The 60,948-nt window shown below is 38.3% G+C and overlaps 1 protein-coding gene, 2 long non-coding RNA genes, 2 other non-coding genes and 1 pseudogene across 5 annotated transcripts; 2 read left to right on the top strand and 4 right to left on the bottom strand.

The window, feature by feature from the left end:
* Nucleotides 1–14,933: 14,933 nt before the first annotated feature.
* LOC148919231 (small nucleolar RNA R71) lies at nt 14,934–15,040 on the bottom strand. The gene has a single exon (XR_016125747.1). It is a non-coding gene; the product is annotated as a small nucleolar RNA R71 (small nucleolar RNA).
* A 3,029-nt stretch (nt 15,041–18,069) lies between these two features.
* LOC148919232 (uncharacterized) lies at nt 18,070–18,858 on the top strand (annotated as a pseudogene).
* Nucleotides 18,859–29,850: 10,992 nt separating this feature from the next.
* LOC148919233 (uncharacterized) lies at nt 29,851–32,254 on the top strand. Its single transcript, XM_089048816.1, is given in 2 exon segments — nt 29,851–30,179; nt 30,181–32,254. Coding segments are annotated over 2 exon segments (2,403 nt in total).
* Nucleotides 30,233–30,339, bottom strand: LOC148919234 (small nucleolar RNA R71). The gene has a single exon (XR_016125746.1). It is a non-coding gene; the product is annotated as a small nucleolar RNA R71 (small nucleolar RNA).
* A 5,015-nt stretch (nt 32,255–37,269) lies between the features above and the next one.
* On the bottom strand, nt 37,270–38,682 carry LOC148919235 (uncharacterized). The gene is made up of 5 exons (XR_016124929.1): nt 38,533–38,682; nt 38,348–38,443; nt 38,131–38,199; nt 37,702–37,755; nt 37,270–37,591 (listed from the first exon to the last, which is right to left on the bottom strand). It is a non-coding gene; the product is annotated as an uncharacterized LOC148919235 (long non-coding RNA).
* Nucleotides 38,683–38,850: 168 nt separating this feature from the next.
* LOC148919236 (uncharacterized) lies at nt 38,851–40,063 on the bottom strand. The gene is made up of 3 exons (XR_016124930.1): nt 39,775–40,063; nt 39,009–39,061; nt 38,851–38,931 (listed from the first exon to the last, which is right to left on the bottom strand). It is a non-coding gene; the product is annotated as an uncharacterized LOC148919236 (long non-coding RNA).
* Between the last annotated feature and the right edge of the window lie 20,885 nt (nt 40,064–60,948).

Raw genomic sequence — 60,948 nt, forward strand, 5'->3', positions numbered from 1 at the left:
ATCAAGAATCGATATCCATTGCCGAGGATTGATGACTTGCTAGATCAACTACATGGTGCACGCTACTTCACTAAGCTTGATCTAAAATCTGGCTATCACCAAGTCCGCATCCATGAAGAAGATACTTGGAAGACTGCATTCAAAACAAAGCAAGGACTCTTCGAGTGGTTAGTCATGCCATTCGGGTTATGTAATGCTCCAGCTACCTTCATGCGATTGATGAATGAGGTACTTCGCCCTTTCATTGACGACTTCATCATTGTATACTTAGATGACATTCTCATTTTTAGTGTCACATGGGAGGACCATATTCATCATATTGCTCAAGTTTTGGAGGTTCTACAAACAAATCAGTCACAGTTAAATGGTAAGAAGTGTGAATTTGGGAAACAACACCTCGTATACCTGGGATTCATTGTTGGTGCATGAGAATTGAAAATGGACCTAGAAAAAGTACATGTGATTTCTCAATGGCCTACACCCCGTTCAGTGACTGAAGTTCAGAGCTTTATAGGTGCATGTCAATATTTGTGAAAGTTTATTCGGCACTTTTCACAAATTGCAGCACCCTTACATTCACTTACAAAGGCCAATCAAAGGTTTGAATGGTCGAGAAACCATGAAGAATCTTTCCAATTGTTGAAACGAAAGATTACAGAGGCCCCAGTACTAGCATTACCGAATCTGCAGAAACCATTTGAAGTAAAAGCAGATGCATCAAACTATGCAATGGGAGCCGTATTATTTCAGGATGGGAAACCAGTTGCATACCATTCTGAGATGTTTAGTGGACCGGTATTGAATTATCCGACTTATGACAAGGAGCTATATGCAATGCATCAAGCAGTAAAGCATTGGAGAACTTACTTGTTGGGAAAAGAAGTCGTAGTTCACTCAGATCATAAACCTCTTCAGTTTTTAACTACACAGTCTAAGTTGCAGCAAGCTCGCCATATGAAATGGATGTCTTACCTACAACAATTCAATATTGTGATAAAGTACAAGAAAGGAGCAACTAATAAGTTGGCAGATATGTTATCTAGACCACCTACACTAGTTAGTTCCGCATTTCTGGTGGCTATGCAAATCCAACCCATTGTTCCTTCTGAATATGCCAAAGGGTATGACATAGATACTGATTTCAACTCAGCATATGCCAAGCTACAACAAGGAAAGACTAGTGAGTTCCAATTGAAGGATAGACTAATGTACAAGGGAACACAATTGTGCATTCCAGAAGATGGCGACAGATTGCAGTGGATTCATAAGGCTCATACTTCCAAAGTAGCAGGACATTTTGGAGTTGAGAAGACTTTATTGAATCTTCATCGCTATGTGTATTGGCCAAAGATGCATCTCGATGTTTCACGATACATTCGAGGTTGTGTTCTATGCAACACATCGAAGCCTTCCAACAAAAAGTTAGGATTGTATCTTCCATTACCAGTACCTACTCGACCTTGGGAGAGTATCTCGATGGATTTCTTAGGTGGATTGCCTAAAACCAAGTCTGGAAATGATTACTTGTTTGTGGTGGTAGATCGTTTCAGTAAGATGGTGATTCTCATTCCATGCAAGAAGACCGTTACTGGAGAAGGAGCTGCTAAGTTATTTTTCCAACATGTTTAGAAGTATTTTAGCTTACCTACATTGATTATTTCTGATAGAGACAGTCGATTCTTAGGCCATTTCTGGAGGTCGTTATGGGGAATGATGGATACCATATTGAAAAGAAGTACTGCATTTCATCCACAAACAGATGGGCAAACGGAGGTTGTAAACCGGACTATGGTACACTTATTGAGGGGTTACAATTCAAAGCATCCAAAGACTTGGGATGAAAGTCTCCCTTACTTACAATTTGCTTTTAACCGAGCAATTCATGGTTCCACACTCAAATCTCCATTTGAGGTTTGTTTGGGTTATTTACCTCAGAGTCCTTTTGATTTAGCATTCACTATGAGTGACCAACCATTAAGTGGGAAAGAAGAAGAAGAACATATTCGAGCAAAAAAATTTCTCGAACGAGTCAGAAAGATTCATATTGAAGTAGAGGCACAATTAAAACGTTCTCAGCAACGGTATAAAGCTCGCCATGATAAGCATCGTGTGCCATGTAACTTTAAAGAAGGTGACCTAGTATGGTTACACCTTGGAAAGGAACGGCTAACCTGTGAAGGCAAGAAACTGAAGCCTATTCGTTATGGACCGTTCAAGATCATCAAACAAATTGGTGATAATGCCTTTCAACTTGAATTACCACCATACATGCATATGTACTCGGTCATCAATGCCGAGAATCTTAAACTTTTTGAGCCATCTCTACTGGATGATGATCCCGAAGAAGACACTCGTCTTCCATCAGTTGATGACTTGCAGATTGAACAAGAAGATCCTTTGCAGAAGGATTGTATTTTGGAACAGAAGGTTCGTGAGACTCGACATGGAAAGTATGAGTATTTCCGTATTGGTAGAAAAGGACAATTTCCTAGCAAGTCGAAATGGTATATTCGAGACAAGGCAATAACAGAGTTTCCTCATCTCAATTTAGCTTGATCAGGAGCTCAAGCATCTTAAATGGGGGAGCCATGATCCAGGAGGATCTACCAACAAAAATAAACTTAATATAATATAATTATAATTAATTATATTATATTATATTATATTATTAAATTATTTAAAACCATAAAAACTGATGGTTTATAATGAATTGTTATAAACCATAAAACGTTAATGGTTTCAAATTAAGTAGGATTTTAGGCCATTCATTCTTTATGGCTTAAAATAATTTACTATTTTAGTTTAGTTAATTTTAGCAACCGAACCTTGTATAAATACGTAAGTTATTCATTGAAATGAAACAAGCAATTCCAAAAACAGAACTCAAAGCAGTTCCTTAGCTTCTTCCTTTTGTTTCTCTAATTGTCTTAAAATTCCTCTCGTTCCTTTATTCTTATAAACTAGGAATTCATAATTCTATCAACTAGAAGTTTTGGATCAATTAATATCCTCAATGATGATTGGAGAGACAAAGGATAAGATGTCACCCCAGTCTCTCTAACCTTCAGAAGTAAACAAGTTTTGGAAGTATGTCTCAATAGTGTTACGAACCTGAGCATCGTTACACTCCCAGTCTCCTTTTTGGTTTTTTATCCAGGCAATCCGATTTCTCCTCTTTTTCTGAACCGTGCACTATTGTGGAAAAAGGCTGTATTTGCATCTCCTTCTTTGAGCCACTTGGTTTTCGCCCTCTACTTCCAATACATTTCCTCAGGCCTCTAAACATCATTGAGCTTGTTCCTTACCTGCGCAATTTTCCCATAGTTTGCATCCCAGTTCAGCTGAAGTTGATCAAGCTCCACCAACAAGGAATTTGCAATTTTATGATTATTTAAGAATTTCCCATCACTCCACTTTTGCAAATCCTCATGACACCCCCTAATTTTCCTTCACCACACATGCATTCTGTTTCCATGAAATTCCCTTCGCCAGATTCTGTCAATCACTTCTCTACACTCCGGATCAGAAGTCCAAGAAGCCTCAAACTTAAAAGGCTTACACCCTCTTCTTATTCGAGATTCTGTCTCCACAAGGATGGGACAATGGTCAGAACCCACGACAGGCAGATGAGTAATGGAAGAATTTGTCCACTCTTCTTGCCATTGGGTATTAATTGAGCCCCTGTCTAGCCTATCTTGAATGAGCACACCATCCGCTCGTTTTCCACTCTAGGTGAAAGCTTGTCCTTGATACCCCAAATCCATAAGTTGTATCTTATCCATGAAGTCATGTAAATATCTCATTCTTCTGCTATCAATAGCCCGCCCACCAGTTTTTTCAAATGCCCATAAAATTTCATTAAACTCTCCAATACATATCCATGGTATCATCATAGATTGTAGAGTTGTTCCTAACCAATCCTAGAAAGCCTCTTTTTCCTCCCGGTAGGGCGTCCCATAAAGCCAAGAGGCTCTAAATTTTGCTCATGTTGCTACAAATTCCACCCTGGTGTTTGATTTTCCATTCACCTCTAACTTGACTCTGTCATCCCACCAAAGGCATAAACCTCCTGCCATCCCTTTTGGGTCTACAGCAGTATCATAATTAAAACCCATCTCCTTAGCAATCTTTGATAACCTATTGTGCTTCTGCTTTGTTTCCATAAGAAACACAACAGAAGGCCTTTTCTTTCTTATTGTCTCGCGAAAAGACCAAACTGTCAGTCCGACCCAATCCCGACACCCAGATGATATAGCTCATGGCGACCTTGTGGTGTAGGCCAGCCACCACAGCCATTTCCAGTCTTTTGTGACAGAATCTCTGCTCCTTTTTTTGTTAATCATCTCCCAACACCCCTTCTAGGACCAAGTCCACTTGAACATTGGTCAAACCTTCCTCCGAGAAATCAAGAACTTTGCGGCTCTTACCTTTGATCTCAGATTTCTTATGAGTTATGGGGCTCTTAAAGCTCCTTCGTTGTCTTCTCCTTTTTGTGCCCTTTTTTAGTTTCATTTCCCCCATTCATAACCTTTGTACGTTTGCCTTCTTTTCCAGCCTCCTTCCATCCTTGCTCAGCTTCACGTTTAAACCCCATTTTTTCAAAAGCATGATCCACATTAATAATAGGCCCATGCAGTTGCTCCTTTGCCCTAGTATTAAAGGAGTTTACTTGGGAGGGTTCAAGCATTTGTAGAGGTTCTGAGTATTCAAATCCACTTGACCTTGGGCTTTCTCTTACAGGCCCAGGATTGGGCCAATTATTTATAAAGTGGTGCCTAGACAAGAACTGGGATTGGGCCCATTTGGGTCTTTCCTCAAAAGTGATGCAGGACGTCCTCCCATAGGGCCACGCCCTTTCACTTGGACTCTGTTCATGCACCAAGATCACGCTTTGATAGCTGGGATTATCTCTGACGCCTGCGGCATTCCAATCATACAGCTACATTTCAAGGTTTGAACTCTGTCCATTCCTATCTCCTTTCTGTATGTCCCCATCAACCCTCCCATCTGTCTTGTAACTAAGAGGGGAACTAGCCGTTTGCCTTCCTAACATTAAATTCTTTTTTCCTTATGATTGTGACCATTGTTTGGCTCTAGGTATGCTTTAGTCAGCGTGCCAAGACCCATTGTTGTTCCCTGCAACAATCTCATTTTCTCCACTTTTTTGGGCCACATGCACCACTGGTGCCCAGGTTCATCATACTTATTTGCCCTGCTTGGCGGCGAACACCTCTTGGAACATTGAGGCTGACTGGTTATGCCTTTCACGAACAAAGCACGAGCTTTCATCCAGTCCCCAAAAGCAGTAGACTCACCATCCTCATTCTTGTCCGGATTGAACTTGCATCCATTTTTTGTGTGACCCAGCTTACCACAATCAAAGCAGAATCAGACAACTTTTCATACTTTAGCTCAGCCCACGTATCTAGTCTTTCCAGTCTCAGAAGCCAAAAACCCGCAGCCAGGGGGTTTGTGGTGTCAATCAATGTATGTATTCTCAGGAAGCCTCTCAGGAAGCCTCTTGGGCCTTTGTTCCATGGGTCCTCCACCTCCAGAACAGTTCCAAGCTTCTCTCCAATCTCTCTTGCATTTCCTGTTGACATAAGGTTCAGAGGAATCTCATGAACCTGTATCCAGTACACCACCATGTGTGTGGGAGCCTCCTCAATTGCCAAGTTACTTGCCCACCGCATGCAGAAGCGACACCCATAACAGACCAAGGACCTTCTTCAATGATCTTCTTAGCCATAACCTCATCCTGAACCAGAATGGTGAAGATGTTGTCCTTCATATACATGATTTTTGGCTCACCAAAACTTTCCCAAGCTTTCATTAAGATATTCTTTATGGCACCCATGTTTGGAACCTTGTCGGCAATGATTGCCCCAATCAGTTTTGGACCACTCTCCAAACTTGAAAGACCCAAAGATTCCTCAAGATTGATCACCAACTCCTCAGTCTTGGCATTGTCCATATTGGACCACTGAGATGGATTATGGAAGTTGGTTTCTGGAATGTACAGAATGAGTAAGGTAACAGAGTAGCAGATTGCCAAAATTTGCTTTCGAGGTTTGTTTGAGGTGGGAGCAGACTTGATCATGTGGGTCTCCAAGGGAAGATACAATGGTCATTCTCCTGAGTGTAGTAATTGGTCCAAGCACTGTGCCAACCAAACATCTTTAGACTCGACAGAATGTAAATTTGGAAGATCTCCATTAATGTTTCCCTGTTAGGTGGTTGGCCTTGATACATATCTCTGAGCATATTGCCAAAAGTCAGAGAGTGAAGATAGACTTTAAGAGTTATAAAGTCTAGGTGAACTTCATGCTTCTTTGGTGGTTGGTAGTCTTGAATATGATGTAGCTTGTTTTCTTCAGTTTCTTTTTCTGGTTTGGTTTCTCACACTTGGGTGAGGGAGCTCTCATTTTAGAGAGAGAAGGTCTCATTCTAGAGAAAGGTAGAGAGTCCTGATTAACATGTGCTATCTAGCCTATGTAGATGGTAATATTGTCATTGATTGTCAAAAGAGCTCGAATAAAAGCACTGGTGAAGGATAGTATGTTTGCTCTTATATATAAAAATATGGGTGGTTTTGGAAAAGGCCAAAGGAAAGAGAAATATTTTAAGGGAAGCTAAAATATTTTGTCTTTGTCAAGAATGTCCTTATTGATTTTTGAATTTCCTAGGGAATCCTTCTGCTTCTTGCTAGCCGTATGAAACCAAAACATTTCTTTTCAAATTTTGCTTCTTGCTAGATGTATGGAGCCAAATAGTTTGCCAACTATTATTCATCTACTGGGATGATCTCTTCACGTGAAAATAGGGTTGATTATGCTTAGCTTCACATGATCTTCATGCTTCCATCATGTTGTCTATATTGTGTAGCTTTTCTTCTCCTAAGCTATTCCAGTATGCGTTGTCATTGTCTTCTGTTGCAATTTGTTCTGCTATCTAGTTATAGATTTCATCAAAAACTTTTGCTCTTGTTGTGCTTATCTTGAATTCATATATATGTGTCATCTGGTCTCCTTGATGTAGATTTTGAATAAATCTTGATAAACTTGGATTGGTGAAGGAGGGTTGTACAATCATCTATATTTTTGGAGGTTCTGCTTGGTAGGAATCCTTGTTTTCGCTGATTCTACTGGACTAAGCAGTTCATTATGAGAAATAATAATACTATGTTGTGCTCTGTCTAGATAAATACTATCCTCAAACTATTCTGGGGGTATACTGGTGAAATCTAATTTTACGTTTTTCCAAAGAGGAAGATAAAAACTTATGACTTCTTTTAGTTTTGAGAAAAATGAATCTTATATTGACTTAAATAACCATATTCTACTAAAAATGTTGGCGTAACTGTGATAGTTTCTTGTTTAAGCTCTAAATGCAGTTCTCTATATTCAACTTGTTAAGGCCCAAAAAATCCAAGGCTTGGCCCAAGCTTAATTCTAGCCCAGCGCAATATTTAACTGTGAAAGAAGCCCAACTAGGGTATACAAGAATTTGTCAGATATGCCCATACAAATCATGGGTTGCATGCCACACCAAGCAAACACGCAAACCCGCCATGCAGAAGGGTCAAAATGAGCTCGTGAAAACGTACTGGCTCTGTAAGCCCATGTTCACTGACCTGTTAAAATGCTATTTAGCTCGGTCACAATCTATTACCACACCCTGGAGTTCAAACCCGCCAAAAAAATATGCAATGACAGGCAAAAGGATCACTATTATAATGCCAAGCCACACTACAGGCTCAAGTGGGCCCAAGCCACGTAAACATCTGGGGTTTGCTGAGTAGGTTGTGGTATGGATGGTTACAAGTATTCACAAGGCCCATTGAAGGTTCAAGGGATGGAAGTTTTGGGCTAATTGGGAGTACCAAAACTCAAGCCCATTTCTCGAGCCCAAACATATGGGTAAGCAAGGGAAAGAGAGAAAATTGCCAAATGCCTTAGGAAGATATCCAATAGTCTGCAGTACTTAGGAAAATCTCATACCAGCTAAGATGCCTAGCGCCTTGACAAAGAATGAAGTAAGTAAGTTGCTTCCAGCAACTTCACGAAACCATGAAGGATTAGCAGGCCGCTAGAAATGGAAAAGGCAAACGACCCAATACTTTAGAAAGCCCAGCCCAGTACCTTATAAAATATTTAGCCTCGTATCTAGCTCGTCAAAACCTCATAACCATGTCAAATAGCAAACCCTTGTAAAAACCAGTGGAGATTCATATGCGCAAGAGAAATACCCATTAGACTAAGGCCTTTACCCCTATTTGTTTCTTCTACAAGCTCTAATAAGAAAATTAGAACAAAAAGAGGGTGGTGCCTCACTCACATGGAGAGGTCTAGCTACGTGAAGATCTTGGAACCCCAAAAGGCTTGGTACCTATATGCTCAGGATGGGGAAATTTCACCAAATAAGAGTGAATGGAAGAGAGTGAAGGAAAAAGAATAGGGAGGTTGTGATAAAATTAGGGTTCTAGTTCCTATAAAAGGGAGCTTCTTCTACTCAGCAAAGACATCATTATCTAGGGCGCGACCAAGATTTTTTGTCAAGCGGCTGAGAATTTACTCAAGACACCCCCTATCTTCTACTTCCATCTTTTTCTCTCATCTTTAGGCAGAAATCCCTCATGATTCTCTCCTCCATTCCAAACCGTAGTTTTTGCAAGAAGTTCAAGCTTTCGTCTCTTTCTCAATTACTAAACTCATGAAGGCTTAACTCCTATGCCACGAGCTCTTCAAGCCAAGCCATACTATCGCTAATCTGTCACGTTCATCTGGTTATTGGTGAAAGGAACCCAAGGTGTTTTTCTAAGGTTTCATAAACTTTTCCAAAACTCTCTTGGAGCCTGGTTCTTAAACTCATACACAGGGGAATTTTGTTTGTCACTCTCTTACAACAGCCCAAGCCCATATGTCAAGTTGCTGGAACAAAAAGACCACTACATAAATTGGCAACTTCACTGGGGATCAGGCTACTATCTTCACCTATGCCTACAAGAAAGAAGACAAGAACCAACACCATGGCTTCCCAAGACGGGCCAGACCATGGTGACTCAGAGTGAAGGGAAAATGCCTCTCCTATATAAGAAGAACATGCAAGTGATGAGGCTTTACCCTCACAAACCTTGTTGCGGCTATCCATGCTATGGGGGAAACCCAGAGGGAGATCGTGGAAACAATCAAGGAACTGAAAAGTTCAGTTTCCAAGCCAAGAGAAAAGCACGATAGACCTCTCCAAGAGGAGTATGCCGTTACTACGAAGGGTTCTGAACAAAAGGGGCCATCTTTTGTTACTCAAGAGGACGTCATTGCCATGTTGGAAAAGAGCTTAGTCGAAGCCAAGAAGATTAGAAGTATATCCCTCAGCCACCATATCCATCGATCCAACTCTAACAGCCTTATCCCCAGGGTTATGAGGCACCAAGCTTCGTTCTTTTCGATGGAAGGAAAGGAAGCCCAAAGGAGCATGTCAACCACTTCATCAATGCATTAGGACTATATGCTTGTGATCATAATCTTTGTCTTCGGGAATTTTCAAAAAGCCTCACTGACTGTGCTTACACATGGTGCATAACATTGGCACCAAACTCTATTCACTCCTGGGAGGATTTGGCCGGCAGATTCTGCAAGAAATACTTCCAGCATGAGGAAAGATTCACTACGACTCAACTCAATAACACCCGCCAAAAGCATGGTGAGGACCCTGTGGACTTTGTGCATCGGTTCTGGGACTTGCCTCTAGACTGTTACAATGAGAAAGATGAGGAAGCACTCATCTATTACCTTACAAAGACGAAGAATTTCATGCTATTCTTGACACAATGTTTGCTGATGGTGCGATTAAACCCCTCAGACCCTACAAAGTTTCTCCTAAAAAGAAAAAGGTGAACCTAGATACTGCCATTATCATCAGTTTGTGGGGCATCCAACCACTGCTTGTCAGACTTTAGGGAGAATCTCGCATTCTAAGATACATGAAGGAGTACTTGAGCTCCCCTTTAGAAAGCAGGCCATTGACGAGGACCCTTTGCCAAAACGAAGGGGAAAAGAGATAGTCGCTGTTATCACATGCTCAGATGACTTGCTTGACGATAATAAACCACGCCACCCATGGTAGAATGATCCAAAGTCCCCTAAGGCTATTTGGGAACCTTGTGGAAACATGGAGAAGGCCTATTGGCACAAGTGTTCGAAACCTGCAAGTTACAATAAGCCATGGCCACTTGCTGATGGATGGGATAATGGCATAAGCAACGAGGTGTTCATGTTAGACATGCCAGAAGAGCACTATTCGGGAGTTTCAAAGTAGGAAACAGTTGCTGTAACATTCCATAATCTCACAAAGGCTAAAACTAGTATGGTGGAACATTACCTAGGTCTGAAGTAGGGGCCCATAACCTCACAAGTCATCCAGAGGAATCTAATGTTCTAGACACTCTTCGACCAATTTGGCTTCAGACCACAAGCAAGGGAAGCAGTCGCGATGGCTCTCATGAACATCTTTGCAGAGTCTAATCCTCATTGCTTCACTGCTCAGCCACAAAGATCGTTCTTAGAGAACGACAATGCTATTGTCTTCATGAATACATGGATGTCCCGTATCCAGACCACAGGAGGCCACTTAACCTGGAAGGGCAAATAAATGATGTGTTTATAAGAAGAGCATTGGTAGACACTGGCTCTCTGTTAATGTATTACCTTTGTCTGTGCTAAAAGCAGTTCACATTCCACTATCTAAGGTAGTACAATCTCAGACAAGCATCAGCGGTTTTGGCAATAAGAGCAAGGTCACCATTGGCTACATACAAGTAAACTTGAAAGTGGGACCAATTCGGTCGCTTACTAAATTCTACGTAGTAGATGTGAACATAGCTTACCATGCTCTACTCGGGAGGCCGTGGCTCAACAAACACAAGCTTGTGGTTTCTACTTACCACCAATGCGTGAAGGGAAGGATTGGGTTGAGACCACTTCGTATAGTAGGGAATCAAGCACCATTCAACCAAAACGAAGCTCACTATTTGGAGGCGGAATTCTACACTGAATGCACGGGTGCTGGAAGCAACCCATCCAAGGATTTTGGAACCTATCTACCCTCTTGGACTGAAATTTGTGATCTTAGCAATGAAGAAGTGATAACAATTGTTGACCGAGAAAGGAAGAGGCATTCCGAAGTCAACAACCATGCTTACGATCAACCCCAATGCTCGAAGATGACGCTGCTGACGACTGTATCACTTATGAAGGGTTTGCGGGCTCAACCGTGCTTTATGGGAAAGCCCCGAGTATATAGAAGAAGAAGTGATGCAAGCAGCCGGCTATAAAAGTCCAAACGACGAAACACCCATGCCTTGTTCTTTTCAGGAGCCTATGATAGCGCCAAGACACATGCAGGACAGGTCAACGGTAGTGGCTAAGCAGCTAGAAACAATCAACTTAAGTGATGATCCCTCTATCCAACGACCCATTTCCATCAGCATTCACTTGACAAGCAAAGAGAAGGAAGCCTTGACTTTTCTGATAAAAGAATTTCGAGATGTGTTTTCTTGGAGCTATGAGGAAATGCCCTGGTTGGATCCAAATTTGGTAAGTCACACTTTGAATATTGAACTTGGTACAAAAACCTGTTGTGCAGCCAAGAAGAAACTTCCATCCTAAAGCTGAGATGCAAATCAAAGTGGAAATTGAAAAGGTGTTAGCTATCGGATTCATCAAACCGATCAAACATCCAACATGGCCTAGTGAAAAAGAAGACTGGCATGATTAGGGTATGCACGGACTATCGAGACCTCAACCGAGCTTGCCTAAAGGATGAATTCCCACTGCCCAACATAGACATTTTGATTGACTCAACTTCAGGGCAGGGATTGTTGTCATTTATGGATGGATTTAGTGGCTACAACCAAATAAAAATGTCTCCCAAGAACTCTGAGAAGACAGCCTTTTGAACACCATACGGGAACTTCTATTACACAATTGTGCCACTCGACCTCTAAAATACCGGTGCCACCTACTAAAGAGCTATGATAGCGGTATTCCATGACATGATGGAAAAGAGGTGGAAGACTATGTGGATGATCTGGTGGTAAAGTCCAAAACCAAAGAAAGCCATCGAGAAGTCGACTATGTGCTGGAAAGATGTCGGCAGTATAGGTTAAAGATGAACCCAAAGAAGTGTGCGTTCGAAGTTTCATCCGGCAAGTTTTTGGGATTTCAAGTACACAAACGTGGCATAGACGTGGATCCTGAGAAAGCTAGGGCCATAAATTCTCTTACATCACCTAAAAGCCCAAAGGAATTGAAAAGCTTCATGGGAAGATTATTGTATATTCGGAGCTTCATCCCAAGCCTTGCTGCCAAAATGAGTGTGTTTACCCCTTTGCTTAAGAAGGGAAAGTCGTATGTATGGAGCAAAGACTTTCAAGAGGCCTATTAGCAAATTCAACAATTGATCACTAAGTTGCCCACCATGCTTTATTTGGTTGCGACGAATGCTGCGGTTGGAGCTTTACTTGCTCAAGAGGACCATAATAGGGAGGAAAGCCCTATCTATTACGTAAGTAGATAGTTAAGGAGAGCCAAAGCAAGATATTCAAAGACTGAGCTCTTATGCCTTGCCCTTGTCTACGCTACACAGTAGTTGCAGCATTACTTCCTTGCTCACAAGCTACAGCTTATAGTGAAGTCCGATCCTGTGAGGTAGTTGCTCACAAGACTAGTGTTGTCAGGATGCCTTGCATGTTGGTTGCTACAACTATCTGAGTTTGAGGGTTGGTACGAACCAACGTAGATTTGTTTTGTTAGACGTCGGTAAGTGTAATATAACCAACGTGGATGTTGAAGATTATTTTTATAAATAAGGTTTTTTTCACAGGTTCTTTCATCATTTTCGGTTTTCAATTAGGTTCCAACTTCTTTTTGGCTCTGTCTCACCTCTTTAGAGGCAATAGTTTGGATGTTGATGTGTGTGCACGTTTTTGTATCTGAAAGACACAAATACAGACACATCATCAACTTCTAAAAAATTATCTTTCTGAAAGCAAATATTTTGGATGTTGATGTGCGGCTGTCGTCATCAAATTTTAGACGCAATAGTTTGGATGTTGATGTGTGTGCGTCTTTGTGTGTGTGCTTTTGTGTATCTGAGAGACACAAAGACGCACACATCATCAACTTCTAAAAAATTGTCTTTCTCAAAGCTTGCTGTCGTCAGTTTTGGATTTAGAGGCAAATAGTTTGGATTTTGATGTGTATGTGTCTTTGTGTATCTCAAAGACACAAAGATACATACATCATCAACGGTAGTGGTTCGACTATGATGAAGAACATCGATCCCTCTGGTAAGATTTCATATCTCTTGGGATCTCATTTTAATATGCTTGTGACAATGGTTTTCTATATAAAACATCGTGGTTTCACCCAATTCTTGCATTATGTTGATCTACTGTCGTAGGCTAAAAAAATCAACGAATAAATCTAAAAAACCAATAAAAATTAAGACGACAGTTTACAAATAAGGCCAGACGCATACAGTGAATAAATACGATGGTAATTTGATCTTCATGACGTGGTAAATATTATTATACGCCGTTAATTGGACAAACTGACGTGGTTACTACAAACTTATGAGAAGAGAAGAGTTATAGATACCATCGTAGTACACTGTCAAATAAAAAGTCGATAAATTTATCTTTACTGTTGTTGTACATTGATTTAATACGGCGGTTTTTTGTAATATACCGATGTGGATTCTTTTGAAATTATACAACACCGACTACGAAAATATGGTCGTGTTAATTAAGGAGTAAAAACGGCGGCTATTGTTGCACACCGTCTTTACTTTCTACGTCGTGGTATCATAGCTTCTGCCGTTGTTTTTGGGCTCAGAGTTTATCATCTGAAGAAAATCTTTTCAATAAGAAGACACTTTTTTAATTTGATGCGTCGTTTTTTAAAAACACCCATTGGAATCTCCATTTTTTAGTTGTTTATGTTACTCATACACGGCTGTTTTATATCACCGTCGTCTTTTAAAACACGACGATTTTTTGGTTTACCGTCATTGTTTTCTGGTCATCTTTTTCACTTTTTGTAGTAGTGTTAATTTTATTTATCTATACATGTTGAGTGCTTGTTACCGTTCTTAATGCTTTCAATTAATTGGCCACTAATTGCATGATTGGAAGAATTATGTTGAGACCAGAAGGAGATTCCTAATGAAAAGCTTCTGGTCACAAGTACCATAAATTAGATAGCCGACTCGGAAGATTAGGTTATGGTTTGTGTAATCTTCATTGTTTTTCACAAATCTTAATGGGTTCTTAGCTATCTAAATTCAGAACTAGGAATAGAGTGGGTTGATGGTAAGGAATACAACTAATATAACTCGGAAGAGAGTATTGGTGAGGCAAGGAAAAATGATTATCAACATGTTAGGTAATTAGGATTAACAAGCTAGAAGGATTTGGGTGGGATTAGCTAGGTGAAATCGGTGCCCTAGTGCTTTATCATCTTTGTTTCATCTTTTACATTATTTACTTAATCTCAATTTATTTTACTTGCTTAAGTAGATTTTAATCATCATAATTCTCTTATTGTTTAATTCAAATATAATTAGAAATAAATAACTCTAATATTTAATAGATTAACTTGATCCATGTTAGAACAATACTTTATTTACTACTATACTAATTTGAGCGATATTGTCCACTTGCAATTAATCACACCAAATTTTGGCGCTGCTGCCGGGGATTGACTTAATTAGTTTAGTTTTTTTTTTTAATATTTCAGGTACTTTTTGAGTTCAATTTGAATTCATTTAATGCAAAGACGTGGCTAAACTCCTTAAGGCCTGGACTATTGACTAGCTGGACAGAGGTTCAGAACAAGTTCTTGGAGAAGTTCTTTTCAACTCAAAAAACTGATGCACTAAGGGATAAAATCATGGAATTCAGTCAACAAGCCGATGAGGCATTTTCATAAGCTTAGGAATGGTTCAATAATTTTTTAATACAATGTCCTCACCATGGCTTGCCTATTCTATCTAAGTTAACCCTCCCAAAAAGAGCATCAACAGTTTGGCGCCTTTAGTGGAAATCGACATAAGAAGCCTTTGTCGATTCTCCTTTCTTCGGTGCCCTTCGGCACCCCTTTGATCAACTTCTCCTTCGGCAACCCCTTTTCCTTTGGCACCCCCCTGCCTAAACACAATACCTTGCAACATGCAAGATTCGTTCATTCGGCAACCCCTTTTCCTTCGGCACCCCTATGCCGAGCTACATTGCCTTGCAACATGCAAGCTTTGTGTCTCCTTTGATATCCTTTCTCCTTCGGCACCCCTGTGCCTAGGCACATCGCCCTGCGACATGCAAGCTTTGTGCCTTCAGCATCCATTTTGTCTTCGGCACCCCCGTGCCTAGCCACATTACCTTGCAACATGCAAGCTTGGTGTTGCCTTCGGCATCCCTTTGCTTTCGGCACCCCGTGCCTAGCCACATCGCCCAGCGACATGCAAACTTTGTGCCTTCGGCATCCCCGTGCCTAGCCACATCGCCTAGCGACATGAAAGCTTTGTGCCTTTGGCACCCCCCGTGCCTAGAAACATTGCCTTGCAACATGCAAGCTTTGTGTTGCCTTCGGCATCCCTTCGCCTTCGGCACACCTGGGCCTAGCCACATTGTCTTGCAACATTCAAGCTTTTTGTTGCCTTCAGCATATCTTCTCCTTCGGCACCCCCGTGCCTAGGCACATTGCCCTACAACATGCAAGCTTTGTGCCTTCAGCATTCCCTTTGCCTTCGGCACCCCCGTCCCTAGACATTGCCTTGCAACATGCAAGCTTTGTGTTGCCTTTGGCACCTCGGGGCCTAGCCACATTGCCTTGCAACATGCAAGCTTTGTGTTGCCTTCGGTACCCCCGTGCCTAAACATATTGCCTTGCAACACGCGAGCTTTGTGTCACCTTCAGCATCCCTTCGCTTTCAACACCCCTGTGCCTAGGTATATCGCCCTGTGACATGCAAGCTTAGTGCCTTCGGCATCCCCTTTGCCTTTGGCACCCCGTGCCTAGCCACATTACCTTGCAACATGCAAGCTTTATGTCACCTTCGGCATCCCTTCCCCTTTGGCACCCACATGCCTAGGCACATCGCCTTAAGACATGCAAGTTTTATACCTTCGGCACCCTTATGCCTAGGTACATCACCTTGCGACATGCAAGTCTTATGCCTTCAGCTCCTACGTTCCCTTTAGCACCTTGTCTGCAACATGCAAGTCTTGTACCTTCGGCACCCCCGTCCTTCAGTGTACTATGATGCACTTTGGCACCCTTACATAACAAATGGGGACTTGCAAACCACTTGGCTTTTTGTTGCAAGTACCTTCCTTCCAATGTCCTTCTTACCCGGGGACTTGAGGGACCATGGGTAGTGCACTATACAGCTTGGAAGACGAACTATGGCGCTGCTCGGCCAGTGCACTTAAAATTACAAGTCCCCAATCAAGAAGTACCTTCTTACTCGCGAACTTGGGGGACTACTGTTGGTATCGTAACTGATCGAGCAACTAGCTATGCTAGATCATCCGCGTGTCATGCTTTGAGAGGTCGTCACCTTAGCCAAATAAGCATTACCACAAGTCACAACTCTAAGCAAAGCAAGAGAAGTCCCACATCGGAAAACTACAAGAAGTGAAGAATCCCCTTTACCTATAAGAGGAGACCACTCCCCACTTAGGAGGGGACCCCTAGGCTAGGCTTTATCTTTAATCATGAGCGTCTCCCTTCTTATCTTTATATTTGGGTCCAACCCCATGTACAAATGTAAACATACATTATTATAATGAGAACATACTTCTCCATGGACTTAGCCCATTCATTAAGGGTGAACCACATATATCTCGTCTTATGTACATTTATCATTTTCCCTAATCTTCACACACATGCTAAAGGTCCTCACCTTCACTCATCATCCACCATTCCATCTCTATCTAAGTTGACCCTCCCAAAAAGAGCATTCACATCATGCGTATTTTTTTTTAAGGCACTAACTGTTTCGAGTAAGGCTGCAGTAAATAACTATGCAGGCGGATCTATTAAGAACAAGACGTCAACTAAATGTCAAACTTTGTTTGATATGCTAGCAATCGAAACACAACATTTTGATACAAGAAGTAAGCATGTTGGAGTTTATGAAATTGATAATTATAATGCTTTTGCTTCTAAAGAGCAGGTTGACGCTATAACCAGTAAATTGGACGCCTTGCTTGCTATGCATGACAGAGTACCAACGCAAGAGATTTGCTCCATTTTTGTTGTTCCCAGTCATGCCACCATATTGTGTCCTCATGGAGTTGATTTTCCAGAATTTTTGCAAGAACAAGCCAACATGGTGAATACCTATAGACGTCCCGACAATGATCCATTCTCCAACACATACAATCTGGGATGGCAAAGGCACCCCAATTTTTCATGGAGCAATACTCAAAACGTACAAAAACCACCACCTGGTTTTCCACCTCAAGGGAAGAAAATAAATTTGGAAGATGCTCTTACTCAGTTAACTATGTCTACCACCCAATTTATGACTGAAACCAAAACCCAACTTCAGATCAGAGCTTCTATTTGAAACTTGGGGGTGCAAGTAGGCCAACTAGCTACTATATTGAGTGAAAGAAACCAAAAAGTATTGCCAAGCCAAACCAAGATTAATTAGAAAATTCAAGAACATGTGAAGGCAATCACACTTCAAAATGGGAGACCCATCAAAACTGTTGTAGATTTGGACGTATAAACACAGTAGCAACATCTGAAAACTATGGAAAAATCAGCTGAAAATAACCTACTTGCAGCCGGACCACCGCAACCCACTTTCGTTAGCTCCACCGAAAATTCAGCAAAAACTGAGCAACCGCCATCCACAAATCTCATTCCAAAATCCTACGTTCCTCCAATTCCTTTTCAACAATGCCTGAAGAAAAATAAGAAGGATGCACAGTTTTCCAAATTTCTTGAAATTTTCAAGAAATTGCAAATTACCATTCCATTTAGTGAATCACTAGAGCTAATGCCGAATTATGGAAAGTTCCTCAAGGAAATCTTAAGCAAAAAGAGATGTTTGGAAGATACTGATATGGTGAAATTGCCAGAGGAGTGAAGCGCAGTAATACAAAGGCAACTACCATCTAAGCGAAAGGATCCAAGGAGATTTTCTATTCCTTGCACCATTGGCAATATTTCTTTTCAAAGAGCATTGTGTGATCTAGGTTCTAGTATTAATTTAATGCCTTTGTTTGTAGCTAAAAGAATTGGTTTGGGGGAAATTAAGAAAACTAATATTTCTTTGCAAATGGCGGATAGATCACTTACATATCCTCACCGCTTTCTTGAAGATGTACTAGTGAAGGTGGATAAATTCATATTCCCAGCTGATTTCATAGTTTTGGATATGGAAGAAGATGTCGACACTCCAATTATTTTAGGCCACCCATTCCTCATTACAGGAAGAATGATAATTGATGTAGAAAAAGGTTCTTTGATCCTAAGAAATGCCAATCAAGATGTGGAATTCAAAGTTTTTTATGCCATTAAGTACCCTATTGATTCGGAGTATTGTTTCCGTTTAGAAACAGTAGATCATATTGTTCGACCACATTTCATAGCGGACTACCCAAAAGATCCACTAAAAGCAAGTTCGGTTCACGAGAGAGAGGTAGGAGAGGAGCCACACGTGCTCGAAATGGTGAACTCATTGGAAACCAAGGTCGTTTCAAGCATCATTGCCGCACCAACCCTCCCTTTGGAAGAAAATTTCAGTCAACAAATGGAGACCTTCACTCTCCATGATCCTGGGTGATAATCAGTCCAAAATTCGAGCCGAGGACTATAAACCAAGTGCTTGTTGGGAGGCAACCCAACTAGGTACCTTTGTTCCTTTTTTTTCAATTTTTTTAATTTTATTTTCCACCCTTCTATGCCTTTACTACTCGTTACATGCATCTACTTTAAACATTGAGGATGCTTAGTTTAGTTTTAGGGGTGTGGAATTTTGTTGTTTTTGTTGTTATTTAAGTTTTGAGTCATAAAGAAACAAAGGAAAAAAGGGAAAAAAAACAAATTTTGTGTTCCAAAGAAAGAATTTTGTGTTTCAAAGAACATTTCTTGATTTTTTTTTTAACCCCGAGATAATTGCAAACATGTTGCAGATGTGTTACAGATGTTGTTTTGCTCATTAGATGACTTTAAAACCCAGAAAATAGCAAAAGAGGTTATTATGTTCATATTTTGGTCAAAATCAAAATTTTTGCCTCTTTTCTTTTTTGATGTTTTTCAGGTAAATTTGAAGCCACCAACATTTTTAGAATGGCTATTATGATGATTTGAAACATTTTTGGGGGTCTCAAGTGGTTTACATGACGTTTTAGGAAGATTTGAAGCTAAAAAAGTGGCCTAAAACCCAAAAAAGGCTAGCTGCTATTTGCCAATAAATATGAAGATTTTTCGTTACAAAAGGGTTTTAGCGACGACTGTTCATCAAATTTTTCGTTGCTAAAGGTTAATTTTCCAGAATTTTTCTGATTTCATTCCAAATCAATTCCGATCCATTCCATTCGCTATCATAGATTTCTAGGAGCTATTCCAGGTGTGTCCTTTTCCTTTTGATGAAATTTATTTATTCTTAAGCAATTAGGACTCATAAATTCATGCATATTTATTTGAAAAATCACAAAATTCTTTTAACTTTTGAAAAAATAAAAATTTGTCAAAGCTTTTACTTTCTCTTGCTAATAGTGATGCATATGTAATGTTTGATCATATTTCTTTAACTAAAGTATTGCCATGAAAGTTTATGCATCATAATTATAGCACTTCACATAGCCATACTTCAAGTATTTTGATGGACAAGGTAGCTATACTTGGATGATTGTGGAGAAATAATGGAGACTACCATTGTGAGATACTTGAGCCAAATTGTCATTTATTGAGAGAGTATTTGGGATTATTCTTACTCGCTATTTTCATTCTTTCTTATTTAGATTGATCTCAATTAGGCTTTTGAATTGAATACTAAGAACTAATCTCTCTTTTGTATGAATCATCTTATGCTTTTACTTTTGAGTTGAATGGACCTTGAGAGATGGTGTTAGGCTATGCATGTTCTAACCACTAAATAAAGCCTCATGTCCTACCCATTGTGTGTGCCATCAACCCTTTGAAGCCAAACTACTTAGCCTTTTCTTTCATCACCCACAATATTTTCTTACCATTTTCACCCTATTTTTAGCCATATCTTATAACTTGGGATATGCCAAGGCACATGAAGATGAAGACAATGATGAAAGTTAAGCTCTACATCAACAAAAGAGGTGCATGTACCGAGGAAATATGTGCTTAAAGTTTAAGAAAAAAAAAAAAAGAAGAAAAAAAAAAAGAAGAAGATTTATATTAAAAAAAAAAAAAAAGTGAAGCATATCAAAAATCCTGGACGCCTTTGTCAAGTAAATTTGAAAAGCCAAGCCTTATAACACAATAAATGCCTCGGTATGTCTCAAGTTCTAGTAATTCCTAGCCTTTCTTTCATAACCCATAACCTAGCCCTACATTACAACCATAGTAAAGATCTAACGGATCTTTGGGGACTTCTTACTCGGAAGTGTTGGTATGTACTTCATTTATGGTTTTTCGTATTTGATTTCCTTTCCATGAGATTTATTTTCAGAAATTGCATTTTATTCATTTTGGATGCATATGTGTCTTACATTTTGATTTCTTTACCTCACCTCATTCACATTTGTGGGGTAAGAGTGCAACCCTAGGTTCTGTGAGAAAATTGTCAGTTATCCAGTGAGGCCTAGAGTCGAGACAAATTTGTACACACGCCAAGTGTGGTTATCTTTAAGTTTGATTGCTTGGAGTATTGCCTTTACACTTTACACTATGGTGCATTTTATTTGTAGTGGCATAACTTTAGTTTTTGAATTGTGATTGTCATTCATTGGTTATTATTAGTTTGTTGGAAGTATTACTTTAACGAATTTGTTTTGCAAGGAGTGTTTGTGGGTGTCGTGACTGGTAAACCCTCAGGAGACACAACTCCTCATACTAGGGACACCTAGAGGTTTAAAGGCTTGTGGCACATGCTAAGTGCCATCGAGATTACCTGCGAAGGTGGTTTAGTCTAGTTTGTTTGTTTTAAATTATTTTCAATTTTTAGTTTTGCTTGAGGACTAGTAAAAGATATGTTTGGGGGTATTTGATAAGCCTATATTTTATATATATTTTATGCCTCCTTTACTTATTTATTTGTTAATTTCCTTGGATTAAATTGGTTGTTTTAATTGGTTTTGTGAGATTTGTGAAGGAATTGTGAAATATGAGAAATTGAGGTAAAAAAAGGGCAAGAAGATGAAGATGAAGATTGGAGATTAATTAAGAGGAAGCCAAGTCATTCCTTTTGTCGCAAGGAATGTTGTCAAATTTCCTAGTTCAAGATATGGTTCAAGTCTGACCAAGTCAAACAATGAGAAATAAAGAAGACCTTATATTAGAAGGAATCCTATTTTTATAACAATTGTAATTATACCTTAAATAGGTAGGATTTCTATGAGTATTATAAATAGGGAGTTTCGGTCATTGATCAAGGGATCATCCATTATCCATCATCCTTCATCCTCCATCATCTACCATCAAATTCCTACATATTCATACTCATACCCGAAATCAAAGGAGAATACGAAGAGAGCTTGCGCAACCTTAGTGTTCTATTTGAAGAATTCAGTGCCTTCCATGTCTTCATCAACCATCATGATTCTCAATAAGTCCTTCATGAACTAATTTCTTTTACTAGGGCTACCTATGAATACTCAAATTCTTTGATATTGTTAATTTTATTTATCTATATTATATATATATATGTTGAGTGCTTGTTATTGTTCTTAATGCTTTCAATTAATTGGCCACTAATTGCATAATTGGAAGAATTAGGTTGAGACGGGAAGGAGATTCCTAATAAAAAGCTTCTAGTTACAAGTACCATAAATTACATAGCCAACTCGGAAGATTAGGTTATGGTTTGTGTAATCATCATTGTTTTCCACAAATCTTAATGGGTTCTTAGCTATCTAAATCCATAACAATGAATAGAGTGGGTTGATAGTAAGGAATATAACTAATATAACTCGGAAGAGAGTATTGGTGAGGTAAGGGAAAACGATTATCAACATGTTAGGTAATTAGGATTAACAAGCTAGAAGGATTTGGGTGGGATTAGCTAGGTGAAATCGGTGTCCTAGTGCTTTATCATCTTTGTTTCATCTTTTACATTATTTACTTAATCTCAATTTATTTTACTTTCTTAATTACATTTTAATCATCATAATTCTCTTATTGTTTAAATCAAATATAATTAGAAATAGATTAACTTGATCCTTGTTGGAACGATACTCTATTTACTACTATACTAATTTGAGCGATATTGTCCACTTACAATTAATCACATTAGCATGTCAGTACCAAATCCAATATCCTCTCTTTTTACTCCCATTACATTGAAAAGTAGGGCAAAGCCCGTCATGAAGCAACCTCTCAGTGCTTGTGCTTGTGCTTGTGCTCGTGCTTGCTTAGTAACTTAAATACAGGGACAATGGTGAATACACCCCAATTCACTTCATCCTTAGTTGATACTATTCAACAATACAAACAAAACCCACAAAGAAATTATACAAAGAAATTGTTCTCTCTCAGTCTCACTGCTTGTGCTTGCTTTAGTAACTTAAAGACAAGAACAAGTGATCAAAATCAAGGTCTAAAATATCGAGGGTTTTAGAAATATCGGTGGTCCAAAAACACAAATATATCAAGAAAATATCGACCTCGGTAAAAATTGAATAAAAACCATGGGAATTGTGAGAAAAACTTGGAAATTTTTATTGAAACTTTAGATGATGTTTATTTAGTCAATTATCTACTATTTTATCAACAACAAAAAAAAAAAAAATTGGAAGGAAATGCATTGCATGGTAGGTTTGAGTGATTTAAATTAACTATATAGCGAAATACTAAAATTTTAGCAAATTTGTAGTAATTAATGAAAGAAATTTAAAAACACCATAATTTTTTTATATATAATAATTTACTACACCTTCTTTAGCTAGTGCTTTATATATAGATAGATAATAGATAATACACCTCCATAATAATATAATAAATAACATTAAATAGATTAATATATCATAGGAAAAAATAAAATAATAAATAACATGAAAATAAGCTCATAGATGTTATATAACTGAAGGAAATTGTAGAGAGAAATGAGGAGTAGAGGAAGACAATAGAAATTAGTCTCTAAAACTTCTCACATTCATCTTTGATAAGCACCTATTTATAGGCTTATAACTATTGGTATTTAACCCACAAATTATAGCTACTAATTACAACAATAAGAGCATACGTTACAAATATGAAAAGGTGGAGATAATGGTTATTATGGTGGTCATCCACATTCCCATATATTTATAACAGTAGAAAAAAAAAATTCCCTTGTTTTTGTCAAAAGCCTGTAGAAAGTTGAAGAGGCAGTATAAATATTGAAGGTGTTGCTTCTAATCAGAAATTCCCCTATGTGTGACAGCGGTTTTAGCATTTTTAAATATCTTTTTCAGTTTCATATCACGATATTTTCGCAACAACTTTGAGTGTACTTTGTGTGGGGCCTCAAATTAAGTTGGTCAAGTCCTCTCCTGGTGGCCCCTTAAAACCCAAAGGCCCTGTGTGGTTCATGGGAAAGGGGGAAATCAATTACTTTCCTATGTTTGGTAAGTTCAGGCGTGAGAAATCGTTGCCTGGCACGTAGGAACATAGTGAGGAAAGTAAAACCCTCCTCCCAACTTGGATTTCATGACCATTATGTCTCCATTAATAATTTAGAATTACAATATATCATTAAACGTATTTTTTTTAATTTGATTTAATATGTGTATAATTGGAAAATTATACAAACTTTGTTTTTCATTCCTACTTAAAACAAACATGGGAAAAGAAATAAACTGATGTCTCATGTTTACTTTCCCAACATTACCAAACGTGGGAAACGAATATTCAATTTCCCATGCATCCCTTAAAAAATGACATGAGAAGTGATTTCCTCTCAAATCCGTTCCATGAACCAAATTGAGCCAGAGGATTCGTCTCTTTGATTTTATTAGTGGAAATATATCTTCGACATGTAGAGGGGTTTTACATTGTGTGGTTGTTGTTTGCTGGCTTCTCAATTTACAGTGATGTTTGGATCGTTTTCAAACATGGTTGCTCTTATATATCAATTTACGGTACCTTTTATAGTGCACCTGGCGCACTAATGCACCCAAATTTTTTTAAAAATTGATTACTGGTTATACAAGTTTTTATTTTTTGTTAATATTTAACACAAATACAATTGCATAAGGGTCATGCAATTATGCCCTTTCTGTTTGGCAATTGGCATATGATTTGACATGTTATTTTTCAAATTAGTTTATTCTATTTGACTCACAATAACATGCTTATGAATTTCGCAATGTCATTTTTTTACTTTTATAAATCTAAAGTTACCGTTTTAGACTCTTTTTTTTATGAGAACCATTTTAGACTTTATTTTTCTTCTGATTTCGATATGTCACCTCATTGTAGTTTTACTCAAGTTCATTATGAGTTGCTGGTTTTATTTATATGAATTATGATAGCTAGTTGTGGTTAATTCCTCCGTATTTTATGCCTAGTTTTTAAAAATCAATTGAGGTTGATAGTTTTAATTTTTTGTTTCTTTTGTTTCATAAAATTGGTAAATGCGCATCAACATTTATTTGAGAGCTTGAAGGTCTTTATCCATCAAATTTTTTCACCTCGAGTTTTGTCTATGTAATTGGTTGAAATCAATTTATAAAATAAGAACTATATTAATGGTTGAACTCTATGTTACATGGTTGTATTTTTGTTAAATGTCCACGAAGTATTATAAATTTATATTCTTGTCCTAACATGGCCATGGATTTTATAGTACATTGTTAGGATTAAAAGTCAAGAAAAACAAGTATAAAAATAGAAAGTTTACAAGTTTCCTAGTAGATTACAAGATTTCCAGTTGTGTTTACAAGGATAATGACATAATTTTACTCCTCTAAAGTCCATTCTTACCTTGGTCCTATGTGCCATTTTCAATGTTGTTACAATTATTTCAATTATTTCACAACATTTGCAGATTTTTTTCATGATTCATGAGTTAGGGGTTGCTTTATATAACTTGTAACCAAAATCAATAAAACTTGGGTAACTTTATGTAAATCCAATTGGCAAACTGAAATTATTATTTTTACTTGTAACCAAAAACAATTTTTGAACATCTAAACTATTCTTTTTGTTTTGTTATTTTTTAAATGTGAATAAATTACTATAAGGAACTAAAATACAACTACATAGTATAAATCGTTTACGTGTTTAATATCAATCAATGATAAGATATTTAACTTTTAAGACAAACTATCGATAAATATCCACTTATATTATAATATATATTATATGACCATACTCTGAAGCCACACTATAATTACTTCTCAAGATGATATATTATTATACAAAAATATATATGCATTTATGCTTATTCTAAAAATAACTTTAACAAATGTCTTATAACAAAAGATGACTCATAGCATATTCCAACAAAAATTCCCTTATGATCCTTCTCTATTTTTTTTTTGTTCATATCTTCGTAATATAATTGGTTCATGTTCCGATCAATAAAAATATATATATATATAATACTTAAATAATATATATTGCACTTTATAATCAATATATAATACATAAATATGATATTTACATATAATATATACAATGTCAACTAAAATACTCGGAATTTTATGTAACATAACAAAATACTAAATGATGTAATGAAGGGGAAGAAAGTGATTGAGTTACTATCTCATTTCGCTTCTCATGTACGAAATTTTAGAATTCAAGCTAATTTTAAAATAATTTGAGAGAAATGCTTAAAACTAAAACTATATATTATTTCTTGAATATGACTCATAGCACATTCAAAATATGCTTTTACAAACTTATTTCAATGCCTAAAAAAATAATTTAATACATTGTCATCCTCATATTCATGTTCCCACAAAAATTTCTCTTATGATCCTCCTCTGATTTCATATCCTTGTTATATAGGTTTCCCCTTTCCCATCCATAAAAAAATTATTTCATAAGAATATCCACTCATAAATATAGTATTTATATATAATATGTATAATTTCAACTAAAATACTAAATTTTTTATATATGTATTGTAACATAATAAAATACTAAATGGGGTAATGAAGGAGAAGAAAGTTACCAATCCCCTAGCTTCCCATGTAAATCCCCATTTTATAAGGACATATATCAACATTACAAGGAATTGGTAAGTGTCAATCTTAAGGATATAAAATGGGGTGCTTATTCTAGCAAACAAGATGGTTTACAAGACTAAGGACCAGTATTATAATAGTTTGGATATGAGAGTACCATAACATTGTAAGAGGATCCCAAAACTTGTAAATTACAATATTTGGGTAGCGATTTACAAGTTTTTGAACCAGGATTACAACGTTAGAGTTCACCTAATTCATAATGTTGTAAATCCCCATTTACAAGGATATGGATTCACATTACAAGAAATTGGTAACTCAAGACCATGAGGATGTAAATTGAGTCTTTATTCTAGTAAAATGAGGGTTTACAAGATTAAGGACCAATTTTACAATTTTGGGATACGAGGGTACCATAACCTTGTAAGGAGGATCCAAAAACATGTAAGTTATACGATTTGAGTAGTGATTTACAGGTTTTTGCATCACGATTACAACGTTAGGGTTCTTATAATCCTTAATATTGTAAATCCTTATTTTACAAGGATATAGATCCACATTACAAAGAATTGGTAAGTCTAAACCATGAGGATGTAAATTGGGGTCCTTATTCTAGTAAAATGAGGGTTTACAAGGTTAATGACAGATTTTACAACATTGTAAAATGAATCCATAAACATGTAAGTTACACGATTTAGGTAGTGATTTATAAGTTTTTGTACCACGATTACAATATTATGGTTCTCATAATCCTTAACATTGTAAATCCTTATTTTACAAGGATGTGGATCCAAATTACAAACAATAGGTAAGTACGGACCATGAGGATGTAAATTGAGGTCCTTATTCTAGTAAAATGAGGGTTTACAAGATTAAGGGCCGATTTTACAATTTTGGGATACAAGGGTACCAAAACGTTGTCAAAAAAAATCCCTAAACTCATAACTTACAAGTTTTTGGTAACAATTTACAAGGTCTTGCTCATGGATTACAACGTCAGGGTTCACCAAATCCATAATGCTGTGCCTTTTACAAGGATATGGATCCATATTACTAGGAATTGGTAATGGTGGACCTTTGGGATGTAAAATGGGTCCTTATTCTAGTAATCAATGGTTTACAAGATTAAGGACCGAGGGTACCTTAACATCATAAAGAGAATCCCTAAACTCGTAACTTACAAGTTTTCGGTAACAGTTGACAAGATTTTGCTCTTGGATTACAACGTTAGGGTTCGCCAAATCCATAATGTTGTAAATCAATCTTTTACAAGGATATGGATCCACATTACAAAAAATTGGTAATGGTGGACCTTAGTGATGTAAAATGGGTCATTATTCTAGTAAAAAAATGTTTTACAAGATTAAGTACTGAGGGTACCATAACGTCGTAAAAAGAATTCCTAAACTCGTAACTTACAAGTTTTCGGTAACAGTTGACAATATTTTGCTCTTGGATTACAACGTTAGGGTTCGCCAAATCCATAATGTTATAAATCAACCTTTTACAAGGATATGGATCTACATTACAAAAAATTGGTAATGGTGGACCTTAGTGATGTAAAATGGGTCATTATTCTAGTAAAAAAATGTTTTACAAGATTAAGTACTGAGGGTACCATAATGTCGTAAAGAGAATTCATAAACTCGTAACTTACAAGTTTTTAGTAACAATTCACAAGGTTTTGCTTCTGGATTACAACGTTATGGTTCACCAAATCCATAATGTTGTAAATCATACGTTTACAAGGATATGGATTCATATTGCATAGGAATGGTGATGAGTCGATTTTATATTATATATTTAACCCTATTCTTAGTATATTTTGGTTAATATTTTGGAAGAATTTTGATACTTTGAATTATATTTCCAATATAGGACTTTCGACTCTCTCTGGAGCAAAACATAATCAAGTGGACGAATTTTGGAGTAATTCTAGTTGGAGGACGTACGTGAGTCACTTAGCTTGATCGTATCAAAATATCAGACTTTTACACTAAGCGATGATTTCCTGGTGAATAAATGAAGGAGCGATGTGCAGTGCTGGAAAAGTGACGTTTTGGGCTTATATTGCGTTTTTGGAGCCCAAGATGACCTCGGATGGGTTCGTGGCCTTCTGGAGAAGTGTTCGGAATATTTTTATCTTTAAAACGAGCTATCTTGGGCCAGATTTGGAGGAGATTTGAGACCAAAACGTGGCTGGGCAGATTTGGGCAGATTCTCCTAATCCAATTTGGACTTTATTTCCTAGTCTTATTTTATTTTAACTTCATTTCCTTGTGGGGATTGGGTAGCTAGGTTTTAGGAGGTATTTAAGCTTCTTTTCACAGCAATTTACCAGAGCTCCTTTTAGAACTTCTTTTTGGCTTTTGGAGCAATTGCTAGGGTGAGGCCGTAAGCCTTAGCATGAATATGTAGTTTTATTAATTTGCTTATGAATGGATGCATGTTTGCTTTGAATTATTAATCACTGTGTTTAAAACTATCTATCTATTTTAATGATTGATCACCATTAGGATATGTAGACAAGTAATTTGATGCAATTTCTGTTGGAACATCACCCTGAAATTGAGGAGGGCTTCTTGTGATTAGTAATTGTAAGTTCACTTAAGGCGAACATCACGCTCTTAAGGGTTGCATGGTTTTTCAAAGGGTTTTCACAAAGCATAATGAGTCTTACATGTTTATATTTGATCTGAACATCACAGACGGATTGCATGTTAGATATGCGTTTTCGCTTGAACATCACAAGGAAAGTATGCATTAGGAAAACCTAACCTTCAAAGCATATATGTGAAAATTCATAAGTAATTGATAGAATTGCATAGGATTGCGACGGTGTTAGCTAAACCCTAGTTTTCTCTAAAGTGCTAGTCTTTAAAAAAGAAATCGTTTCTCTTCTTTGCTGTTATTATTTCCCAACTTTCAGATTTCTTTTACTGTTAGTTTAATCTTTTCAAATTCATAAACTTCAAATCTTTGATAAAATCTATTTTAGTTATTAATTAAGAGTTAGTTTAATTACAGATTAGTCAAACAATCTTTGGGGACAACGACCTTGCATGAGCATTTATACTACAATTACCTTGTATTCTTGCAAGTATTTTCAGTGATTTTAACCCTGTTTGCGCAGGTACTAAAAATCCTATTAAGAAATTGGCGCCGTTGCCGGGGATTGTTTTAACTAATTTGTTTTTATCATATTCTTAGTTGATTTTGTTTACACTTTTTCTTTTTTTTATTATTTATATATATATTTTTTTAATTTTCGTCAAAATATTAATATTAAAAAAAAAAATTGAATAGCTTTTTGATTCGCAAATCGCATGGTCCGAACAGATCAAGAACTGCACATCTTATACGATTTGATCGAACAGAGCGCACTCGCATGCATAACGAAGAGAAGTTAATTGGGCACGGGATTTCACCGCAGGCACTTTTCTGCAGAATTTGTTTGTAGACGAGGTAACATGGCGTTAGAATTACCTGCAGCAGGACCACTCAGAGAGTCATTGGCAGCCCGTGCCATTGATGTTCCTAATTGCGTAGTCTATCCGACCCAAGAAGAGGGTGATTCGTTCGAGATCAAGCACCACATGCTTGAGATTTTACCAACATTCCGTGCGCTGCCTAATGAAGATGCAAACATACATATTGCAAAATTTATTATGGGTTGCAAGAATATTTTGATTAGGGGTTTTTCTGCTGAAGCTATCAAGTTACGTCTTTTTCCTTTCACTTTGAAAGACAAGGCAGAAACTTGGTTATTTACTCTACCAGCTAATAGCATTACTACTTGGCAGCATTACACACAAAATTCTGAACAAATATTATCCAGCATCCAAGACATTGAATTACAAGAGAGAGATTTTGACATTCACACAGAAGCCTAATGAAGAGTTTCATGAAGCATGGGAAAGATATACAGAGATGTACATAAAGTGTCCACATGTTAATATTGATTCAGATACACAGATGAATATTTTCTTTGATGGGCTTAATCCGACATCTAAGAGTCATGTGAATGCATCAGCTGGAGGATCGTTGTCAAATAAATCTGCAAGAGAAGCATTTAAATTATTTGATATGATGGCTACAGAATCTCAACAATGGGCACCAGAACATTCACAGAAAAGGGGAATTTTTGAGTTATCAGCAGGATCTCCTAACATGTCTGCACAAATGGCACAAATGGAGAAGAAAATTGATGCAAAGTTTGACATTATTCTACAACAGATGGCAAGTTCTACACAGCAGCCACCTGCAACATCAATTTGCACTATCTGCAGCATGGTTACACACGACATAATAGGCTGCTCACATAGAGACTCCTACCCAGAGCTTGTTGAACAACATGTCAATATGATGAACAGCTATCAAAGGCCTAGGAATGATGCATATGCCAATCATTATAATCCCGGATGGAGGGATCATCCTAATTTCAAATGGGGTGACAATCAAAATAATGCAAAACCATTCCAACATGCACAAACACCTTTTGTTCCCTCCAAACCATCTCTGGATGATCAACTAGCTAAATTGGCAGCAACAACTCAATCATTCATCGAGGGCAACAATCAAAGATTTCAAAATGTTGAAGCATCAATTAAAAATTTGGAGCAACAATTTGGCCAGCTAGCTGCACAGATTTCAAACAGAGACAAAGGCAAATTTCCTAGTCAAACAATTCCTAATCCAAATGGACGTGAAGTTTGCAACGTTGTTCGGACTTTACGTTGTGGAAAAAGCTATGACAATCGTGAAAATAGCATTGAAAAGGAGCAACATGCAGTGGAGGATAATATAGAAAATTTTGCAGCAGCAGAACCCACCAAAACTGCAGAAAAACATAAACGGGCAGATCCAGAAATTTTTTCAAAACAAGTTCCTGAGCGTGTTTATGAGGCCCCAATTCCATATCCAGAACGTTTGAAGCCAAAAGCAAAGGACCAGCAACTCAAGGACTTTATGCAGACATTATCCAAGGTTCAAATCAACATTCCATTACTGGATGCAATCAAGAAAATTCCATCATATGCCAAATTTTTGAAGGAAGTTTGCAGCAGCAAAAAGAAGTTTTCAGATTTGGACAAAGTCGTTTTGACAGAACAATGTAGTGCAGTGTTGCTACACAAATTGCCACCTAAGAAAAAAGATCAAGGGAGTTTTAATATTTCTTGCACTATTGGAAATTCTAATTTTAAAAGTACTTTAATTGATTTGGGTGCAAGTATTAATTTGATGCCTTTTTCTGTTTTCCAGCGATTGGGGCAAGGAGATTTAAAGCCTACATCAATGATACTTCAACTGGCTGACCGTTCAATCACTTATCCAAGAGGTGTTATTGAAGATCTAATTATAAAGGTTGATAATCTTTATCTACCGGCGGATTTTGTGGTTCTAGACATGGATGAAGACCTTCAAACACCTATTATTTTAGGGAGGCCATTTATGGCAACTGCTAGGACTTTAATTGATGTGGAAGCTGGAACATTGACTCTAAGGGTTCAAGACCAATTTGTGGTGTTTAATTTGTTTGAGGCAGCAAAACGTCCTGCTGAACAGCAAGAATGCATGCGCATTGATGTGGTAGACAGTATGGTTCAAGACAATTTTTATGCCAATTCAAAAACAGGTCAATCTGATAAACCGTTTGCTGGGAAAAAGCGAAAATTGCAGTTCAATAAGCTAGAGGAAATTCATCAAGGTGCTTATAATAGTTCTCGCATCTACAAGGAAAGAACGAAGGCATTTCATGACAATCAGATTTTACGGAAGGAATTTCAGCCAGGACAAAAGGTTCTGACATTCAATTCAAGGCTCAAGTTATTTCCAAAGAAATTAAAATCTCCTGGACTGGACCTTACCTGGTGACTCAAGTTTTTCCTCATGGAGCAGTTCAAATCACTAATGAAGCTCAAGGCAACACATTCAAGGTCAACGGTCACAGGCTGAAACCCTACGTGGAGACACCCTTTGACACTGCAAACGAGTCTTTGACTCTGAAGGAACCGTGATTTGACCACCAGGCTTCTGCAAAGTCTAGCTACAGACTTAAAATAAAGCGCTTATTGGGAGGCAACCCAAATTTTCTATACTCTTTACTCCTTTTCATTTTTTTTTAAAAAAAAAATTATAAAAAATATATATATTTGTTGTTGTGTTCTTTAACTAGATGTTTTTATTTTCTTTCTACTCATAACACATCATTGATTCAATGCAGGATACAACAATCAGCAGCAAACATCAAAAGCAGAAAAATCCTAGGCTGGAATCCTGCACCCAGCAGCAAGTCTACACAGGGACCGACACAACAATCAGCAGCACACATCAAACGCAGAAAAATCCTAGGCTGGAATCCTGCACCCAGCAGCAAGTCTACCAAATTTCCAACAACACAAATTTGCAGGGATTCGAAATTATACCTATGAGATGCACGGATTGGGGGTCCTCAGGGCTTTGTGCTGTTTTGTCCTTTGAGCTTGTGTGCTGACTGCCGTCTGTTGGATCTGCAACTTTCCTACACTGTGCACATGTCGAAATTATACACACACATCTATACATCAACCACAGCTCCCAAATCAGGACCCAAAACAAATTCTGGAATTACTCTTACCTTCGGATGGATATCGGAAGGCACTGGTGCTGTGAGATTGAGGACCATCATGGATGCAGGAGGAAGTTAGTGACGGCGCTGGCAGAGGTTTGAGACACAGGCATGTACCAAGAGGCGTCCAACACCTTCAGATCAGACTCCTTAAGGTTAGCATGGAGCCAATCAACAGCACCAACGGGCTCATTTGTCGACACAGATTGTGTTGTAAACTCTGCTCTTGCCCCAACTACTGACGAAGCCATTGCACGAGGAACCCAACCATATGAGAAAATTTGGGGCTTTTGACAGAATGCATGTGAACCAGAGTGGAAAAGGCGATCATGACCCAAGAGAGCCCTTGCTATGAGATCTACAAATCATTCGAATTTGGGTTGGGAATCCAATGGCATCAATTCAAAAGCCAATATATAAAAATATATATATATATATATATATAAATGAATGAATTGCTGGTTTCGGTTGTGACAGAAGCAAAGAGAGACAAGGCTCTTGAGTTCTTGAGAGAGATGAAGAAGGAAGAGGGTGGAGATGGATGGGTTTCAACTGAGAGAAAGAAAATATGTTTGTCTGCTTTGCAATCAGTGATGGGAATGGCCAAAGTGTGGTGTTGGAGGAGTGAGACGAAGGGGATCTAATATTTTTCAAATGACACTACAGCGGCTGCATCCGGTTATATTGTCGCTGCCGCCCGAATTTGACACAAGTGTGGAGTTGGAGGAGTTGGTCAGCGCCTCTATGCAAGATCTCCGCTCCCTGGTCTAGCGCTCGAACCCCCGAAGTGTCCAGTTTCGGGTATTTTCTTTCCTATTCTTTTCCATTTCTTGTTTTTCTGTTTTCTGTTTCTTATCTTTCCTATTCTTTTCCATTTCTTGTTTTTCTATTTTCTGTTTCTTATCTTTCCTATTTTATTTTCCGTTTCTTTTATTTATTTTTCTCTTTTTCTTTTTCTTGTTTTTCTTTCCTAGTTCATTCTCGTAGTATATTTTCTTTTTCTTTATTTTTTATTTCCATTTTCTAGGATTTAGTTGTTTGGTCTACTCTTGTTTCTTTTGCTTATTTTCCACACCTTGAGGACAATGTGTGATTTAAGTTTGGGGGTAGGAAAGTAAATTTTAGTTTTTTATTTTTTTTGAGTCTTGTTTAAAATTTTCGTTTTTAAGTTAATATCCATAGATTATTTTAAACTTTAGAACAAATAGACATGGTAAAGATTAGTCCCACAATAGAGTCTTTTCTGTTTATTGTTGCTTAGACACTAATTCATGAATTATACTTTGAAATTTGCACATCACACCAACATGGTTTGTGGGGAGTACGATTGAAATACTTATTGTTTGTCCCAGTGTGTTTTAATTTTTGTTCTATATAAATAAGTTAGTATGTGTTATAAAGGAATAATTGCCTCACCCGAAGCTTTGCCTAGTAACCGGGCCAGTCTTGCCTAATCAGCAGTGATTCTCGAGTTAAATGGTAGAGTTTTTGGCATGAGGCAGGGTGGTTAGTTGGTTTCGTAGCCCTTTTAGCTTGAGTTAATAAGTCCTTAGGGGTGTTCTACACCTAGTGCCCTAAAGCCTTAGTGGTTTGGGAGTCATTGACCTAAAGCTCGCTACATGGGTTGAATCGAAAGCTTAAGGGAGCCGACATTGCACAATCACTACTGTTACGAAAAAAAAAAAAAAAAAAAGGAGAAAAAGAAAAACAAATGTGTGAAGTAAGTGTGTGAAGTATGAATAAAAGGGATGAGATGTAAGGGTTTTAGTCGAGTCTCTTTAACTATGATGGTTCACTTTACACCGAAGGAAGTTTGTGAATTCTTTTCTAATTGATTCTAAATAGCTTAGACTTAGTGGTGGGATTAATTGGATCTTTTGAATAGATGTTCTAGTTTTTAAAATTCGCTATGGATTGCAACTTGAAGGTGGAAATTTTGTTCTGGTTAAAGTGTTAGCCAGATGTCTAGTTTGTTAAGTTTTTATTTTTGTTTGAGTCTTGTTTTGCTTGAGGACAAGCAAAGAGCTAAGTTTGGGGGTATTTTGATGAGTCGATTTTATATTATATATTTAACCCTATTCTTAGTATATTTTGGTTAATATTTTGGAAGAATTTTGATACTTTGAATTATATTTCCAATATAGGACTTTCGACTCTCTCTGGAGCAAAACATAATCAAATGGACGAATTTTGGAGTAATTCTAGTTGGAGGACGTACGTGAGTCACTTAGCTTGATCGTATCAAAATATCAGACTTTTACACTAAGCGATGATTTCCTGGTGAATAAATGAAGGAGCGATGTGCAGTGCTGGAAAAGTGACGTTTTGGGCTTATATTGCGTTTTTGGAGCCCAAGATGACCTCGGATGGGTTCGTGGCCTTCTGGAGAAGTGTTCAGAATATTTTTATCTTTAAAACGAGCTATCTTGGGCCAGATTTGGAGGAGATTTGAGACCAAAACGTGGCTGGGCAGATTTGGGCAGATTCTCCTAATCCAATTTGGACTTTATTTCCTAGTCTTATTTTATTTTAACTTAATTTCCTTGTGGGGATTGGGTAGCTAGGTTTTAGGAGGTATTTAAGCTTCTTTTCACAGCAATTTACCAGAGCTCCTTTTAGAACTTCTTTTTGGCTTTTGGAGCAATTGCTAGGGTGAGGCCGTAAGCCTTAGCATGAATATGTAGTTTTATTAATTTGCTTATGAATGGATGCATGTTTGCTTTGAATTATTAATCACTGTGTTTAAAACTATCTATCTATTTTAATGACTGATCACCATTAGGATATGTAGACAAGTAATTTGATGCAATTTCTGTTGGAACATCACCCTGAAATTGAGGAGGGCTTCTTGTGATTAGTAATTGTAAATTCACTTAAGGCGAACATCACGCTCTTAAGGGTTGCATGGTTTTTCAAAGGGTTTTCACAAAGCATAATGAGTCTTGCATGTTTATATTTGATCTGAACATCACAGACGGATTGCATGTTAGATATATGTTTTCGCTTGAACATCACAAGGAAAGTATGCATTAGGAAAACCTAACCTTCAAAGCATATATGTGAAAATTCATAAGTAATTGATAGAATTACATAGGATTGCGACGGTGTTAGCTAAACCCTAGTTTTCTCTAAAGTGCTAGTCTTTAAAAAAGAAATCGTTTCTCTTCTTTGCTGTTATTATTTCCCAACTTTCAGATTTCTTTTACTGTTAGTTTAATCTTTTCAAATTCATAAACTTCAAATCTTTGATAAAATCTATTTTAGTTATTAATTAAGAGTTAGTTTAATTACAGATTAGTCAAACAATCTCTGGGGACAACGACCTTGCATGAGCATTTATACTACAATTACCTTGTATTCTTGCAAGTATTTTCAGTGATTTTAACCCTGTTTGCGCAGGTACTAAAAATCCTATCAAATGGTAATAGTGTACCTTAGAGATGTAAATTGGGTCCTTCTAGTAAACAATTTTGTTGAAAGTTGAAGGACCAAGGGTACCATAACATTATAAAAGAGTATTCCTTATTGTTGTAAAAACAAGGATTTACAACATTAAGGACTCATGTTATACTGTTTTAGAGATGAGAATTCCACAAACTTGAAAATTGAATCCATAAACTTGTAAGAGCAAATGACAGAGCTCATTTCGCAATTGCCACTCATGCAGTCGTTTTTCGCAAATTGGAAGTGCAATTACACTGTTCCTGTTTGTCGATTGACGTGGTTGAGTGAAAATAGGCAATTTCACTAACTTGCAACAAAAGCAAAAAAATAAAAAAACTTGAGCTTCATATAAATCCAAATAACAAAAAGAAAAAAAAGCTTCATATAAATCCAAATGACAATTACGTACTCATTTCTTTGTAAACTTTACTTATATCTATTCGTTATAGCTTGTAATTGCACAATTGGAATGTAAATGAGACTACTTTGTCAATTGCAAGGCTAGAATGCAAATGACACTCCCTGTTTGTCAATTCAATTGACAAATCACACACTGTATTGGCATTCTCAGGATTGAAAATCATTAGTGCATTCCTTCAAAATTCCTTCATTATTGAAAAGTGAGACATGGCTTAACAAAACCAAAAAAAAAAAAAAAAAAAAGTTTTAAGAAGAAAAAAGGCTTAACATGTGAAAAATATAATACTTTGTAACTTTATTTATGTCTATCAATTATAACTTGTAATTACGCGATTGGACTGTAAATGAGACTGCTTTATTTGTCAATTATAAAGACTATGATGCAAATGACAATACCTGTTTGTCAATTGCACTGACAAATCACATAATGTATTTCCATTCTCAAAATTGAAAATGTTGTCAATAACATAATGACTGAAGCCTAAATAACAACAATAGAAATAGGAAAAAAAAAAAACTGAATTACAATCCACAACAGAAAAAAAGGACTAGGGCATTCCCGCGTCACTCTCATCTTCAATTTACAACCCCTATCTTCCTTCAATATTCTACCAACCCCTTCCTCGTAAATAATTAAAATTTCACATGCTCTTCTTTACATCACTTTACCTTTCAGATCCTGTTAAGTCAACAAGATTAAGCCAAGCAAATCGATGGTGAGTTACTCCTTGGCATTCCCTCTGAGAAGAAATGAATTATCAAAGTTCAAACTAACCAACCCCAGGAAAGGAAAGAAGAAAAGGCAAGATTGTTCAATTTTTGAATAGAAATGAGAAAAAAAAAAACTCACTTTACTTGTAACTAGACACCCAACAATCCTTTGGGACAAAATGAACAGATACACCTGCAAACATAAGGGTGAGACACTACACCGAAAATGGAGCTAATAGCTGAATCATACCATAGAGAGAGAGAGAGAGAGAGAGAGAGAGAGAGAGAGATATACAAAAGCATTATTTTACTCCTAAATTGTCAAAAGATAGATGGGTTAATTACAAAACAAAATTTCGAAAAATAAATCCAAAGCATTCCACATTGTCCTGGTCCAGGAAAACATAATCATACATACCATAGCCATTTGTACTATTGTGGAATTACAAGGCGCCACTGTGTTCATAAAAGTCCTATGGTCAAGCCTTGAATAGATGGAAGTGTGAAAAGAACCAACATAATGCAAAAATAAATAGTAGTTCAAGAATTTTCTAGACATTCCAGTTACCTTACACAACTTGTGCAAAATCCATCCAGTACCAAGCTCACTCTCCATCATCTTCACAACTTCCCCAACCTGCCAGTACAAATACAGTAGCTTAGTTAAGCTAATCTTTGAGTTTACTTGAAACAGTCCCCCAATTTATATAAAGTATCAGATTCAAGAAAACAGAATGTTGATTCTGTCCCAAAAACAAAAAGAAAACAGAACGTTGAGTTTGAACCTTGTTTCTCTGAGCAGGAGGGTCACAATCTAACACCAAAACAAACCGACCTCCTTCAACAGAAGGCGTATGAACAACCCTTTCATTGCACCATCCCTGCAAAACTCAGTCAGCAATTTGCCAAAATAAACACCCAAATGGACCTAAGAAACTCATGAAGACACATAATCTAAAACCTTTTGCACCTTGAATTGAATTCCACAGGTATAGTCCTTGTGAAATGCCTTGTGAGCCTTCTCATCCTCTTCATCTACAGCGGTGCAATTGAGCCCACGGGTGGAACATGTGAAAAAGTCACATGGCAGAACAGATTTCAAATCGCTTCTTCAAGTCTATCAAACCTTAACAACAGAGGCTCCTGTGGCAAACTTTTTCCCCAATTTCTTTGAAGCATCACTAAGTTTGACACCTGAATTGTAATCAAAGGCACTAAGTTAATGACAAAAGAAACAAAATAAGAATCTTTGGGAAAACAAAGGATGTAAAGCAGAAGATTGCTCACCAAAAAGCTCCAGCCCTTTCACAGTGGTGATACATTTTCGCTTATTACGCGTCATCTTTTCAATAGTAACTTCTTGCCTCTCCTACAGAAAAGCCAATACCAAGTTTAAATAATTGTAATCAAAAGATCCTCAAAAACAAATAATTTCAGAAGTCTCACCTTTTTCTTAATCTTCCCGCCTGGAAGACGCTTGACTTCTTCTTGCTTAGGTGCTGAAGTGTCACCACCAACCCCGAGAGAGAGAGTGGGGGGTAATGAAATTCGTTATAATTGGAATTTGCAAAGTGGAAAACAATTCTCTCCAAATAGATTTAAATCGAAAAACAAAGAAAAAGAAACAAACAGAGAAACATCCCAACTCATTTTATAGCTGCCAAACGTACAATAACGATCACAACATACATACAAACGCCCAGATACATCTTATACACTATGTACCATGTTTATGCATTGCATATTCCAGAGACACAAACACATATGCAAATATGTTCATATACTAATCACTTATCCAATCCAGACCAGAAATACAAAACCTCTTCATCCCCTTCATGACACAAAGAAAAGATTGGAAAGGGGAAAAAACAAATAAGAAAAAGGGTCAGTAAATCATTATTGATATTCCTACAAAATCCTAGATTTTCTGCAAGAAAAACCCCAGAAATTAAATCCACGCTAAACCCAATTCCTAAATTTCTTAATTGAAGCTATTTGATTTTTAGCTTTCGTCTTTGTAGATTCGATAACCCAGAAAACAAATATAAAAAAAAAAGATAAACTGATAAGCGAAAAATCCATTTTCGCCCTCTGCCTTTTCTCGCTATTTCTCAGCACCCAACCAACACCCAGCCCAAGTAAAAACGACGGTAAAATCAACATAAAGTGCACAAAACGACAGTCTCGGACTCGTAAAAGCAATTGCACGTACCGGTAAAGGATCGGAGTTACGAACCCTAGCTGAAGAAGAAGCCTCGAGAGGGAGGAAGGAGACGACCGAAGAGCACAGATCTGAAAACGAAGAAGAGGTAGGCAGAGTGACTGTCTGTGACTGGATGAGAGAGTACTGTGACTGTGGGTATAGCGCGAGAGAGGGTTTATGTGGACTGGGGGTATCGCGAGGGAGAAGAGAGGGAGTTTGAAGGTGAGAAGGATGAGAGCTCAGAGTGACTCTGGGTATCGAGAAGAGAGGGAAATTTTTGGTGAGAGGGGGAATCTGAAATATTCACAAGGGAACGAAATTTTTAAGGGGAAAATTACTGTAGCGGTCAATTAGGCTTTTGACATCGGAGTTAAACGTGGCGCTTAAATTTATTTTTCGCACAATAATTTTACGCATCAGTATATTTCTATCATAGATGCTAAGTATAATCGATAGCATCGGTAGGAAAAACCAAATATTTGTGCTGATGCCTTTATATACTTTTAGTCTTATTATTTATAAAACCGATGTCTAATATACTAACAACATCGTTATTTCATTTCACCGATGCCTATATAGTGTTGCGGAAAGTAAAATTTGGCATAGTGTTAGCCTATATGCCTTACATCACAAAGCTCATATAAAATTCCTTTATTTTACTACAACACAGCCACATCATGTCGGTGTTGAGGCCCAAAAAATTCACAATTGGGCTCGAATATATTCTCGGCCCAAAACGATATATTATTGAGAAAAGACCTAATTTGGAGCACGCAAAGATTTACCGTGCACGAATCACACTTCGCGTGCCATGCCAAATAAATAATCTATCGTGTTAGGAATCAAAATTAAGATTGTAAAATGCGTTAGTTCTACAAATCCATGCTAATTTTCCCGTCAAGCATCATAATTGAAAGACATGCCAAGCAACATGCCATGCCAAACATTGTTATGTCACACCCAACCACGCTACAAGCCTAAGTGGGCCCAAGCCACTCAACTGTCCGGGCTTCCTTGAGTAGGTTGTGGTATGGATGGTAATAAGTTTTCATGAGGCTCATTGATGAGCCGAGAAATGGAGGTTCGGGTCGCTTGGGAGCTTCAAACCCAAGCCCATTTCTTAGGCCCAAACATATGGGTAAGCACAAAAAGGGAGAATAACCCAACCAAAGTAACCCAACCAAAAAACCCAAGCAAAATGGCCCACTAAAATTAACCCATATAGCCCAATATTTGATGAGATTAGCCTATTTGTTTGGGAGGTTGAAAGCCCATACAAATTAGAAGTAAGAGGGCATCAAAGGCTCCAGCATTTGACTGAAAGACAAAGCCTTGGAAGGAGCTGGGAAGACTACGTAGGCTGCTGGGAGGGAAGGAACAAGCTTTCAAGCAAAACATCCAAAGAAACAAAAGATATTGGCACGCAAGGAGAGAAAAGGAGATATTTGAAAATAGGAATTCATCACTAGGGAGGCTACGGGAAAAAAGGCCTTGAGCTCCCAAATCTCCTGATTTTGTGCGAAAGAGCAGAGTAGATTTCACCAAAATAGGATGATTGAAGGGATGAGGGGAGAAAGGAAGGGAAAAACTTGGCAAAATGGGATGGAAGCCATTAAGGTTTCTTAGAAAAAGATGGCTTCTAGCGGCTATAAATAGGGCCTCTTCTACCCAACAAAAATCATCCATAACCAGAGAGCAAGCTTCCTCTCTTACTTGCAAAATCCAGCCATTTCGTGCACTATTCACCCTTCTTCCCCATTTTCCCTCTTTTGGCAGATTGTTCTAACAGTGATGAGTCATTGTCAAGCTGCCGGAAGAAGCACTCAAGCCACCATTTCCTTTTTCCCCCCTTCTCTCTCAGCCAAACCTGCTTAAAAACCCTTCCTCTCTTACTTGGACACCCTTTCTACTCTCTAAGAACACATAATTCTCTCTTTAGTGCTAAACTCATGTCAATTTTGTTCCCATGCCATGATTTTCTCATGCCAAGCTAATAACTCATCTGTAAGCATTAAGAAATCATCTATAAGTTGTTGTTGTCTTGGTTGGTGAAGGTAACCAAGATGCTTCCTAAGGCTCTACTGCCCTTTCGAAGCATTTTTGGGGCTTGATTTTCAAACTCAGACAAAGGGGGACAATTTTATCAATCTGCCCTTTACGGCAGCCTAGCCCATTCACAGCTGCCGGAAGAAAAAACCCCCTACATAAATTGGCGACTCTGTTAGGGATCAAGCCGTTATCTTCACCAATGCCTCCAAAGAAGAAGGCCAGAAGCAATAAACCAGAGAAAATAAAGAGAGAAGAATATTCCCTCTTTTCTTTTCTTTTTTCCTTTTGTTGGCTATCTACTTTGCAAAACAAACATGATATAGATTGCTCACATGCTCCCTTTGTTTGTGCCTTAGATCTCCATTCTCAAGCAAAACAAAATCTTGTAAGAGGGCTGGGGGACTTTGGCAAATCCATCATTCATGCCTTTGAGTAAACTACACATGCAAACCCCAAAATACTTGGGGGCTTCATGCCAAACAAATTTTTTCAAAATGAAGAAGAAGCCAAACACAAGCCAAGCATCTGATATGGAGAGGTCATCTTCTCTGGCCAATAGGGGAGACTTAACTAACTCAAGAACAATATAGCCATATCTTGCACAAAACTGCGCATGTGCTTCAACTAAAAATTGAACAAGTCCTCTCCGGAACACTACTTGCGTCGCCTCCATCTTCGGCACTACCCATAGGATGCCTTGACTTCTATGCCAATGTCGGTTCCACAATCTACATGCTCTCTATTGGAGGCCAAAGATAAGAAAATATTTTTTTTTCCTTTCCTACCTTTTTAGATTTCACAATAAAATATATATTATCATGCTATATGCCATACTTGTAAAAGCAGCATGAGCATGATTTAAACATATACTGATAAATTTTCTTTCTTTTATATATATAAATCATGTTTTAGGCCAATACCAACAGAGTGAAGTTGGACTATTCAGTTTCCTTTATTTCTTGTCTTTCACTTTGAAAGGAATACAAACACTAGGCATTTACACACTACCAAAAGCACGAGTATCATCACATGCTTTAATAATTGCCAAAGCATCACATGCTTGCATATTACTAAAAGCTACCTATGTTGGTTTTAATATTGATGTATGATTCATTTGTTAGTTAATGTTGTTGGATGACATCGATTTAAAATCGACAAATATTAATTATATTTGTTTACAAGCTGCAACACATGTATTATTTTAACCACCATATGTTTTGGTCATGCAGAAATTATATATCTATCAAGCACTCTGTTCTTCTAAAGACGATGAGTACATTCCTCTACATCTTAAGCCTCAAGGAGCATGGGACCTTATGTTCCTGTACCGATCAGCATCTTAACACGCTTAGTGGCGCCAAGCCAAGCCAACAACAAAATTGTGCCATAGGAGGTGGTCTCAAGAGGAATTGTGCCAAGAAGAAACAATCCATCTCCAAAATCATGCAACTCAAGCATTTCACTTAATGCAATCATTTCAAGCAGGCCAAACCAAATATCACAAGATCAAGCTTTTCAAGCAACACAGTCACTATAAAAATGAGAACTTGGAATCTGCTTCTACCGGAAAGGGTTCTGAACAAAAAAAGCCATCTTTTATCACTCAAGAGGATGTCATTGCCATGCTAGAGAAGAAACTAAGTCAAAGCCAAGAGGATTGGAAGTATGTTCCTTAGCCGCCGTATCTATCAATCTTACTCCAACATCCATATCCTAAAGGCTTCGAAGCACCAAGTGTGGTCCTTTTCGACGAAAGGAAAGGGAGCCCGAAGGAGCACGTCAACCGTTTCATTGATGCCTTGGGACCACATGCTGGTGATTATAATCTCCGGCTTCGAGAATTTTCGAAAAGCCTTACCGACTATGCCTATACGTGGTATACAACTTTGGCACCAGGCTCTGTCCGCTCTTGGAGGATTTGGCAAGCAGGTTCTGTAAAAATATTTCCAGCATGAGGAAAGAGTTACTACCACTCAACTCAACAACACTCGCCAAAATCATGGAGACGATCCCGTGGACTTTGTGCGCAGGTTCCGGGACCTAGTTTTGAATTGCTACAATGAGAAAGATAAGGAGGCACTTGTTGAAATTTGCATCAGAAATATCGTGACAGATTATAGAGTTTGTTTGGAGAATATTGGCATCAGTCAATTTTCTCGGCTGTTAGAAGCAGTAAGGAAAACGAGCATGTTTGTCAAACTAAACGGGCAAGAAGCTTGGAGGAGTGAAGAGACAGAAGCACACCAGACATTGGATGAGGATGCTAAATCATCCAGTGATTGCAATTCATGCGAAAGAAAAGGCAGGGAGACGTACCCGCCACTGCCATGCAAAGATGGAGAATTCCATGCCATTCTTGATACAATGTTTGTCCATGGTGCAATCGAACCCCTCAAGCCCTACAAAATTCCTACCAGAGAAGAAAAGTGTGATCCTAGGTACTGCCGTTATCATTAGTTTGTGGGTCATCTAACCACTGCTTGTCAAACTTTGAGGAAAATCTGGCACGCCGAGATACATGACGGAACTCTTGAGCTGCCCTCTTGGAAGCAAGCTCTTGACGAAGACCCCTTGCCAAAACAAAGGGGAAAGGAGATGGCTGCTATCATTACATGATCTAATGACTTGCTCGATGATGATGTATTATGCCACATGTGGAAGAGTGACCCAAAGCCATTGGAGGCTATTTGGGAGCCTTGTGGAAACATGAGAAAGCTTATTGGTGTAAATATTCGAAACTTTCAAGTTATCGCACCTTGTGGCCACTTGCTGATAGATGGGAGGATAGTTCCAGCAGCGAAGTATTCACACTGGAACATGCTGGAAGAACACCACTTGGGGGCTTCATTTGGTCAGCAAGATTATCAAGAGACAGCTGCCGTAACCTCCGATAACCTTGCAGAAGTTGAAGAAAGTGCAATGGGTTATGAGCTGCAAATCACTCCTTGATTAGTTGGGTTATGAGCCGCATGCAAGTAAAGCAGCAGCTGTGGCTCTGTTAAATTTCTCAACAGAGCATGGCAGCCTAGTATAACACATGCCAAATACATGCGAACCTAAGCCACAAGCTTTCATGCTATTGCAAGTCATGCACACTCCTTGGCCCTTTCATTCTTGGGGGCTTGATTTGATTGGAGTATTCATCAATGCAAAGCGGCTCAAGCTTTACTACTGCTAAGTTAATCTTATGTCAAGCACTTTTTATTATTGCATTTCCTTTTGTTTTAGACATGAACTCCTTCTGTCTTACCTTCAAAGACTTTTTTGCATGGAGCACGATCATGGTAGCAGGGGCTTTGCAATGAGATTGAGGGATTATTTTGAATATATATATATATATATACATATATGTCTCTGGAATTTTATTTTTTATACATTTTAAACCTCCTTTACATAAAACAAAAAAAAAAAAAAAAAAAGCACGCCACATAGCAGTAAGACATGCCAAGCAAAGTCACTTGAACGGGGTCCGGGGCCATCAACAAGCAGCATGCCTAAGCAAAATAATATGGGGCATGCATTCTTGAGCTGCTGGAACAACGAAACCATTGTCCCCCTTTGATAAGCAACCAGAATATGCAAAACATTTGGGAATTTGGCAAAAACCATGCACATACTAGTCTGACCCTTTTTAGGTATGACAAGAGGGTGTTTTTCAGGCCTAGTGGTCAGACAAAATATTGGCAGCATATACATTGTTTTTAAGGATATCCAACCTGTCAGAGAATCTCTAGGAGTTCATAAAAAATAAATTTTGCCAACCAAGCAATATATATATAAGACATGCATATTACAACATGCCTCAAGCATTCAGAAATTAATACAAGCTCCAGTGATTCAACACTGCATTACCAAGTCATAACAACATGGTCGTTAGAGTGTCCAAAAGAAAAAGAAAAAAAAAAACTACAATCAAAGCAAGATAAAACTACACATGCTAAAGACCCATGCAACCTATGGTCTCCAAGGGAACAGAACCACGCGCCAAGATAATCGATCACCAAGCCAAGAAGAGACAACCTGCAAGAAGAAAGAAGGACATGTAATTCTCGGTGTTTGTCCTCTAACTCCCGCTGTTCAATGTTCAAGGTGTTGGCAGCAGCTTTTACCTCATCAGAACCATGTGATAATTCCATACTATGAATGGTCCATGCTCCAAAGATGGCACGTGCTAGGTCCTTCACGAGGTTAAGGAGGAAGTCCACATGAAAGCCCAGAGTTATGGCCTCACATATCTCGTCCCGCCAACAAAATAGTCTGTGATCAGTGATATCAAGGAGAGGCATGGTGTCTATCCCGTGAAGCACTAAGCCAAGGGCTCGAAAGGCAACACTTCTCGAGAAAGAAAAGGTGATATCAGTAATTTCCATGAAGCTCCTGTATTTGTCCATGAATTTTCTCAATACCACAATCGTCTCTGGATACACAAGAGCGCCTTGGAATGCCTCATAAACATTGAATCTGTGGCAAAGCGAAAGAAGCTCATCAATAGATCAGAGGATCTTAGCACCATCATCAAAGAAGGCTTTGAACGCCATGAAGGAATTCTCTCAATCTTGCCAAGACATGCTTTTCTCCGATAAATGCCCCACAGAGGTGGAAACATCACCGTCCTTATGGTTGTCATCAATAATCTCACCATGAGGCGACACTCACTGGAAGCTGTGGAGAGGTGCTGTGTCGGATGTGACTAGGAAAGGAGGAGTAGAAGGCACTTTGAAGTCAGGTGTGCCGCAGTTGTGTCGGATGTGCTTAGGAAAGGAGGAGTATGAGGCAGATCGCTGGAAGTCAGTAGAGAGGTGCCGGCGGTTGTGTCGGATGTGCTTAGGGAAGGAGGAGTAGGAGGCGACCGGATGTTGTGGAGAGGTGGCGGTTGTGTCGGATGTGCTTAGGAAAAGAGGAGCAGGAGGCTACGCCATCGGAAGGCGCAGGGCGGTGTCGGCAGCTACGCTAGACGCCCCTAGAGGAGGAGTAGGAAGTGTATCCTCCGCGACTTGTGAGATGCTCTCAACCTGAAAAAAAAAAAAGCAAAAAAAAAAAAGGGAAGGTCATGCTATGAAGGAAAATCATCCCAGCCCTTGCAATATTTGAAGAGAGTGTATGTGTTGGGGTGCTGTGAAAGAAAAAATTAGATCACATAAGGAAGGCCGTGTGGAAGTAGAAAACAAAATGCAGAGGTAATGGGGCAAACACTTTTGTGATCCTGTAAAAAAAATTGGCAGCATATACCTTGCACCTACCACAACCCAACCTGTTAAAATCTCAAGCAACTCATGCATTTCAACCAAGCAAAGTGTACAGAATAAGCTGGAAATCATTATCTCAATGCATTCCAAACCTCAACAATTCATGCATTTCATTATTTCCAACCAAGCAAAGTGTACAAAATATGCCGAAGCTTAATATCTCAAGCATTCTACATCAAAAGTTATAACAGAAAGTATGCAACAAAGCTTTGTTTCAAGTTTCCAACAACATGAGCTTTAAGCTCTCCAAAAAAAGAGAGGGTACAACTCAAGCCCAAATGCAGTCAACCGTGCTAAAAATTGATACACCCTGCAGTTTCAAAAGGAAAAGCTACTACGCACTGAGCTAGCCAGCCCCTACAACAAAGAAATGCAACCTGCAAAGTGAAATAAGGACAAGTGTTAAAGAAAGATGGTGCTGGAAGATATGCCTTTTTCTATTAAAAGAAATACATACATATATATATATATATATTACAGTGCGAAGAAGGAGAATCGGGTACCTCAACTAGATCACGGTGCATGACTAAAATAGAATAGAAGAAGCGCTATGAGATGATCCTTTCGATGTTTCCACCATGCACCAAGGGCCATTCTCAGTCGGTCATTTTTCAAGGAGAAGGTCTCGTATCTTACGGCACTGGCTTTCCAATTCGTGTTCCTGAAGGCTTAACAACTCTTTCTTAAGGGGATCATGCATATATCTTCTTGCTAAAAGCAGCTCGTGCTCTAAAAACAATGTGTGCTATAACTTCTTTTAAGTATCCAGCAGGAAGTCCACGCAAGGTCCTAATAAGACACATGCTCAAGCACTTATAGCACGCTGCTGTAAGGTAAAAAAATGATGTTTCCTTTGCGACCTTCAATCATCCGCAAAACATCTTTGGTAGTTGGGTCCGTCAACTCGCGTTCGAACCACTCTGCCAGCCCTTAGTGATGCTGCAAGGGTAGCCACTAAAACATGTATTTTCTCTATGCAGCACTGAAAATGAGAGTAGCCTCCAAAGTTTACCCAGTGCCTATGATCAAGTTTTGGCAAGTGTTTCTCAGCTATGAAGGTAGTCGTCCATACTTCAACCTATCGTGCAAGGGGAAATATGCCACCACTGATCACAGAAATCATTGTGTCTTATTACGTGAATTCCTACAAGAATTACCAACAAAGAATATGCTGCAAAAGGGCAAAGCATCTCTGTGTTAAAAGCCAAGAAATCTCCACACTAGCATGCAAGCCATATGAACTTTACAGGCCAAGCTAACCAAGCTATCTCATGCCACGCGAAATGCATAAACAACAAAATTTTTGAAGCATCATGCAATCTATTACTCGAGCTTATGACAGGTAAGGTTCCCATTCTATGCTCAATCAATCATTCCAGCAGACCCTTTCACAAAGAAAGTGTTACAAACTGAACACCACTTACCTCCTAGTAACATTTTTCACAAAAACAAGAAAAATCTCTATGAGTTACACGGCATTCTTGCAGACCCATCATACACATGTTTATATCTATCCTTATAAAGCCAAAAAAATAAGTAGTTATCCATGTCCAAGCTCTAAGCTCATAAAAGGAAACAAATGGTGCTTTCCTCCAGCTTTCAACAGCCTCTAACCCTATGTATTAATCATGCGGTTACAAGCATACGCTCGTGATGCATATAGTTCAATCAAAAAAATGAGTTCAAGCAAATATGCAATTTATGACCCAAGTTTGGGACAAACAAAGTTCTCATCTCATCTCATCTTGGGCCTAAGAAATGGGCTTGGGTTCCGAGGCTTCCAAGCGACCCGCAAGGGGAGTAAGCCTAGGCCAAACACCAGTCTATCCTCATTCCTCAAATACTCAAATTGGCAGAGTCACTTACCGAAAGACTAAAACAGAAGTCCAAAAAAAAATACAATTTAGAAGGCTGGAAGATTCGAGAGTTCCAGAGCAAAACGTCAAAGCTTCCAGACTCACCTTCCCCTGCTGTGCAGAGACATATACACCTACATAGAAAAAAAGCATCATGCAAAATTTAGCCTTTTCACTAGCTCAAAAAAGGGCCACCACATGATAAAAAGGGAGAAGAAAAATGGAGAAAAGAAAAGGATGCAATCTACACCAACGATTTATTATCACAAAGTTCACACTCTTCTGGCAGCATGCAAAAAGAGAAAGAAATCAAAAGGGGGAATAATCCCAAAATATGACGCAAACTCTTCCTTGCTAAACGATTACTCCAACAAAAAATAGGATGGGTCAAAAGGAGTGGATGCTTGGCTGCCAAAACAAAGAGCAAAACCCATGGGTATGAGGAGCCCAACAAATCCCTTAATAGATTCAAGAAATTGCAAGAGAAAAAGGGCATACCTTGTTAATCCCTTTAAATGATAGCCTCAGATGCACCAAGAATGAAGGAATTGGAAATTTTACAAGAAAATTATGCACAGAGACAGTCTTCTCCAGCAACAGCCAGCGAATTTCTTCGTACAGGAAGATGACGGAGTTGGATTCGGCTCGAACTCCCTTCCAACGGCTAAAAACGGGTGGTTGTTGCCCGATCTCATGCTCTCTCTCTCTTTCTCTCTCACTCTGAATTCGTTGGAGGAAGAAAAAGGAAAAATAAGATGAAGGTGATGTGGAAAGGACTACTCAAGGTACGCATAGCATAGAGAGGAAGGAGAAGAAGGAAGAAATAATAAATGAAAAAGAAGAAGGAGGAAGTTGGTATCTGGGAAATCACAAATAACTGCTGGAGCTTATGAATTTGATTTTGGGTCGGGATTAATTATTCAGCCCATTCCAACACTTATCCATGGTCCTAATAATTAAGGGGGCTAATGTTGAGGCCCAAACAAATTCACAATTGGGCCAGAATATATTCTCGGCCCAAAACGATATATTATTGAGAAAAGACCCAATTTGGAGCACTCAAAGATTTACCGTGCACGAATCACACTTCGCATGCCATGCCAAATAAATAATCTATCGTGTTAGGAATCAAAATAAAGATTGTAAAATGCGTTAGTTCTACAAATTCATGCTAATTTTCCCGTCAAGCATCATAATTGAAAAACATGCCAAGCAACATGCCATGCCAAACATTGTTATGTCACACCCAACCACGCTGCAAACCTAAGTGGGCCCAAGACACTCAACTGCCCGGGGCTTGTTTGAGTGGGTTGTGGTATGGATAGTAATAAGTTGTCATGAGGCTCATTGATGGGCCGAGAAATGGAGGTTCCGGGTCGCTTGGAAGCCTCGGAACCCAAGCCCATTTCTTAGGCCCAAACATATGGGTAAGCAAAAAAAGGGAGAATAACCTAACCAAAAACCCCAAAAAAAATGGCCCACTAAAATTAACCCATATAGCCCAATATTTGATGAGATTAGCCTATTTGTTTGGGAGGTTAAAAGCCCATACAAATTAGAAGTAAGAGGGCAGCAAAGGCTCCAACATTTGACTGAAAGACAAAGCCTTGGAAGGAGCTGGGAAAACCACGTAGGCTGCTGGGAGGGAAGGAACAAGCTTTCAAGCAAAACATCCAAAGAAACAAAAGATATTGGCACGCAAGGAGCCACCCTTCGAACCAGCAAGTATACTAAAGCTCTTTCCTTTATCAGATCTGACTATGAAGGAGGAAAAGAAAGGGAGAAAAGGAGATATCTGAAAATAGGAATTCATCACTAGGGAGGTTGCAGGAAAAAAGGCCTTGAGCTCCCAAATCTCCTGATTTTGTGCGAAAGAGCAAAGTAGATTTCACCAAAATAGGATGATTGAAGGGATGAGGGGAGAAAGGAAGGGAAAAACTTGGCAAAATAGGATGGAAGCCATTAGGGTTTCTTGGAAAAAGATGGCTTCCAGCGGCTATAAATAGGGCCTCTTCTGCCCAACAAAAATCATCCACAACCAGAGAGCAAGCTTCCTCTCTTACTTGCAAAATCCAGCTATTTCGTGCACTATTCACCCTTCTTCCCTATTTTCCCTCTTTTGGCATATTGTTCTAACAATGATGAGTCACTGTCAAGCTAAGAAGCACTCAAGCCATCATTTCCTTTTTTCCCCCCTTCTCTCTCAGCCAAACCTACTTAAAAACCCTTCCTCTCTTACCTGGACACCCTTTCTTCTATCTAAGCACACATAATTCTCTCTTTAGTGCTAAACTCATGTCAATTTTGCTCCCATGCCATGATTTCCTCATGCCAAGCTAATAACTCATCTGTAAGCATTAAGAAATCATCTGTAAGTTGTTGTTGTCTTGGTTGGTGAAGGTAACCAAGATGCTTCCTAAGGCTCTACTGCCCTTTTGAAGCATTTTTGGGGCTTGATTTTCAAACTCAAACAAAGGGGGACAATTTCATCAATCTGCCCTTTACGGCACCCATTCACAGTGCGGAAGAAAAACCCCTACAGTTGGCAATTGACAAACATGCACTATGTAGTTGCCATTCCTTTTTTTCTTTTTTCTTTTTCTGAAAAGAAATGAATATGTAATTGTCATTCTAATTTGCGAAAGCCGGTGGTCTGAATGGTAATTGCCAAACGACCACTGTCATTTAATTTTCCTTCTCTTCCATGATTGAAGCACCTAAAAATAAAAATAATAAAATTTAGTGCTTTTAACCATTCTAATCACACAAAACTTGAAGATCATTCAATACAAGGGGCAGCACAAGTAAGGAACCCAAGAATCCTAAAGACACATTGCATAACACAGAGCACATTAAAAAACCCATAAACTATAAACTGCTCATCTCCGGCACTCTCCCACAAATGTTTCCAATTCACCTCCACTTTTAGCTTTTCGATTGCATTTTTTTATATGGCAAATTATATCCTCCACACCCTTTGGAATCGCAAATATATTCATATGTAAGAAGAAGAAAAATTAATATCTCACCACAAAAATGAATCCAACTTGTTTAATTTATTAACAAAAAAAAAAAAAAAAAGTGAGCTACCAAAACAAGAAAAATTCTGGGATACCAAAGCACGCAACAGAATATTGGCATTTGAGTTGAGACCATAAAAAGAAAAAAAAGAAAGATCATCACAACAAATATACCATTCGTTTATGTTAAATTACCCTCACACTAGATCTTGTTCTTTGATGTAACCAATGGCAATAGACTAAACTAGCAAATATTAGAAAACTTAGAAACACACAAGAATTATACTGGTTCGGCAGAACTTTTGCCTACGTCTAGTTGTGATTTCTCTAGGTAGAGAAATCACCGCTCCTTTGATTAATAATAGAGATTACAGAACTTTTGCAACCCTAGAACTAATCTCAAAACTCTTGGCTGTCTCTTGCTATTTTTCCTGGTGTAAAAATAAGCCCTGCCGCACCCTATTTATAGATATAGGGTTGGCTTACATGTCCCAAGGCTGATTGAATTCCTATTCCTAAGTGGATTAGGAAATTACACTTATCCAAATCCTAATAGACTTCTAGAAATCCAAACCTAAATTGAATAAGGAAAACTGAAATTCTTTCCTAATCCCTCTAGGACAAGAATTGGTAAACCTCTAATTTTCCTAAAACAATCCTAAACCAACTAGGACATATTTGACGAGCCAAAATCCTAACACTTTAACAATGAAGGTGAAGATAAGAAATTACCTAAAAACCCCAGGCAGTCATGGGGGCCACGGGGAAGTCTTTTCTCCTTGTGCTCTCTGAGGACACCTAGAAACCGTCGAAGTTCAACCGCCATGACCCGTCAACATTGCTCAACTCTCTCCTCATCGTAGTCTGGTGTCACCGGCTCCACCAATTCCTGGTTGCTGGGAGCGTTAGAGACAAGGAAACTAGGGGCAGAGAAGTAGTGTCGCATGAGCAAAGGAGCATTGAGGGTAGGAACTGGAAGCAATGAGTGATGCATCCTAGCTATTAGATTTAGTGACCAGGCTCGAAAACTTTGACCCAGATTCTCCATCACCCAAAGATATGCAACACCAGTACCCACCAACTTGTTAAATACAATATCAATTATAATAATCCATATTAAGGGCAAATTAAAGAGAGTAATCTTGATGGAAGAGAGAGACATAAAATTGACTTGCCAAATGGTCCAATGGAACAAACTCTTTGGGGTTGCGATGGTGAGGAAGCCTTTGGTCTGCATAGCTCTCATTCATGAACAACGTCATTTTGGCCAAATCCTTGACGCCCTACATGAGAGGAGGAGGCTGAGATGAGAGAAAGAGAGAGAATTGTGGACGTTAAGTCTGAAAACGAAGAGGAAAAGGGATTTGGATGATATATATATATATATATAGAGAGAGAGAGAGAGAGAGAGAGTGAGTGAGGGTTTGGGGTCAGAGAGAGCGAGAGAAAGATGAAGTGAAGAGGGGGCTTAGATTTTGACGGGTCGGGAATTTTTTTTCAACCTGTTGAGCAGGTTTTCAGGTTATTCTATTGGTGTAGATTTACCTAAGAAATTTTAACGAAATCTAACAGTCAATGGGACTTGGTGCCAGGTTCACTGTAGAATTTTCGATCAATTTACAGTGATGTTTGCATCATCGACATTCTACACTACATTGTCCCACATTTGAACAGGTTGTATCTATTTCTTCTCTTTTCTCTTTCCTTCTCTCTTCTCTTTCTCTTTCTTTCTTTCTTCTACTCTCTCCTCCAATTTTCTTCTTCTTCTTGTCGTAGGGTGAATTTTTTCTTCTCTCTTCTAATTAGTTTCTTCAGTCAGGTCATGGTGATGGGAGGTTGACCTGGGATAGCAGGATTCTTGGATTGAATTTCGCTCTCTTCAGTCTGGTCATGGGGGAGAAAATACTAGACAGGGGAATGATATTTCGTTTGGCTTATTGCTAGGTGCGAACCGGGTTGCCTTTTTATCTAAATATGATTACACTTTCAGGGTCGTATCTAATCGGATTAATCGTATCTTTGCTTTGCTACTTGGTACTAGTCATGTCATGTAATGTGTAAAGAACGTTTGGTTGAAGGGTTTTGTTGTATTGACAATAATAGGATACATCAAAATTGGTGTTGTTTATCTAAAGTGGTTGAGGAATGTCGAAAATTGGGTTAGGAAGAACATGAGTGGAGGAAGCAAGATTAGGTGGGATAGTGGAGTAAGGAAAAATATGTTCATGGAATAGAACATCTCGATTTACAAAAATTTGGAGGTATGCAAATCAAAAAGTTTGTAGCCCTTTTGTCCCTTGGGATAGCTAACAAAAATATAGGGTGTGGCATGAGCATCGAATTTTTGTAGGGGATGAGTCACAGTAGCATAACAAAGGCACCCAAAAACTCTAAGATGGTCAAGGGTTGGTGGCTGGTGATAGAGCAACTCATAAGGTGACTAATTGGACAATAATGAAGTGGGCAAACGATTTATGAGATAGACAGCAGTTAAAACACACTCCCCCTAGAAATTGAGAGGTAAATTGACTTGGAAACATAGAGCACGGGCAACATTGAGAATGTGGCGATGTTTGCACTCAACGAATCCATTTTGTTGTGGAGTGTGAACGCATGATCATTGATGTTCAATCCCATTGGTTTGTAAAAACTCTCTCATGGATAAAAATTCTGAACCATTGTCAGTGCAAATAGCTTTAACATTGAAATGGAATTCAGTTTTGACAAAAATAAAAAAATATTTTAGAAGAGTTTGTGCTTCAGATTTGTGAACCATCAAGAAAATCCAAGTGCATCGAGTAAAGTCATCAACAATTGTAAGAAAAAATGAGCTCCCGAATGAAAGGCTATTTTATGCGGACCCGAAATGTCACAATGCAATAAGTCAAATGTTGAACATGATGAAATAGAACTTAATGGAAAAGGAATACTTGTTTGTTTGGCCATAGGACAAATGCCACAATTATTGTCAACATAAACAATTTTTGAAGGAAGCAATGAAGAAAGTAAATGAAAACGAGTAGGTGAATGGTGTCCAAGATGAAGGTGCCATAAATTGGAGGGTTGTGAAACTTGACAGGAAATAGGTTTCCTTGGCAAAGGCGACATGTAATGTAGACCACCACATTGTTTACCCATACCAATCATCTTCCTGGCAGCCAAGTCCTGCAAGACACAAAACGTGGGAAACAAGATAGCACAACAATTGAGTGAGTCTGTAATTTTACTAGTTGACATTAAATTCAAATGAAAGGAAAGAACACACAAAACGTTATCTAAGGTGATGGTGTTATTGAAAGGAACGAGAGGAATTTTAAGACAATTAGAGAAATAAAAGGAAGAAGCTAAGGAACTGCTTTGAATTCTGCTTTCAGAATTGCTTGATTCATTTCAATGAATAACTTACGTATTTATACAAGGTTCGGTTGCTAAAATTAACTAAACTAAAATAGTAAATGATTTGAAGCCATAAAGAATGAATGGCCTAAAATCTTACTCATTTTGAAACCATTAACTTTTTATGGTTTTAAATAATTTTATAATATAATATAATATAATTAATTATAATTATATTATATTATGTTTATTTTGTTGGTAGATCCTCTTGGATCATGGCTCCCCCATTTAAGATGCTTGACCTCCTGGTCAAGCTAAATTGAGATGAGGAAACTTTATTATTGCCTTGTCTCAAATATACCATTTCGACTTGGTAGGATGTTGACCTTTTCTACCAATACGGAAATAATTTCCATGTCGAGTCTCATGAACCTTCTGTTCCAATATACAATCCTCCTACAAAGGGTCTTCTGATTCAATCTGCAAGTCATTAACTGATGCAAGACGATGTCTTCATCGAGATCATCATCAAGTAGAGATGGCTCAAAAAGCTTAAGATTCTCGGCATTGATGATCGAGTGCATATGCATGTATGGTGGTAATTCAAGTTGAAAGGCATTATCACCAATTTGTTTGATGATCTTGAAAGGTCCATAACGAATAGGCTTCAGTTTCTTGCCTTCATTGGTTAGCCGTTCCTTTCCAAGGTGTAACCATACTAGGTCACCTTCTTTGAAGTTACATGGCACATGATGCTTATCATGGCGAGCTTCATATCGTTGCTGAGAACGTTCCAATTGTGCCTCCACTTCAATATGAATCTTTCTGACACGTTCGAGAATTTTTTGTGCTTGAATATGTTCTTCTTCTTCTTTCCCACTTAATGGTTGGTCACTCATAATGAATGCTAAATCGAAAGGACTCTGGGGTAAATAACCTAAACAAACCTCAAATGGAGATTTGACTGTGGAGCCATGAATTGCTCAATTGAAAGCAAACTGTAAGTAAGGGAGACTTTCATCCCAAGTCTCCAGATGCTTGGAATTGTAACTCCTCAACAAGTGTACCATAGTTTGGTTTACGACCTCCGTATGCCCATCCATTTGTGGATGAAATGCAGTGCTTCTTTTCAATCTGATATCCATCATTCCCCATAACGACCTCTAGAAATGGCCTAAGAATCAACTGTCTCTATTACAAATAATATATGTAGGTAAGCCAAAATGCTTCCAAACATGTTGGAAAAATAACTTAGCAGCTTGTTCTCCAATAACAGTCTTCTTGCTTGGAATGAGAATCACCATCTTACTGAAATGATCTACCACCACAAACAAGTAGTCATTTCCAGACTTGGTTTTAGGCAATCCACCTAAGAAATCTATCGAGATACTCTCCCAAGGTTGGCTAGGTACTAGCAATGAAAGATATAGTCCTAACTTTCTATTGAAAGGCTTCGACGTGTTGCATAGAACACAACCTTGAATGTATCGTGAAACATCGAGATGCATCTTTGGCCAATACACATAACAACAAAGATTCAATAAATTCTTCTCAACTCCAAAATGTCCTATTACTTTGGAAGTATGAGCCTCACGAATCCACTGCAATCTGTCGCCATATTCTAGAATGCACAATTGTGTTCCTTTGTACATTAGTCTATCCTTCAATTAGAACTCACTAGTCTTTCCTTGTTGTAGCTTGGCATAGGCTAAGTTGAAATCAGTATCTGTGTCATACCCTTTGGCATATTCAGAAGGAACAATGAGTTGGATTTGCATAGTGACCAGCAATACGGAACTAACTGGTGCAGGTGGTCTAAATAACATATCTGCCAACTTATTAGTTGTTCCTTTCTTGTACTTTATCACAATATTGAATTGTTGTAGGAAAGACATCCATTTCATATGGCAAGCTTGTTGCAACTTAGACTGTGTAGTTAAAAACAGAAGAGGTTTATGATCTGAGTGAACTACGACTTCTTTTCCCAACAAGTAAGCTCTCCAATGCTTCACTGCTTGATGCATTGCATACAACTCCTTATCATAAGTCGGATAGTTCAATACCGGTCCACTAAACATCTCAGAATGGTATGTAACTAGTTTTCCATCTTGAAATAATACAGCTCCCATAGCATAGTTTGATGCATTTGCTTCCACTTCAAATGGTCTCTGCAAATTCAATAATGCTAATACTGGGGCCTCTGTAATCTTCCCTTTCAACAACTGGAAAGATTCCTCATGGTTTCTCAACCATTCAAACCTTTGATTGGCCTTTGTAAGAGAATGTAAGGGTGCTGCAATTTGTGAAAAGTGTTGAACAAGCTTTCGCAAATATTGACATGCACCTATAAAGCTCCGAACTTCAGTCACTGTTTGGGGAGTAGGCCATTGAGAAATCACCTGCACTTTCTCTAGGTCCACTTTTAGTTCTCCTGTAGCAATAATGAATCTCAGGTATACAAGGTGTTGTTTCCTAAACTCACACTTCTTACTATTTAACTGTAGTTGATTTGTTCGAAGAACCTCCAAAACTTGAGTAATATGACGAAGATGGTCCTCCCATGTACCACTGAATATCAATGTCATCCAAATATACAATGACGAAGTCGTCAATGAAAGGGCGGAGTACCTCATTCATCAATCGCATGAAGGTAGCTGGAGCATTACATAACCCAAATGGCATGACTAACCACTCAAACAGTCCCTGCTCTATTTTGAATGCAGTCTTCCAAGTATCTTCTTCATGGATGCAGACTTGATGATAGCGAGATTTGAGATCGAGCTTAGTAAAGTAGCGTGCACCATGTAGTTGATCTAGCAGGTCATCAATCCTCGGCAATGGATACCGATTCTTGATGGTTATTTTGTTGAGTGCCTTATAATCTACACACATACGCCAGCCTCCGTCTTTCTTAGGCACAAGTAACATTGGTGAACCACATGGTGAGTAGCTAGGTTTGATGACTCCTTGTTCAAGAAGTCCCTGAATTTGCTTCTTGATCTCGTTAGATTCCGTCACAGAAGTGCGATACAAACCCAAGTTTAGTAGAGGTGAATCTCCTACCAACTGGATCTCATGCTCCACAGCTCTCCGTGGTGGCAAACCATGCACATCTTGAAATAAGTCCTTGAACTTCTCTTGCAATTTCCCTATGTTTATCATTTCTTAGGAGATAAAGACAAAGTAGACAATGTTACAGCCCCAAAATTCTGACCTTGCGGTCGAATCATCAACAAAACAAATCGGCCACATGAATTGATTTACCTCTTGTGGCTTGGTTAGCTGTCAGTAAGTTATCTGTAAGTAAATTATCTGTAGCTTGAGGCTTGCAAGCATTGATGTGGAACTCCTTTCCATCTTTCACAAGTCGATACTTGTGAAGCCTTCGATAGTGAATGACATCTCGGTCCCATAAATATGGACTGCCTAATATGACCTGGCAAACGTCCAAAGGAACTACCTCACATGTCACCTTATCGATATATCAATTGGTGATAGCAAATTTGAAGGTACATTGCTTCGTGATTTGTAAGTCAACGTCCTTCTAAATCCATCCTAGCGGGTATGGCTTAGGATGTGGTGTGGTGTCTAAACCCATTTTTCTTACCAAAGCCTTTGAAATCAGGTTTTTCTGACTTCTAGGGTCAATGATAGCTTGTACAACACTTTGCTTCACCTGAATGTTCACATGAAATAACTCTTCACGGTTATACGTGTCTTTAGTATTTGCTGGTCTTGTCATAAGGGTAAGTGTAACATCAGGTTGCTTCAATGAAGCTCTTCACTCAGCAACCAAGGTGGCTTTTCTGTCATTTCTACCCTCGTTGTTTTTCTCTCGCTCGGCCACAACTCATGATGGAGTATCCAGCACTTGTCTTTGGCATGTATGCTGGTTTGATAGTGATCACAGTAGACCTTTTGTGTCTGACCTTCCTTGCTCTGCTTCCCTTTTTCGCCAGCTTTGTTGATAGGTTTTGATCTGTCATCCTTTTTGTCAGTTCTTTTATTTCTCACCCCAATGGCAATGGCCTTTACAGTAGCTTCTTCAATAGTATCTACGGTGAACAATTTTAGTTCTTTCTGTATGTAGTCGGCAAGACCTCCGGTATACTGAAAACATCGTAGTTGTCAACGTCAATGTCCAAAACCATAGCTTGGTTATGGAACTCTGTTGTATACTCTTGTACAGGCTGCCCAAATCTTTGTCTGAAATGTTGCCACTTATACCATCTTTCATCTTCATAGCCAACTGGATAGAATTGCTTTCTCAAAAGTGTCTTGAAGTTCTTCCAAGTTAATTCTAAGACATCATACCGTCTTTGATAGGACTTCTGCCATGTAAGGGCATGGATTGAAAGTTTCAAACTCGCAAATTTTATCTTTTGCATATTAGAATACTTATAAACTGTGAAATAAGTTTCTAATGTGTCTATCCAGTTATCTAGCTTTTCAGGATCAACATCTTCTTTATATATAGGGATGTCAACCTTAAAATCAATCTTTAAGGTATCAATAGAATTTTTATTGTCACCTAATTCAACTTCCTTTTTCGTTGGATCAGCTTGTGTGTCATCTTCATCTTCGCTATCCTCAACAACCTTTTTCTTGAGCTTTTGATTAGGCTCATATGAAGTTGATGGACTGAAGGTTTTCTAGACTTCAAACTCTCCACGAGTTGATGCAGACAAGTTTTCAACTTGTTGCTCAAGCTTAGTGATGCGATCGCCATCACTAGATGTATCCTGCTTGTTTTATCCAATCATAATGTCTCTCTTGGACCTTAGCTTTCAATGTACGAGCAAAGGACCTAAAAGTTCTTCCCTAGAAGCTTTGCATTGGTTGCGAGTTGAGACCATAAACCACCGTCACCCTCTGAAATCTGTTGGTCTAATACCACTTGATCCAAAACTTCTAGTCAATAGAACTATGAATTCCTAATTTATATGAATAAGGGAACGAGAGGAATTTTAAGACAATTAGAATTGCTTGATTACGTATTTATACAAGGTTTGGTTGCTAAAATTAACTAAACTAAAATAGTAAATGATTTTAAGCCATAAAGAATGAATGGCCTAAAATCTTACTCATTTTGAAACCATTAACATTTTATGGTTTATAACAATTTGTTATAAACCATTAGTTTTTGTGGTTTTAAATAATTTAATAATATAATATAATATAATTAATTATAATTATATTATATTATGTTTATTTTTGTTGGTAGATCCTCCTGGATCAAAACCAATGGGTAAGTTAACAACGGGAGTGTGAGATGGTTGAATTTTTGTGAAAAGTGTAGAATTAGATGTAATATGATATGTAGCCTCGCTATCCAAAATCCAAGGTTTGCTAGAAACAGAATAGGGATAGTAAAGGTGGACAGACCTGCTGAATTCGCAAATGCGTGGTTATTACCAGAGGATGATCCATTGGCGTTGACTAGTGACATGGCTGTGGCCAATTGTTTGTATTGTTCAGTAGTAAGTCCACTCAAGAAAGTCTAGGCTGAAAAGTCTAAAGCTTGAATTGGGTTTTGTGAAGGCTGTGCGACACTTGAAGAGTTGGCTTGCAGGGATGCATGTGTGGATGGGAAAGATGAGCCCACTTGTGGAACAAACCCACGTGACTACTGTGTGAAGGTGCGTGTGTTACTATCGGAGAAACCGGAATTTCAGC

Source organism: Prunus mume, linkage group LG3 (genome assembly GCF_029339155.1).
Source record: "Prunus mume cultivar Tortuosa linkage group LG3, ASM2933915v1, whole genome shotgun sequence".
Classification (NCBI taxonomy): Eukaryota; Viridiplantae; Streptophyta; class Magnoliopsida; order Rosales; family Rosaceae; genus Prunus; species Prunus mume.